This window comes from Talpa europaea (genome assembly GCF_964194135.1).
Source record: "Talpa europaea genome assembly, chromosome: X".
Lineage (NCBI taxonomy): Eukaryota > Metazoa > Chordata > Mammalia > Eulipotyphla > Talpidae > Talpa > Talpa europaea.
Genome location: NC_140081.1, coordinates 12528886 through 12600974, shown reverse-complemented (window position 1 = coordinate 12600974; position 72089 = coordinate 12528886). Strand labels below are relative to the sequence as shown.

The 72089-nt window shown below is 41.3% G+C and overlaps 1 protein-coding gene across 1 annotated transcript; it reads left to right on the top strand.

Moving 5' to 3' along the window:
- Window positions 1-19439: 19439 nt before the first annotated feature.
- Window positions 19440-45309, top strand: APOO (apolipoprotein O; the record flags this gene model as incomplete). Its single annotated transcript, XM_084258198.1, has 7 exons — window positions 19440-19583; window positions 21056-21175; window positions 23713-23767; window positions 26623-26718; window positions 32329-32420; window positions 34215-34295; window positions 45274-45309. The coding sequence occupies 7 exons, from the start codon at window positions 19440-19442 to the stop codon at window positions 45307-45309; spliced, it is 624 nt and encodes a 207-aa protein (XP_084114324.1).
- Window positions 45310-72089: the final 26780 nt, after the last annotated feature.

Sequence of the window (72089 nt, the reverse complement as noted above, 5' to 3'; positions counted from 1 at the left end):
TGTGTCTAACATTTATTTATGGAAATACAATTCTTATTATAAATCCTTTTTTGTGCTCATTTATGTTACTGTCAAATCCTTATACTATCTCTCTCTTTTTTTTTTTAAAGATTTATTTATTTATTTATACAAGCACTGGGTACAGTCAGAAGCGCGGGAGGGTGAGAGAATTCACCAGATCCAGAGCAGGGAACAGAACAGGCAGAGTGACGAAGAAATACACTGCTGAGGGGAGCAGCGGTTGGCAGGAGGGGTCTGTGCGCCATGTGGGACCCTTGCCGGCGGCCTCGCAGCCTAGCGCTCAACCGCTGGGCCACCGGTGGGGGGGTGGGTGGGGCACTATCTCTTTTCTTTTTGAAATTCTCTGGGTTTGCAAAAATATTTGTCATACAGTGGTGGTATTAGGTCTAGTAGTTGAGATCTATGGCTTCCCAAACTTTGATGTGCACAACCCTCTTGTTAAAATGCAGATTCTAACAAGCTCTTGTATGATATAGATGCTGCTAGTCCCTCATCATACTTTGAATAGCAAGAACTGAGACAAATTAGTACACAAATGCTTTCTTACGTTTTCAAGGTGAGTGATTTTATGTGTGTTATGGGATTTGGAAGAGGCACTGGCCACGGAGCAAAAAAATTAGGTGTGAGGTTTAGAGAAGGCATTGCTGAGGCTGCTGCTATGGCAGAACTATACCCATCTGCATGATTGCAGCTTGGGAGTGGGGACAGAGCAAATGGGAGAGTTGATGTGGCTCTGGGAGTTATAACCTTGGGTCAAGTAGGACCAGAAGTCAAAGGAGTTGTTAGTATAGGTGTGAGTGAGCAAAGTACGCTGTGTGACTAGTTACATGCATATACAATTAACTGACTGTAATCGGTTTGGTTTAGCTGTTCAGCTTTAAGATCAGTAGGGGGCACTGGTGGATTAAAAATCACATTTGAAAAACTGACCTATATTTGCATTCCGTTGCAGAAAGCAGCTTTTGTGAGTGCGGCTGCAGGAAGCTTAAATATTGAATACATTCATCCAATTCCCAGAGTCACATGAATAGAGATCATTCATTACACAAATATTTATCATAGTTTAGCTATGATGGATTCTGGTGACTGCAAATAAAAAGACCCAATTCTTACCTAGGAGAGAATCCTCAAATTTCACTGCGAATTAGAATTATTCAAGAGACAGACAGTATCCAGGAACCTGCCCATGGATCAGATTTAGTTTTTAAGTAAGGTCCAGGAACTCCTAATGTAGAAAAAGCCTCCAAGGTCTCTGTGAAACTTCTGTGTCAGGAAGCCCACAGTGCCGTTAGTGGCACAGACATAAACGTTCCATTTCTATGCAGTGAGATAAAGTGCTCTGATGTTAAAGGGTTGGAGAAATATAGAGCAGTGGGTCTCAGCCTTTCTTGCACTTTTGAATCACCTGGGGAGCTTTTTAAGTCCCCCAGGCCCAGACCAGAACCAGACCAATGGCTTCAGAAGCTCTGGAGCTGGGATCCAGGCAGCCAGTATTTAGAGCATGTCGCCAAAGTTGAGAACTTCTGATTTAGAGGAACTGGTACCAGCAGGGGGCGTCCGGGGACCTTTGTAGAGCCGAAAATGTTTGCATCGACCTTTGAAGCGGTTGGGCACACAAGGTTGGAAGGGCCTTCAAGGAGACAGAGGAGAGAGTTGAGTGCGATGTTAAGACCTTGGACTTCACCTTGGGTCACCTTGGGTGAGACACTGAAGATTTCTGTAGCTGTGTCCTCCCTTATCTGTAAAACAAGGATAACTCTAAGCACTAGCCCCCAGGTGGTCGTGTGGACTCTGTGAACGCAGACCCCAGGCTTAGCACTCGGTACACAGTGAGCCCTCCGTAAAAGTGACTGGGGCCTTGTAGGCGGCTGCTATGGGAATGTGCCAGTGGTGCACAGTCTTGGGCCTTTCCAGAGGTGTTTATTTCAAAACTTGGTAGTCGGGGGGGCCTCCCTGGTGGTGCAGTGGGTTAAGACGCAACCTATGAAGCTATTCGCAGCCGCTGCAGCACAAGTTCGATGCACAAGTTCGTGGGAGGTGACCCACATGGTGCAGCAGACCTCTCCTGACTTGCCTGCTGCTCTTCTCAGCAGTGTATTTCAGTCAATCCGCCTGTTCTGTTCTCCCTACACCTCTGACCTGTACCCCAGTTCTTGTATGCATAAATAAATAAATCTTTTTAAAAACCCCAGACAAACAACAACAAAAAACTTGGCGGTCAGTTCGATGTGGCAGAGGAGAGAGGATTCAGGGATGCTGCCCAGACTTTGGGCTTTGGAAATTGAGTGGCTATTAGAACTGTTCTTTTTGATGGGGAAGTGGAAGAAGGCTGACTTTGGTGATAATTTGATCTGGAACTGATTGAACTTTTTGAAGTATCCCAACATTAAGCACTAGTGATCAGGGCCTCCCCTGGTGGCGCAGGCGGTTGAGTGCAGTGCTGTGAAGCTGCCTGCAGCCTCTGCAGCGCCGGTTCCATCCCAGCCAGCCAGCGAGAATCCCACATGCCGCAGCAGACCTCTCCTGTCTCACCCGCTGCTCCCCTCAGCAGTGTAATTAGTCAGTCTGCCTATTCTGCTCCCTACTGTCTCTGGTGAATCCTCTCACCCTCCTGCACATCTGACCTGTATCCCAGTTCTTGTATGCATGAATAAATAAAAAATCTTTTTAAAAAAACCTAGTGATCAGCTGACATGGAACCCAAGGGCATGGTGTTTTCGCAAGAGATGTGAGCTGGAAGTGGGAAATACAGGGTAGTGAGGGCGAGACAGGTGATCTAGCGAAAGATATCTGCCCGAGTCATTTCCTTCCTGAAGGGCAGAGATGTGAACAGTACTGAGCTCACTGCTAGGCCGAGCCTGGGGTGACCGTATCTATGGCTCTAGACATTATTGCCTTGCATAGTCTGTGTGGCTGTTTGGTCTTGATGTAATGGCTTTATCGCCACTCTTTCTTTTTTTTAATTTTTTTTTAAATTTAATGTACTTTTTAAAAAGATTTATTTTTTACTTATACAATAGCTGGGGTACAGGCCAGAGGCACGGGAGGGTGAGAGGATTCACTAGAGACAGAGTGGGGAGCAGAACAGGCAGAGGGACCTAAAGCACTGCTGAGGGGAGCAGTGGGCGCGACAGGAGAGGCCTGCTGGGGAGCAGCGGAGAGGTCTGCTGTGCCATGTGGGAATCTCCCTGGCCAGCCGGGAATCGAACCCGCGCTGTAGAGGCTGTGGACAGCTTCACAGCGCTGTGCTCAACCCACTGCGTTACCGGGGAGGCCCACCGGTCTTTCTGAAGTTAATTTTCTTACCGTGAATAGTATGTTATTAGTATGTTATTAGTGGGAGAATTACACTGCTAAATGGAAAAGGAAAATGATCCATAAACTGGAAAAGAAGTACTGTGACTTATTTTACTTGAATATTGTTTTAAATACCACCCATCTTGAAAGATAATAAAAAAATCTGCCCGCTTACAATTTAGGTATCTTCAAGGAAATTCTCCTTGAGGGATTCTAGGAAATACGTTTTTATTTGTATGTATACCTAGTTAGGTGTCAAATTGATTGGATTTTCCCCTCTCATGTGCTTCAGAGAAGGTGGGTGATTACAAAGAAGAAAAAGTTGCTCTGCACACCTCTGGCCTCACCAAAAAAGCACAGGCTCTGCTTCTGGTCACAGCGTCTACGGTTTCTGGCTGATTGGCCATAACGAGGTTTCTTAATCTCTTAGAGGTCCCTTATCGCAGTCCTGTGGGGATAGAAATATGCCCCTGCAAATTGCACAGGATTGTAGGGATGTTCAAATGTGATAACCTACGTGAAAAGAACTGTCGACTACAGTGCCGTATGTGAACATGAGGTATTTCCAGCATCACATCTGTCCACTAAAGGGACCCAGAGTGGCGGGTTAGCACTGTGGAGCTAGGACTCTGAAAAGGAGATCAAGTTTGGATAGCTTCACCTGTCATCTGGGAGTGAATTCTGCTCAGGACATTGTAACACTCTGCCCATCTACTTCCAAGGTGCAAATAGGTGCTAAAAGCTGTCTCTAACTCTGGAAGAGAAGGAAGAAGTAGATGAATTATATCTTGAAAGGATAGGGAGCAAGACAAAATAGAGGAGAAAAGTAGATAATGTTTTAGACACTTTTATATAAATGAATTTATCACCACATGAGGCCCTCTGCATTTTATGATATCAAGGTTTAATTTATCATATATATGTATATGCACTCCATAACCGTGTCCTTTCTAGGCTATAGTGGAATTTCTTAGAGGCTGGGAAATGAACTTTTGATATTTGTTCATATGGTACATTTAAAATTATTGCAAGTAATTAGATGCATAAGAAATCTCTGTAGTAAAGATGCCTGTCTTGCAAAAACTCGAGAGTTGACAGTATGCAGAGAGTTGTAAAATACAGGAACTAAAAGAGTTTGTATCAGTTGCTCATTTTTCCCAGTAATGCTTGAGTGGGATTGTATGCTTGGTGCATACAGCGTGAAGCTTAGTGTGGATATCTTCAGGGAAAACAAACCTCGGTCTAAAGGTTTATTTTAGGATTTGGAAGTTTTTTGTGCTTTATTTTGCTGAGTTTTCCCTCACTTTTGCATGGCTTCATCCCAGTTTTATTAGAAAACGTCAACAGTGCCAGTTTCTTAATATAGTGGGTTTTTAAACTTGTGTTCATTGTATACTAAAACTTGTGGAAGCAAGAATTTAGAGCAAGGGTTGTGGAGTTTTCAATATGCTGAAGGTCTATACCTTCGAATATTCAGCTGTATTTTCATGATAACAGAATTATAGATAGTGCAGTTGTATTTTGAATGAATACTGTTCTAAGAGCGCTTTAAATACAGCCGTCCTTTATTTTCCTTGTCTCTTTCTGACTCTTTGAAGCCAGGCAGTGTGTTCTACTCAAAGCCAACACTGGCTCCGGCTTAAGGAGTCTTTGTTTAGTTCTGTGAGGATGAGGAGCCGTCTGTGGGAGATAGATTCACAAGTGTGTGTTCATTGCTTTAGTTGAGGGATACCCAGTAGTTTCTCTTTTCAGATACAGCTATTCATTCCTTTGATCAGTCTCTTTAAATAGGATATATGAAAATAATAAAGGTTCATTTTTCTTTTTATCCCCATCCCACAAACATCAGTCCTTGTGAAATAACAGCCTGTTTTCTTTGTGCTTGCCGAAATGAATCTTCTCTTTTATTAGAGGTGCTGATTCATGTGTCATATTATGACATGGGGTGAACTGGTGAGTAAGAACCGAAAAGCGATACGAAGACTGACAAGTTTCCTAAGTTGTCTGTTGATGGCGTACCTCACTAGGCAAATATTGACTCGGAGCCTGTTTGTGGAGTCCCATCTTTTGGGAGCTCTGTAGAAGTTGCTGCGTAGAGTCCAAATATTGACTTTTCTTGTCTTTGTTCCTTATTTTTGCAGAGATGTTCATTATAAATCCAGATTATCATCAGCTGAGTTGAACCTTGCACATGATTTTTTTTTCCCCAAAAAGAATTTCAGTTTTCTTTTCCTTGAAGAAGAAGCACGTGAACAACTGTGATGAGGTTGAAGGCAATTGTGGTCAGTGAGTTCCGCCTTTGCTGTGCACACAGTGGTCGATTGGGAAATGAAAGCTGCGTCTAGATGCGTCTACCGTGACAGAATAGCTTTTCCTCTTAGAAGAGGTAGATTTTTCAGTTGGTCAAAAATAGGGAAGCATCTGAAAAGCAAGTCTTGAAGCAGTTGTGATTGATCCCTGCCTCTATTCCCTTAATTCAGAAAAGGCCGAATAGCTCTTAGGATGCCATTCCAGAAAGAAATAGATACATGTGGGTTTCAGGCAAGCCAGTGTAAATTTCTGTCTGGATGAGGAAGTTCAAAATAAATTTGGAACATGGCAAATTATATGTCATTTGTGTTCCAAGTCTTTGAAACCAGTACAGCCCAGATGACTCAAAACCTGCCTGAAGGAACAATTATCTCACTTTTTGGCCCTGAAGTTTCCTTCCTGTTTATCAGATAAGTTTATTAATTTTTTTTGCTTGAATGTAACAAGATCTGGTAACTATTTTTAAAGAGTAGGAAATGAAACAATAGCAGATGAAACATATTTTCTTTGTTTTGCTGACCTAATTTTGCGTATTCTGCCAGTCAAAGATAAAACAGAACTTGGTTTTCTGTGAGAAAAAGATAATGTTAGTCTTGAATACTTCTTTGTTTTCCTTTACTTATTTTTTTAGATTACACTCTAAAGAAGAACTTGGAAATAGCAATACATAGTACAAATATCACAATTGAAAGCTGGAAAGTTTCTCATAAAATAGTTCTGTGTTTGTCATAGTTGGAAGACAGTTTTTCTTCTTGCGAGTTGAAGTCTGAACTCTGAAAATATTGGCTTTATAATCTCCTTCACTATGAATCAGATGAAATGATTGTGGTTTCTCATGTTGTTAAAGTACTCCCAAACTTATGTATCCAGATGAGGACCGTGAGAACAGTTGTTTTGAGAGGACAGATTTAATTATTCTGTCATTATTTTTCTTTCAGCATGCTGTCACTGGTCAGTATATTTATTCCTAAAATATTGTCACCGAACAAAACATTTTTTGCCCCTCTTCACTTGGAGTCATCTTTGTACTTTGTGGTAAATTCTTGTTTCTTTTTAATTGATGTACCATTGGTTTGCAACCCTGTACATGACTTAGAGGTATAGGATCACCTCCCTTTAGGTGTTGTTACCATGCTACACCCACCTCCATAGTCCCAATTTTTAAAGATTTATTTATTTATGCATACAAGAGCTGGGGTACAGGCCAGAGATGTGGGAGGTGAGAGGATTCACCAGAGACAGAGTGGGGCACAGAACAGGCAGACTGACTGAAATACACTGATGAGGGGAGCAGTGGGCAAGACAGGAGAGGTCTGCTGCGCCATGTGGGTTGCTCCCTAGCAGGCCGGGGATCCAACTGCTGCAGAGGTTGCAGATTGCTTCATAGTGCGGTGCTTAACCCCTTGCGCCACCAGGGAGGCCCCCACCAAAGTCCATTTCTCCCTCCCTACTTTGCTCCCCCGCCCCCCTTGCCTCAGTTCTATAGTCAGATCTCTAGGGTTGGTTATTGGTTTAGTTTTTTTTTTTTTTAAAGATTTATTTAATTATTTATTTAATTATTTATTTATTTATTTATACAAGCACTGGGTATAGTCAGAAGCGCGGGAGGGTGAGAGAATTCACCAGAGCCAGAGCGGGGAGCAGAGCAGGCAGAAGGACCGAAGTACACTGCTGAGGGGAGCAGCGGGCGGCAGGAGAGGTCTGCGCGCCATGTGGGACCCTCCTCCCGTGGCCGGAGCGGCTGGGGATCGAACCGGCGCTGCAGAGGCTGCGGGCAGCTTCGCAACCCAGCGCTCAACCGCTGCGCCACGGGGGAGGCCCTCTTCCCTCCCTTTTAAAGAAAAAAATGCAGTTTTCTAATCTGTTTTTTCCATTTTTATTTCAAATTTATTCAGACTAATTTCCTAATAAGCTTAAATTTCAATCAAAAGGTAATTAGAAATGGAAACTATAGGATCAAATATTTACAGTAAATCACTTTTATTAATTTGTTATATAAATGGTTGCAGTAAATACTGAGTCAGTATATGGTCTATACTACTTTGGAGAGAAAATACTTCTTTTCAGGAGTTGTACTCTAGTCTTTCTGACTGCATTGATTTTTTTTATTAACCATTTTCTAATTTCCATGTTTTTTTAAATTGCGGCAAGAATACATAATACAAAATTTATCATCTTAACCATTTTTAAGTAGGCACTTCAGTAGTGTTAAATATATTCACATTGTTGTGAAAAATATCTCCATAATTTTTTCATCTTGCAAAACTGAAACTCTATGCCCATTAAATGACAACTCCTATTTCTTCCGCTCCACCCCATCTCCCCAGAAAACACTGTTGTACTTTCTGTTTCTATGAATTTGACTACTTTAGAAATCTCATAAAATGAAATCATGCAATATTTGTCTTTTGTGGCTGACCTTTTGCACTTAACATAAGGTCCGGGAGGTTCTATCCCATTGCATGGACAGACTACATTTTGCTTATTCATCTGTTGATGGGCACTTGGGTTGTTTCTATGTTTTGGCATTTTAAATATTGCTGTCTGTGAACATGGGTGTGCAAATATGTCCTTTAAGACCCTATTTTCAGTTCTTTTGGACAATTACCCAGAAGTGGAATTGCTGGGTTATATAGTAATTTTGTTTTTAATTTTTTGAGGATCCTCCATACTGTTTTCATTACTGGTTGCACTATTTTACAATCCTACCAACAGCGTACAAGGGTTCCAGTTTCTCTACATCCTCACCACCATCTGTTGTGTTTTTTCTTAATAGTGACTGTCTTAAGCAGTGTGAGGTAAGAAAATACTTTTTTAAAAAATTGCATATATTTAAAAAAATGCCTTTCCTTGTAAAAAGTCAAAATGTGTAGTAGTTTAGATAATTATCAGGTTCCCATTGTCTGCTTCCCTCTAACCTTCTTTCCAGGGAAAGCCTGTTAGCTGTTTGGTGTGTGGACCCTTCAGATTAGAAAGGATTGCTGTATAAAAATGTAGTTACTATATTGAATGCTCATTGGTCAGGGGCATATTCTTCTGCTGTCTGAAGAAATGGACTCATCTAGTTTCTCTTCATTTTTAATTCAATTTAGTGACACATTACTAAGGACAGCAGTATAGCCTGATTTGGGAGTATTATTGATTGTTTTCATCATTTTGTTTTACCCTAAATTCTCTTATATACGTTATTGTTTGTTTCATGTTAGTTACATGGGACAAGAATACCTCAAAAGCATTGTCAGTTTTCATAGACTGTTTTTTAAAAAAATCCATTTCAGATTTTTACCTCTTAAACAATTGAGACAAACCAGATTAAAACCATCTTGTTTTTAAATGAAAAAATGCTTTCAAATGGAAATTATTGCAGAAGAGGTTGATTGAGGATCAAAGAACTAGTGTAATATTTGGGGGGAAAAGTATAATTGTGCTTCATTTCCTGTAAATAGGAGAACATCTAATTTTAAATGGCATTAACTTTTAAAATGTGCCCAAATGCATTTATTTTCCACAATGATAAATATAAAAGTCATTGTGTGCAAAAGCTTTGGAAACAACTGCACATTTTAATGTATAGATTAGATGATAGTTATGTAAATAGCTAAAATGCAGTAAAGCATTACATTTATGCAGTTTTTGTTTATTATTTTGAGTATGTTATCATGGAAACCCCATCTCATTAAAAAGGAACTTAGTTCAGAATGTTTTTGATATTTGCTTCATATTAAGATTGTATCTAGGGCCTCCCCGGTGGCGCAGCGGTTGAGCGCTGGGTTGCGAAGCTGCCCGCAGCCTCTGCAGCGCCGGTTCGATCCCCGGCTGCTCCCCGGCCACCGGAGGAGGGTCCCACATGGCGCGCAGACCTCTCCTGCCGCCCGCTGCTCCCCTCAGCAGTGTACTTCGGTCCTTCTGCCTGCTCTGCTCCCCGCTCTGGCTCTGGTGAATTCTCTCACCCTCCCGTGCTTCTGACTGTACCCAGTGCTTGTATAAACAAAACAAACAAACAAACAAATAAATAAATAAATAAACATGCCTCTATAAAATTAAAAAAAAAAAAGATTGTATCTACTCATGGATGTAGCTGAAAAGATTGTGAAGTGTCAGAAATCATCCTTATGTTCCAAATCTTTGGTTTCTTTTTTAAAGATTTATTTATTTATTCATACAAGGGCTGGGGTACAGGCCAGAGATGCGGGGTCGGGGGGCGATGAGAGGATTCACCGGAGACAGACTGGGGAACAGAACAGGCAAATTGACCAAAGTACACTGCTGAGCAGAAGAGTCAGGAGAGGTCTGCTGTGCCATGTGGGTTGCTCCCTGGCCGGCCGGGGATCCAACTCCTGCTGCAGAGGCTGCAGATTGCTTCATAGTGCGGTGCTTAAGCCCTTGCGCCACCAGGGAGGCCCTCTTTGGTTTCTTTTGTTACTGCTCTTTACTGAGGCTGTTCCCTAGTAACACTGATTCTTTACATCAATCTGCTGTGTGACTCTGCTAGAGAAAGAAAGAAATGCATTAACTTTCTGATTGTTGATTCAATCTTCTTTTTCTGCAGTTGTTTCCCAGAATTTTCCAGTTGTGGCGCATTATTCCCTTGTCTGTGTTTACTTCTATCCCTTGTTTGTTAGTGTACTTATCACAGGTGGTGGTGTAATTATTTATTTATCTGCTTTATTAGACTGTGGGGGCAGGGATCACATTTTATTGTCTTTGAAGTCTATTTTCATTGTTTCATTAAAGAGTTGCTTTGATGTTGTCCTTTGACTATGTGGTTTGTAAGGCCATTAAACGAGGTAGGGAAATGGAGAAAAACAAGCTTTTGGAGAAAGAGAATTCATTTTGAGGTAGCAATCAAAAAACCTGGTAAAAATGACCAAAGGGAATTAGACATATCCCGGGGGCCCAGGGAGAGGTCAGTGCTGGAAGTACTAAGATGGGCATCAGTAGCTTGGGGAGGGAGTTAAAGACTACTATTTCAGTGAAAGTGCTCTAGAGTGAGGAGAGGAGAGGCTCTGGACTCATCAGCCTTGAAGAGAAGGCCCAAAAGGAGAGTGAAGAGTGTCTACACTGCTTGTAGAATGGAGCTAGATTAGAATCTTGGAAGAGTGTTTGAAGATAGTAGTCACCACTTTCACGCCTTCATGTACATCCAAGATGGTAGATGTCTGTTGAGTTTAGTGACTGGAAGGCCATTGGTGGCCTTGGGAAGAATGGTTTTAGGTATTTTGAGTAGTGGAGGGAGAGGGGAATGAAGTAGAGAAAATAGACTCTGTCTTTCTAACTTTGTGTGAAACTTAACAAACATACAGAAAAGTGCATGGATCTTAAGTGAACTTTTCAAACTGAATGTGTATCTATACTCTACAAGTCCTCATGGCCCTTCTGCTTACACCCCAGCTCTCTAAGGGTATCCACTATTCTGCCTTCTGGCTATAGCCTGTTTTTAATTTGTTTGTCAGTGGACAGAAATGAAAGGAGATAGAAGGATAGGGTGGTCATTAGAAAGGGAATTGGGGTGAAGGGTATTGGGTTTTTTTTTTAAAGATTTATTCATTTACACAAGAACTGGGGTACAGGCCAGATACATGGGAGGGTGAGAGGATTCACCAGATACAGAGCAGGGAACAGAACAGACAGACTGACAAAATACACTCCTGAGGGGAGCAGCGGGAGCCACAGGAGAGGTCTGCCGCACCATGTGAGACCCTTCCTGGCCCGCCGGGATCGAACCGGCGTTGCAGAGGCTGCAGACAGCTTCACAGCGCAGTGCTCAACCACCTGCGCCACCAGGGGAGGCCTGTATTGGTTATTTTTAAGATGGGAAAGAGTTTTTTCGAGTGTAAATAAATCCCATAGTTTCTCTGGGGGCCAGTCAGTGTTTCTTTATTTTTTTCCTTCTTTTCAGTTTTTATATTTAGGGTCATTTTCATTTCATTCTTTCAAACGTAAGCAACTGCATTTGAGTGTCTAGTGCTGTTTCCCAAGTATCTGTTTGAGTCAAGTTTCTAAACTTGACTGATGGTGGTAATAGATTATTGGGCTCCTCTTAGGTTTACTAAATCTGACATTCTGTGGAGAGAGTGTTGGAATCTGTGTTTCTAGAAAAGTCCCCTCGTGAATCTGAAACCTTTTGTCTACAAAGGCTTGCAAAGTAAGATTTGTATTTCATTATAAAGGAAACTGCTATGTATTTTAAATAGAAGGCCTAATAAGATAATAAATATCTAATTTGTGGGAGACTGAAGGACCACCCTTCTTAAAAGTGGGAGAGGCTATGTACTGGATTCTGCGTAGAGTTGAAAAAGAAAGCAAGTTTTGGGGATTTGAGCGCTGCTATTCATGAAAGTCCTTGAGTGAATTCTGGGGATGGCTTATTTAGCTTGAGGTTTTTGTTTGTCTTTCGAGCAGTTTTACTGGGACATAAACAGAAAGTGGTTCCAGAACTACAGAATTCTGGGCAGTGCACTTTTATTTGCAAATCAAGTACAGTTTAGCCTTCTGGGTACCCATTATGATCTAGGTGTTTATAACCTCACCAGATTCATATCTGCGTTGGCTGTGTCTGAGAACCAGCCCTTGCTGTTGGAGCTGAAGTCAAAATCCAAACTTATACCTGCGTCTTTTTTAAAAAAATATATTCATTTTTCAAATTGTGACCTGAGACTTTTTGAGTAAACTGAAAAGTTTCCTGGAAACTCTGTAAGGCCAGAGATGATACCTGCTTGAGTATTGTTTCCTGGTTGTCACTGTGCCTGACCCGGAGTAGGTGTGCAATAAATGTTTTTCAAATAAAATTCTAGTTGACCTCTTCTAATGGTTATATCATGTATAACCCTGCTTACCTGGCCAAGATTGGTTTGCTTCCATGGGTCCTTGGTGAACTTCAATGAAAAGATGCCTTTTTAAAAAAAAATTTTATATAATTCTTATATCATTTTTCATTTTTGCACAATGTATGAATTTTCATTTTGGTTATATTCCCCATACAATTGCACCCCCTCCCCATTTTGACCCTAGTCCTTCCTCTCCCTGGCCCTTCTACCCCATCCCCCCCACAGTGTGCCTTTAAGATAGTAGGGACCTACTTCTTTACATCTTGTTAGGGCCCCATTCAACCTAATGCCAGTCCTGGTGCTCAGTTGCCATTGGTGATTAAGTCCTCTGTGGACTCTGTAAAACAGAGTTCAAAGGTCCAAGATGGAGAATCTATGTTGACGGGGATAACGTATCTTGCTTAGCCACATGACAAAAGTCACTGACATTCCCCCTGAAGTGTGCAAAGCTTCAAAGGTGACCAATTTACCCTTTCTAAGCCAAACTTTAATCTTCCCTATGACTGTGGTCTCTGACAGCTGTATTCAAAACCTCAGACAAGCCAACACATTGGAGCCCTTTGAGGCCCCCAACTAGCCGAATTCTAGGAGAGGAATCTAATAACTGAAATGTACACTCCAGAGGATGGCTGGATCTAAAGAGAAGCAGCCTTTGCATGTAGTTAGTTTTTAGATGCAGCTTTGTACTCATTGAAAAAGTAACTGTTAACAGAGTGAACTTGATGTTGATCTAGCAAGCCAAACGCTTTTGAGCCAAAGTAGAGCATGTCTAATCAGCTCTGGGCAGGTGCATATATATGTCCCCACTTTCTGAGCCAAGCCAGCTGCTATGGGTGGGAAGTGAGTCTGGCAAGCAGGGATTCTCAAGGACTGTCACTTGGGGCAGTGAGTGCTCAGGCCTTGGGCACACACAGGCTAGAGCTACCAGGCCCTTATCAGAAAAGGTCCAGGGGAGCTCTCATTCCTCAGGAGCTATTTCCCATCTGGTTGTACCAAATGGATCAGTACCCCTTGTGAAGAGAGGACTTTGTCTTTATGTCTCACGAGGCAACCCAGCGGGTGTACTGATGGAGGAAAAGGCAACAAAGTCAGAGCTTTAGTAGCTCTGATTCAGACCCTTGAAATTGGTTTAATCTTTCAGGACATCTAACCTGCAGATCAGGGTTCTTTCTCTTTTGGGGGAAGACAAAAGATTGAAGAAGGTAATTTTTCACCCCTTCTTCATGCTTTCTCACTTTCCTGGGGGTGATCTCTGCCTGTTTTCACAGCCTTTCCCTTCTTAAATTCTGATGATGAATGAATTGGCCTGAATACTCAGGATGAGTCCTGGCAGATTGTGATAGCCACCCAGCACGGGTCCTGTGTTCAGAATCCCCATTTGTAACGATATCTGGGGTAGCCACCCATCCATAGGAACACCCTTTGATGTCAAGAAAGAAAGTGAGCCACCCAGATGTTGGGCAGGGTGTCAGCGTCAGGGCTGTTTGTCCATGGACCTTACCCAGGTACTTCCCACAGGTTTGCATCACCTGATCAGCACTGCCTAGTTACTCACTGCCATCAGGTGTATGGCTGACTTCTTAGGTAGGACTCTTGGCCTGCCACTCCCATCTATATTTTAGCATGAACTTGGCATAGTTTATTGTGCATGGATTTTTAAAAAGCTGTTATTACATACAGTGAGATGCACAGATTTTAAGTTGTACAGATTTTTTAAAAAGATTTATTTATTTATGCATATAAGGGCTGGAGTACAGGCCAGAGGTGTGTGTTGGGGGGGTGAGAGGATTCACCAGAGACAGAGTGGGGAACAGAACAGGCAGATTGACCGAAACACACTGCTAAGGGGAGCAGTGGGCGAGTCAGGAGAGGTCTGCTGCGCCATGTGGGTTGCTCCCTGGCCAGCCAGGGATCGAACTCATGGTGCAGAGGCTGCGGTTAGCTTCATAGGTTGCGTCTTAACCCCTTGCGCCACCAGGGAAGCCCTAAGTTGTACAGATCTTATAACAATTGGTATTTTGACTAAAGTATACATCTTCTATAACCCCCACCCCAATCCCAAGATATAATTAGTTCATCTCTATCATTTCTGAAATTTTACCCATGTCTCTTCTTAGTACGTCTATGCCCTCACCCCCACTTCACCTCTGGGTAGTGACTATTCTGATTTCTATCTCTATGTATTAGGTTTGAGTCCATGGATTTGAAAACATACAGAATTTCTTTTCTCAGATTTTATTAATTTGCCATCATTTATGTAACTATATAATTTTGAGAGTATAACTTTACCTTCCTGCATATGCACATGCTTCACTTACCTGCCACCAAAGTTCCCATACCAATATCCTGTCACTTCCCACCCCCTACACCCTCCTCTCTCGCCCACCCTCTAGCAACTACTATATTTGTCACAGTCTAAGAATTATTTTTGTTGTGTTTTGCCAGTTTGGTTTCTTTGTCTATTTATATTCTACAAATGAGTGAAGCCATCTGGGATTTGTCTTTCACTTTCTGACTTGTTTCTCTTAGCATAGTCACCTCAAGATCCTTCCATTTTGTCACAGAAGGTATTTCATCTTTTTATTTTTTTTAATTAAAAAAAATTTATACAAGCACTGGGTACAGTCAGAAGTGCGGGAGGGTGAGAATTCACCAGAGCCAGAGTGGAGAGCAGAACAGGCAGACCGATGACGCACACTGCTGAGGGGAGCAGCGGGCATGGCAGGAGAGGTCTGCGCACCATGTGGGACCCTCGCCGGCGGCCTGGGATCGAACTGGTGCTGCAGAGGCTGCGGGCAGCTTTGCAGCCCAGCGCTCAACCACTGCGCCACCAGGGAGGCCCTTCATCTTTTTAAATAGCTGAGTAGTATTCCGATGAGCATATATTCCACAGTTTCCCTATCAAGTCCTCTGTTGGGCATTTAGGTGGTTCCGTGATGCGGCCATGTGAACGGTGCTGCTGTGAACATAGGCGTGCACACGTCTTTTCTTATTAGGGTTTTCATATTTCCGGGTAAATACCTAGCAGTGGTAGTGTTGGAGCACATGGTATTTCCATTTTAGGTTTTGTGGGTTTTTGTTTTTGTTTTAGTAATCTCATACTGGTTTCCATAAAAGTTGTGCTAAATGACATTCCCACCAACGGAGGCTGCGTGTTCCTTCTCCCCATCTTGTTGATATGGGCCATTCTCACAGGGGTGAGGTGCTATCTCATGGTGGTTTTGATTTGCATTTCCCTTATAATAAGTGAGGTTGAACATTTTCTCATGTGCCTGTAGGCCATCTGAATGTCTTCTTTGGAGATGCGTCTTTTAAGACTTTTTCCCAGTTTTTGACTGAATTGTTTGTTTTTTTTTGTTGTTGTTGAGTTGTAGGAGTTCTTTTTATTTTTTGGAAATTAGCCCCTTGTCAGATGTGTGATAAGCAAATATCATCTCCTAGTATACAGGTTGCCTCTTTGGTCAGAGTACAAAGCTTTTTAGTTGGATATAGTCCCATTTGCTTAATTTTGCTTTTGTTTCCTTTGCTGGAGTTGTGTTTCTAAATATACCTCTGTGGCTGATGTCCAGGAATGTTTCCCCTATATTTTCCTTTATATATTCTATGGTTTCAGGTCTTATATCCAAGTCTTTAATACATTTTGAATTAATTTTTGCTTGCGTTGAGTTAATGATCTAGTTTCTTTTTTCCCCACGTAGCTATCTAGTTTTCCCAGCACCACCTGTTAAAGAGGCTTTTCGTCTCGATTGTCTTGTCATTACTCCTTTGTCAAAGATTAACCGTCTTTACTTGTGTGGGTTTACTTCTGGGTTCTCTGTTCTATTCCATTGGTCTGTGTTTTCTGTTTTGTTCCAGCACCAAACTGTTTTGATTACTATCGCTGTGTAGAACACAGTTTGAAGCCAAGGAGTATGATGCCTTCATTTTTCTTCTTTTTCTCTCAGGAGTGCTTTGGCTATTGGGGGTTTATGTGGTTCCATACAAATTTTAGACTTGCTTGTTCTGTTCCTTGGAAAGTGTCTTTGGGATTTTAATTAGCATTTTTCTGACTCTGTTGATTGCTTTAGGTAATATGGCCATTTTAACAATGTTTATTCTTCCAGCCCATGAGTACGGTATCTCTTTCCACTTGTTTTTGTCCTCTCACATTTCCTTTGACAGTATCTTACAGCTTTCAATGTGTAGGTTCTTCATTTCCTTTGTTAAGTTTACTCCCAAGTTTTCATCCTTTAAGGTACGATTATAAATGGTGGTGTTTTATTAATTCCTCTTTCTTGTAGTTCATTGTAAAACATACAGATTTTCTTGAAGTCCGGACATCTTTCACCAAGGATGTCAGCAAATAATATTCAAGTAATTCAGTGCTTCTCAATGAGGGTGAGATCCCCCTGAAGATCCAAACCTTTGACAGGTTTGGAGACATTTTTGACTCGTGAGTGGGAGAGGGTGCTACTGGCATCTAGTGGGTAGAAGCCCGGGTGCCACTCATCCTCCTACAGTGAACAGGAGGCAGTCCCCAACAAAGAATGATCCCACCCAAATATCAATAGCACTGAAGTAAAGCGGGTGCTCTCTGCAGAGGGTATTGTGGCCCTGGAAGTCTTCTGGGATGAGGTTTGCTTTTTGTTTCCTTGCTGAGAGCTGGCAGGAAACTGAATGGGCAGCTTGCAGGAAAGGGCTTTGGGTGCTACTATCCTTTTGACCATGGTTACTGCTGTGGAATGGGAGTGAGGGTGGGCATGGGGGAGAAGACCTGCAGAAGAGGAAGAAGAACTTAGGCAAAAGCTGGGGCAGGCTTAGCGTAATATTAGAACTGGAAAAGTGAATAAGAGGGAAAAATAAAGTAGTTAAGGCTGCTCTCCTGTCCACCTGTGTCTATGCTGGTGTCTTTTTTCTTTATCCTTTTTCTAATAAACCTGCCCTTTTAAAATGTAAAAAAAAAAAAAAAAGCCAAAAATCCAGTAGCATTTAAGATTTAAAAAGTAAACAAGTTGAGATTGAAAATAGAAGATAAACATGGATGAGAATAATCATTAAGAACATAAAAGTGGAAATCTAAAGTGACAGAAGGCCATGAGATGAAAAACGAAATGTGTTAAAAATAGATAGGAGTAAGGATTGAAAATGGGAATGAAAAATGAAAAGGTCAACCGGAGGCAGTATATCAGGGGAGGATGAAGATAGGGAACACTATGAACCCCTAATGCTTGGAAGCTCCAGTATTAAAGGGGAGTGGGGAAGGGGTGGAGCATGGGCTGTTGCAAACAAGGGCGGGAGTCTGAAACAAAGTCCAGGCAGGGCCAGCTGGCCTCAGTGGAAAGTCCCCAGTTCGAGCAGTGTTGTCAGTAGGTCACAGACAGACCCAGAGGGCAGTGAGCACTGAGTTTGCACCTCTAGATACCAGAAGCCTAATCTGCTCTCTCGGGGCTGAGGGAGGAGACTCCCTTGTGGGAACTGCCACAAACTCTTGGATGACACAAGCCTCAGATGGCCTGGCCTCTTTCAAAGAGCTATGGGGGTGGGGAGCAAGAACTACAGATTTGTTCATTTTGACTGAATTAAAAAAAAAATCAACCTCTTCCTTTGTCGGCGCAGAAGTTCTTTCTTTCTTTTTTTTTTTTTTTTAAAAATAGACCCCCCCCCCTTTTTTTTTTTTTAAAGATTCATTCATCCATGCATACAAGAACCAGGGTACAGGCCAGAGGTGTGGGAGGGTGAGAGAATTCACCAGAGAGAGCGGGGAACAGAAATACACTGCTGAGGGGAGCAGCCTCAAAATTAAGACTTTTGAAGAAGAACACTAATTCTCCAGGGTGTGTTGTTTTTAAACTAGTTAAAGTAGAAACCAGTCTTTTTTTTTTTCATATAGCTAGTAGTTCTTTATTTGCTTCTAAAATGCAAGATTTCCTTTTTGTGTGTGACTCTAGGCATACAATTCAACCGACGTTTTAATGTTTTGTTTGATATTTGATAGTTGGTGGGTATTATAGAATAGCCTGGTCTGTCATATTACAGGCACTGCAGATCTCAGTCATATGATTTCTGTGATGCTAAATCATGTGTACATAATTAGAACAAGGTCACCCACTCATTTATTTTCACCTCTCTTCTGTCCATTCATGTAGGCAATGAATAGTTAATGAGTATATTTTTATGTGCTAGGCACAAGCCATGGGCACCAGGAGAGCAGAGTAAGACTCAGCCTCATCCGAAATGGACTTGCAGCCTGGTAGAGAGAACTTGATAGACATAAATAAATGATTAAATAAAAAAAGCAATGGATCTGCCTGCTCTTAGTAGTAGAAACAACAAATCAAGTATTGGACATTCTAGGTAGAGGAATTAGCATGTACCAACCCTCAAAGCTAAGGAGCATGGAGGGATACATAGCAAGTGTGGGGTCTGTGGGAGAAGACAGAGTAACAGATGAAGTTACAGGTAGTTGGGGGTCACATCATAATGGGCTTGCTTGACCCACATGAAAGTCCCAGGTAATAAATACTGAAGGATCTCAAATAAGGATAGAAAGATTTCAGATCTACAGAAATAATCTTCACTCTGGTGAGATTAGTAAAAACTCCTTACCTTGGTGATGGTGGTGGTGGTAGGGGGTGTGTGTGTGTGTGTGTGTGTGAGAGAGAGAGAGAGAGAGAGAGAGAGAGAGAGAGAGAGAGAGAGAGAGAGAGAGAGAGAGAATATTTTATAATTTCAGATTTATTCCGTAGTATTTTCTCTGGTGTTTATAAAAGCATCTATGTATTTTTATCTTATTGGAACAGGTAAGTGCAAAAACTTAGGACCTTCCTGTTGGAAATTAAAATTAAGGTGACCTGAAATTTTAAGTTCATGAGAATATGTTTGTAGGTTCTGACAGCATCAGAACTTCAAGAACACATTTATTTCTCATAAAGCCATGTAAGCCTTTTGGCGCAGGAGTGGCTGAGGTAATGAATTTGCTCACGTTGTACACATTCAGTTTGTAGCATGGAGAGAAGGCTTAAGGTTGCTTCTGTGTTCCAGGTAATTCAGAGGTCCATGGGGCCAGCCAGCCTGAGTCTGCTCACCTTCAAAGTCTATGCAGCCTCAAAAAAGGATCCACCTCCTAAAATGTCTGTGAAGATTGATGAGGTAACATGCTGTTCATATTGTGATATATTTTAAATGTCTGATTTAGTTACTATAGGAAGTATGCAAATCATATAGCCTGATATACAAGTTATGTATCAGGAAGATATGACAGTTTAGAAGATACTTGAAAGGAGAAAATATATTTCCATATAGTTTTGGGGGTTTTGGAGTGGGAAACCACTAAAGGGTGACTTTTTCAACAATTTAATGGAATCTAGCTAAGGGCGTAATTAAGGAATATTTTCTAGATTTTTAGAGGGGGGGTCTGCTATGTCCCAGTAAGTTGTAAGCTCAACTCCTTTGTAAGTGATATGCCTGATTCTAGACTGCTTCTCAAGCAAAGAAAACATTTGCGTTTTCCCTCTAAGAAAATAAAAGCCTGGTTCATTTTGTTTCTTGGCTGGAATAGAGACTCATAAGTAGGGCTTAATAAATACCAAATAAATAAAGCAAGGAATCTTCTTCCCATTGTTTACATTCTTTTCTAGCCCTACTCCCCACTGATTATTTTGAATATTTGGTTTCTGTTGACTTTGAGTAAAGTGACATAAAGAGATCTACCTTTAGTTGTGGGCAGGTTTACTTGAACTGTGTTTACATAAAACTAATTAGCTTATTATTTTTGTAAATATTCTAATTTCTTTTTTTTTATTTATCTATGCATACAAGAACTGGGGTATAGGCCAGAGGTGCGGGGTTGAAGGGGGGCGGGTGAGGGGATTCACCAGAGACAGAGTGGGGAGCAGAATAGGCAGATAGACTGAAATACACTGCTGAGGGCAACAGCAGGTGAGACAGGGCGCCATGTGGGTCAGCTCCCTGGCCGGGGAATCAAACTCATGCCTTAGTGGCTAGTGATAGCTTTATAGCTGAGACTTTAACCCCTGAGCCACCAGGGAGGCTCCTAATTAGCTTATTTTTTGTGCTTTACTCTCTTCTCAGGCCTTGGGACAGTGGCATTTTTGAGGGTGGAGAAGGCAGCCACCAGTGGCTGGGAAAAGTTTCTTCTCTGGGTGGGGAACAAACCTGCTGTCCTGCTTTGATTAGCAGCAGACTAATCATTTGAACTAAGTAATATGCTCTTCAGTTATTCTCAAGATTTTTGTTATTTGTCCCCTTCCCACCCACCCTTTAAAGAAATTGAATCCTTTTTTCCAAACTAAATTTAAGATGAAATACCAAATATTGGTATACAAAGTCATAAAGGGGGGCTGCTTTGTCTGCTCCCAGAAGAAACATGGGGAAGGGAGGCCGTTAATAGCCCTGCCCTCTTGGCCTTGCCCTTAGTGATTAAGGAAATAAGTAAGGGGCAGGGATCCTCTGAAGCAGGGTTCAGGGCACAAGTAACCCTTTACAACACTGCAGTTTGTGAATTGCTAGTAATACGATGCTTACAATTTCGGTGGTTGATTACATTGCCTCATTATGTATGCACTTCTGAATTTCTTTGTTTTGTTTTTTAATGTGTGCAGCTTTCACTCTACACTGTTCCCGAGGGTCAATCTAAATATGTGGAGGAGCCAAGGACCCAACTTGAAGAAAGCATCTCACATTTCCGACATTATTGCGAGCCATATACAAGTTGGTGTCAGGTATAGATGTTTTACAGTCAGTAGTGAAAATTCTCTAATGGGCACATGTGTTCAGAAAAAGGCATGCCAAAGGAGACAACTTAAGAGTGCCTGACTTAGAGTGTTCATCAGTGCCATTTCTGGGGAATGGGGGGTTGGTGAGAGAACCCTAGCTTCTGCATGGCAGCTGTTGGCAATGCCCTTCCCATTGGGCAGTGTGTGGCACTTGACTAGAGCACAAAAGGCTGGTGAATATCTCATTGGTCATGGCGATAGGAGCATTATTGTCTACTTGGGCATGGAGATGGGGCAGAAACTTTAGTAGAAGGAGAACACAATGTAAACATTCATATGAGATTTGGGGGAGTTTTTCTCCCTCCAGAGTTTCAACAAATCAGTATCATTGCAAACAGGAATGGATAGAGAGCATTTGAATGTTGCTATACTAGGAGGGTGGACACTAAGAGAAGGGTGGAATTACGTATTTGAGCACTGAGCTATTTGTGTCAGTGACCAAACAACTACATAGACAGATTGGCTTCTGTCACTGCTCAGATTTTAGAGCAGGCATTTTTCTTGATAGCATTTCTGTGATTTTTAACATCTAAAGCTGAGGTTTACAATCTATAGAGTGATTTTATGGGCTTTGATACATAAATTTGCCATACTTGATCTTGATTTTGAAAATTGATGAAAAATTAGTGAAAAATAATGTAACTATGGTTTTGATTTACTTTGATTGACATTTCCAAATTCATTTTACATCTGGAACTTTTTTTAAAGTTTTCGTTTCCACCATTTATCCCATTGCTGACTTTTATTCACCATTGTAGGAATAAAGTAGTAAGACTGGGCTATTATACTTCAGTATCATAATAATATTATTGAATTATGAAATACCTAAAGACTTTATACATAATGTGTTCTAAAATGCTTAGAATTTATCCTCTTGTTCTAGAAGATTTTCAAACCATCCTCTGGTGGTTAAGATAAGGTCAGCAATTGTCCAAATATTTTTGTCTCATGTAAGCATGTCTTCTGTTATTTTCCCTTTTTTTTTTTTTGGTTATAAAAGTATTTTGACTTTTAACTTTCAACCTAAGGTTGTTTTTATTTTTTCACAATTTTTCTTTGGTGCATAATGCTCAGTGTAATGCTTCTCTAGATGAGAGAATCATTATCAACATGTTTATTTGCAGTATTCTAAATGAAAAGGCTTTCTTGTGATTACAGTGTTTTTATTTTCCTAGAGTGACTTTTCATGAGTGGAAATAGTTCTGATTCCTGCCTCCTTTCTCAGACTAGCAGTTTCTAGCCCCTTTCTTAAGAATTTATTTTTCTTCACAGTGAAAAGATTATGCTAGCAAAAAAAAAGAGTAGTCACTCTAGACATTGAACTATAGTTTTTCTTTTCTTTTCTTTTTTTTTTTTTTGTGGACAGAGAAAACCTCAATGGATTTTCATGAAGTAGTGTTTAGTTTTTTAATGTTGTTTATGTGCTCTCCCAAATTCAGCATTTATTATTTGGGGCCACTTAAAACTTCTAGTCTGGCTTGAGCTGAATTCAGTAGAACAAATCCCTTTCCAAGTGGCAACTGGTTCTCCTCCCTTCTGCTACCCAAGGGTCTCTTTTCCCATTTCCACTGTCAACTTTTTGAAGGTGGGTACCTCCTAGCTGGTTCCTTGTTTCCTCTAGGATCTCCTGGTATTCATGTACAAGGCCTTTTTATTATTGTTAAGAGAATGCTAACATTTCATTTGCTTCAGCATTGGGGTATGAGGCTCTTCAAATGAATATAGACTCCTATCTCATTAAAGCTGGTTGTTCTTACTTCAACTGGGAAGTTTTCAAACAGAGGCTCTATAATCATGGCTAGGCAGGAAATAGACTTACTGACTATGAATGACAGACTTAAATTCATAGGGAAAAGGTTGTCACTTTCACTGTTAAGGGGATTGGTTTTGTAGTCTATTGTCTTTGATTTTTAATAGAATGAAAAGGCTTGGTCATTGATACCACTCTACTTGAAATCTGTGTTTCCTGTGGCAATGGTAAGCTGTCTGCTGAGCAGTTTGCAGTGAAGGGAAAATTACAAAGGAAAAAAAAACCCATATAGACAGTTGATCCCTTTGCTCAAAAAGTGTTCATTACTTGAGAATTTATTCAGTAGGGACAAATATAGTTGACACTTGAACAACATGGGGGATAAGGGCACCTGACCCCCCCATATGCAGTCAGAAATCCTCATATAAAACTTTTGACTCCACAAGAACTTAAACTACTTAAGTATTGATAACAGGGATAGTCAGTTGACATATACTTTGTATGTTATGTGTTTTATATACTATAATTTTAAAGGAAGCTACTGAAAAAATGTTATTAAGAAAGTCATAAGGACAAGAAAACACAATACTATATTGTATTTATTAAAAAGTATCTGCATGTAAGTGGACCCACACAGTTCAAACCTGTGTTGTCCAAGGGTCGACTATGTCTTTGTTTAACCTTTCCAATCAGCAAATCCCTACTCATTCATTTTCTTGTCCTTTTTTTTCAGGAAATGTACTCCCAAACTAAACCCAAGATGCAAAGTTTGTTTCAATTGGGCTTAGGTAAGTTGATTTTTAACTGGACGTATTTGGTTTCTTTGTTAACAGTGAACTCTTTAACTAGGGTGTTGTGGATGGGCCTTAGGAGATTTGTGAGTTCCTTAAAATTGCATGCAGAATTTCAGAGCTCTGTGAATTTTCTGGAATGAGGAGCTAATGATTTCAGGTTGCAAAGGACTAGTATGCTCCCGTAGTGGGGTATATCCCTGCAAGAACATTAACATTGCTGGGCTAACAATTGCAGATACACTGGATTTTAACTTTTTTTCTGTCTCCAGGTACAGTGTCCCTAACCCCAACTGACCAGTAGGTTTCAGAATCAGGATAGCTCATTTGCACAGTTATGAATACATGTTACAGAAGTTCAAAGGCAGGATGGGACTGGATCTGTGTGCCTGCGAATGGTCTTAATTACATAATTAGTAGTGTTCTTACTTTTTTTTCCCCATTTGGCTTTTATTGTCTTTGATTGTTTTTCACATGCCCTTATCACATACACTCATAAACCAGAATTGATAGACATTGATCTCAGGAACTGGTGTATTGATAGACATTGATCATATTTCATTCCCCTTCATGGGCATTTCAGCAAATCAAAATCTTATTTTTACAAATGTTTGTTTCCATGATGGACTAGAATAAATATGAGTTCAGTTTATTTCTTTGCAAATATGATCATATTGTGTTGATACACTGATACCCCTGAGACTAACAGATAAATTTTTCATTTGATGATACATTGATAGCCTACCAGTTCTTTGAATTGTGCATAGATGTTAGTAAGTAACATGTACATTTTATTAATTTCGTAAACACTGTGTCAGGTAGTCTGTGTGCCAAAAATATTAATATAGTAATTTTTATAATAACCCTAACAATTTAAGAAATTTACACCTTCACTTTTTCTCTGAAGAATCTAAAGAATTCCTGATCTTTTATCTGCACATGTGTGACTGAGGGTTATCTTTATTGTCACCTCCTTCATTTCCCATTGCTTCATAACAGTAGGCATTATATGCAGTATAAGTGTTTTTTATTTTCTTGGACTTGTGGCTATTATAAAGCCTCTTAAGAAGGAACATTCCATTATGAGTTGTGTCGTTTGCCAGGGCAATCAGTCCATTTCCCAGCAGTCACAGCCAAAGCATGTTACCAGAAACAGAGCTTTAGCTGCAGTGCAGTCTTACAACTTATCTTCTTTCCCATTTCTTTGTGATTTATCCACTTCAGCTCAGCTCACCGAGGCAACCGGGTATCCATCTATCAACTGTTCTGTGTGCATATCTAGAGTTGAAAACACCCTGTTGGCAGCAAAGTAAAGGAAAATAGGAAATCACCTCCAAGGTCACAGACAGAGGATAGGAAGTAAAAAACGGGGTTAAAGGCAAAATAAATAACAGGCCAGTCAGGAATTAGTGCCAGCAATGCAAGCCCTAGAGTGGTATTTTAAATGATTACCATTTTCCCCAAAGAACCCAAAGAAGGGAGAACAAAACTGGCATGTGTCTAGTATTGTTGGGGTTTGGGGAGAATTACAGGTTTTCCAATTAGTTCAGTTCCATCTACATTTGTTAAGGCATTGATCATGCTGGGCACTGTTGATTATTAAACAAACACTAGCACAACACAAAGATAGACACAGACCACTCATTGAAGGTACAGAGGAAGGAGACTAATTCAGTAGAGATTGGGGAGATGGGAGCAGTCAGAGAAGTGTTTCAAAGATGACTCTTGAAGGAACAAAGTTATACCAAAACATGGAGTCAAGACTTGGGCGCCATTCTACACAGGGCACAGAACATGATCAAGTTTTAGAGGAGGTGACTTAGTATTATGGATTGGGTGCATATTGGGTATGTAGATGGGTATCCTGAAGATGAGAGAGAGAGACAGAGAGACAGAGAGAGATGTGAAGGCTTTTTAAGTCATGTCCTAGCTGACAGCTCCTAGCAGTGTTGTTAATAAATATCCATTGGGTGAACATATCCACTGTTACCACTGAGTGAAAATAATGTAGAATTCCAGGCAGTTCACCCTTAAGGAGCTTCTGGTCTCCTTGAGACATAAATACACCCCTGAATAATTAAACACAAGGTGCTATAGAATTGGGTACCAAATGAAGGTACAGGAAGTAAATATAATGAGATGGGAGGAGGAAGAGAGATCTGGTCTGATTAACATAAGAAAGGCCTTTCTGAGGACCTAAGGCTTGAACTGGTACATATTTGGTAGAATTGACTCAGCAGAGAGGAGAGCGAGTCATCACTCGAATGAGGTCATAAGGTGCATTCAGGCATAGCAAATAAGCTCATGTGTTGCATTTATTTTTATATATTTTATCACCATCAACAATGACTATTTCTTGCATATATTTGCCTTGCAAGTTTTTTTCATTATCCAGATTTATTCTGTTTATGAGTTCAAATAATGAGTTCAGGTGGCAAAGGTACTTCCCCTCAGCCCCTGAGTCTAATGCATTTGATTCCCAAGTTTCATAGCGCAAGTAGCAAAGCTTCAAGAGATTTATCCATATCTATTCTTTTTCTGTGTTCGGGGAACAGTAATTTGGATAGCAAGAGATCCCCATATTTGTATTTTTCCCATGTGAATAGTTATTGCCAGTAGATTGTTGACCAAAAGTGTTTGAAAATTGGATACCTGCTATGTGAATGATAAATCATGTTTATATATCACATGAAAAGAATGTTGAAAAGAAGCATATTAGCAGAAAGCAAAGAATATATTATTTGAAAAGCATGTAATACTACATATACAAGTTATATATATATATATATATAAAATTTTGCTTTTTTAATGAGCAATTTATGGAGCTGTTTTCCAATCTAATTGTGTTGCAGACAGCTATGATTATCTCCAAAATTCACCTCCTGGATTTTTTCCAAGACTAGGTGTTATTGGTTTTTCTGGCCTTGTTGGACTCCTTTTGGCTAGAGGTAGGTACTATTTTGTGGGGTCTTTTAAATAGTTCATAAAGGAGAGATAATATATATTTTTTGCTCTTTTCATTTACCAGTTTTCAGAATAATGACTTATTTCCTGGCTATGGCCTTTTGATGTATACTTGAGATGGTTGTTTTCTCCAGTATATTTGATTTTAGGCATAAGTAGTAGAAATTGTAAAAAGAAAAATAATGAAATTTTAGACTCCTGGTTAGATGGAAGAAATTAGTTGTTCTTTATAGGTACATTTACTTGATCAAATAAATCTCTGTCACTCTTTGGTACAGAAAAGTGAATTTTTGTTAACCAAAGTCTATCACACCTGAGAAATTGTTTCTAAATGTTTCATTGAGATCAGACTGTTAGAGTAAATAGAACAGTGCTAGCATAGAGATTTTATTCTTGAGGTATCCTGGCTCCAGTCAGTGATGATATGAAAACTTTAAAATTACTTGAAAGCTAATGAGTGTCAACCTAAAAATATTAATATGCTATACTTATAGATTACAAAATATAAGAAATAAAGGATGGTCTTTTCACAAACCTTTTTTCCCTTTGCAAAGCAGCAGCCGCAGCTCTTTTACCTGTGTAAGCATCGTCTTCTTTCCTTTTCCTAATAAACCTGTCCTTTTAAAATGTAAAGACAAGAAAGGATGATAAAATACTTCAATATAATGAACTTGTGTACTTCTTGAAGTTTCCCTGATTATAAAATAAATGTTTACGTTATGAAATTCAGACTTTACAAAAATTCCTAAAATAGTTTATGAACCCTGTACTCAGACCCCCATAAAAGAGAACTACAGAGACTAGTTGGTACCCCCAGTTTTCAAAACCTTTTCTATACTTGCCTTAACCATTATTTAAAAACCTGGAGAAACACTGCCTCTCCCCTAACTGAATGAACTCCTGCCATAGTCTCAGTGCCTGCCTCCTGTCATAGTGCATAAGAATTAAATTGAGTTCATTTTTACTAATCCACTTGCAGATAGTTGAACCACCTCCCTCCACCACCGCCCCAACTTCTCCCTTCTTTTAATGCAAAGCTCTTCAGAAAAGTGTTTCTGTCTTATTTAGATAGTGTTCGGAATTCATGAAGATCCCCAAGCCAAGGTGTTGGAATCTTGGCTAGTGTTAGGAGCCAGGAATGTGGAATCAAATAAGCTTCTCCCCTCCCTGTCCATGGTTAGACCATGTGGGGTTATCTTGCAGCCCTAAAGAAAGCTCCCTGTGTCAGTGCATAGGTACACACATCGGTAGAGCAGATACGTTTATCCCTCCTGCACGTCCACTGGCGTGCCCGTCGAGGAGGGTCCCGTTCTCATGTTTTTGTTTGCTTGTTAATTCATTCCTCTCTATTTCCTTTTCCTGGGAGTGCTCAGTAGGTTAAAATAATTTAAAACTTTAATACTTTTTCAAAAAAGGACAAGCACACACACTCATGAGCCCATACTCAACAAGTCTTTTCTCACGGGCGCTGGGGTGAAAGGGGCCGAGGTAAACATCCAGGAATCACAAGGCAAAATACTTGATACGGTAGGTAGGTAGAGATGGTCTCCCTGCTGCTGGCAGCAGCAGAATGGGCTAGAAGGTCCCTCCTGATGGGGTTTCTTCTTTTTTAATCTAACATTTAATTTTTTTAATAATGAAAATTGTAGACATCTAAGGTATGCAGCATGATGATTTACTCTACATCACGAAATGACCATAGTGCTTGAGCTAATTAACATACCTTCTCACATAGTTACTTTTTTTATGATGAGAGCACCTGAAATCTACTCTTAATAAATTTCCAGTATTCAATATAATATTATTAACTCTGGTCATCATACTGTACATTAGATCTGTACACTTGCTCATCCTGGGTCACTGCAGCTTTGTACCCTTTGACCAACATCTCCCGTTTCCCCACCTCCCCACTCCTGGTAAGCACTGTTGTATTCTCTGCTCCAGTGTATTTGACTTTTTAAAATTCCACATATCAGTGAGATCCTGCAGTATTTTTTCATTTTGTGTCTGGCTTGTTTCACTTAGCATGAATGTCTTGCCAGTTCATGTTGTTGCAAATGGCAGGGTCTCCTTTATGGTTGAATAATATTCCATGGTATATGGACATCTCCGTTTCTTTACCCGTTTACCCATTGGTGCATGTGGATGTTGTTTCCATGTCTTTGCTGCTGTGAATAATTCTGTGATGAGCATGAGTGTGCAGCTGTATTTCCAGACACTGATTTAATTGCCTTTGGGTCTGTACCCAGAAGTGGGATTCTGGGACATCTGATAGGTTTTCTTGAGCATATCTGCTAAGGTGGTCCACCCTAGTTGATGAGGATGGCCACAACTGTGGTGGTGACAAGAGACTTCCAGGGAGGTGAGTGGATGACCACTCAGAGGAAGTAGGCTGAGCCCTGCTGCTCAAGGGTGGCAGGTGTTTGCTGTCCACTAACTCCTCTGGCAGTATTGAGGGAATCCACTCCACTAGCTTCTTGGGAGGGGGGCATCACATTTCCTTCCTGAAGTTCTGGGGTCCCTAGCTCATTACATGAACCAGTAAAAGCTGAAGGCCCAAGAGCTCCTGCTTACCAGCTTTCCCTGGAGGAGTGGGAAAGGCTGCTTGGCAGGTTTGCTGCTCTTTAACTGATCCTCTACCTGTGTGAGCTGCCCAGGTGCTTGAAGCTTCAAGTGTACAGAGGGGAGCCAGGGGTATAACCTGCTTTTCTAGAATAGTTATAGCCTTTCAATCAAGGCAGTAGGACAGGGAGAGAAACATTAATTTATTAAGAGTCTAAGGTAACATTTGTAGTCTCTTCTCCACCCCCCCCCCATCCCATCTTTGGGGATTCATCTGTTTAAAGTTTAAGCCAATAAACAGCAGTTCCTTTATTTTAACCATGGAAGTGTTAGTAACACGCATTCTGTTGGCATCTATGCGGGTCCACGTCCAAAACCCTGTGGAGACTATTTCTAGCATCAAGTGCATTTCTAGCGTATTCTCCTGTTTCACTCTACCAGCTTCCTTGACCTCATTCTCAGGTTTCTCCTGGCGTTCCACCTGCTGTCTCTTCTGTCGGGTCCCCTTTCCCCCAGAGCTATATCTGCTCACGGTCTGGACTGAGACTCACACAGCTGTTGGATTGGAATGTGGCTCTTTTGGTTTGGAGTCCCCTTTTCCAAGTCCTATGTCATTTCCTTAGTTTGCTTTGCCATGTTGTTGAAATTCATGTTTAAGTCACTTTCATAAAAAGCCTATGTTGGAGGTAAACTTTCCAAGTCCCTGCCAGTCTGAAAATGACTTTCTGCCTGACACTAAGTGATAGGCGTGTGGTTGGTTTTCACTCAGCAGTCTGAAGGCTGTGTCTTCTAGCATCCGGTGTTGTAGGTGTATGGATGCTTGTTCTTTCTGAAATGTCTTTTTTTTTTCTTTCTGGAAACTCTGAGAATTGTCTTTCCCCCAGTTTTATTGAGAGCCACTTGACATACATCATCATACAGGTTTAAGGTGTACAGCATGGTGGTTTGATTCATGTAAATGTGAAATAATGACTACAGTGGCTTCCGCTAACATCCATCGTCTCATGTAGATACAATAAAAGAGAAAAGGAAAAACTCTTAGAATTACTCACTTAACAGCCTTTCTATAGCTCGTGCAGCAGGCTTAGCTGTAGCCACCGTGTTGTGGGGGACTGTCCCAGTCTTCAGTGGAGTATTTTCATGGTGCTGTGACTACATGTAGATGTTTCATTCTTTGCTTGGGCATTTTAGTGACCTGCGGCTTTCAGCTATAGGAAGAGATCGATTTTGTATTTCTTTGAAAATTTTTCCTTTCTCAATCAATTAACAATTGAGTCATTTAAACTGACCATCTCCTTTATATTTTCTTAATTATATTATTTTATATGCCTTTTGAATTTTTTTTACTTTAAAGCTCTTCCTTGTTCTCTGAATGTTCCTTTTTCATTGGACTCTTTTTTTCTTCTTTTAGTGTGGCAACCTCTTGAATTTAATAGATGATGCATTTTATGTTGAACTTCTGTTTCCTCTGGGGTCATTTCTTTCTTCCTGGCTTATCTTGATCTTATATGACAGACTATTCTCAAATGCCTGCTGAACCTTGGTTGTCCAGTCACATTTCAGGAAGAGGCAGTTGATTGCTGGAAAGAACTTTTTATGCATAGGTGAGGCTTATTGACAGGTTGGTTCTACTTCAGGTGAGCCTGACAGGAGCCTACCTCGTGGGGGTGGCTGTACCCAGTGCCTGTGTGAGGTGGCTGTACTCTTAGGCACTGACATGCATGTGCTAATAATGCTGTCTTTGGTTCTCAGACAATCTATGGCTTTTCTTTACAAATAATCTACCCCCTATTCTTCCCCCTGCTCTTAAAATTTGGCCTAGAGACATTGCCTGGCCACTGGCAGTTTTGCACTGGGATGGCATGGGGGAAGGAGAGGGTCACCTGGTCCACACACGGGACTTGGTGTGTCCCCATCTTACTTCCAGGTTATTCTCTTAATCCTCCACAGCACTTGCCATCCCTGCACTGCTTGAGAACATTCTACTCCCTCAAGAGTTCAAGGCTGTGTGTCCTCTTGCTTGCATCCACTCTCCCTTTTCTGAAAATTGGTTGACACTTCTCAGTGCCAGTACTCCCTCCACACATTTTTCCTTCATCAGGGGTTTATTATCTATATTTTATTCTCTTCATGGGGTATTAGGAAGAAGAGGGGAATGCTTGTGCTCAATATTTAAATAAGAAGCCAGTTTACAATAAAAGGACATAAGCCCTAGAAATCAAAATAATGTGTGGTTTTCCTTCAAAACATCTGTTTTCCTCCTCCCTTAGAAATGGTGGTTCTCTTAAAAACATTGTGCTGGGCCTCCCCGGTGGTGCAGCGGTTGAATGCTGGGCTGCGAAGCTGCCCACAGCCTCTGCAGCGCTGGTTTGATCCCGGCTGCCGGCGAGGGTCCCACATGGCACGCAGACCTCTCCTGTTGCGCCCGCTGCTCCCCTCAGCAGTGTACTTCATCAGTCTTCCTATTCTGCTCCCCGCTCTGGCTCTGGTGAATTCTTTCACCCTCCCGCGCTTCTGACTGTACCCAGTGCTTGTATAAATAAACAGTGCTTGTATAAATAAATAAATACATAAATCTTTAAAAAAAATTGTGCTGCTGCACCAAGCCAGTCACCAAGCCCACATGACGTAATTTCATGACACAAACTGTCCCAGAAGGAAGACCCATAGAGATAGAAGGCAGCTTGGTGCTTCCCTAGGCTGGGGGTGAGGGAAGTGGGGGTGACTGCTAATGAAATGGACTTTCTTTTTGAGTAATGAAAACATTCTAAAATGGATTGTGGTGGTGGTTGCACAGCTCTTGTGAGTGCACTAACAGCCATTGTATAATTTAAATGGGTGAGTTGTGTGAATTATGTGTCAGTAAAGCTATGAAAAAGTGGTGGATCTTTCTGGTGCTAGGATATCATATCACGGACATTCTCTGTCAATCTAGGACTGAACAAGTCTTATTCAGTGTTAAATGTACAAGGTAATTGTGATGGTGAGGATAATGAATCATCTGACGGTCTCTACAACCCTTTATTTAATAGGTTCAAAAATAAAGAAGCTGGTGTATCCACCTAGTTTCATGGGATTAGCTGCCTCTATTTATTATCCACAACAAGCCATCGTATTTCTCCAGGTAAGTTAGACCCGGTGAGCTAAAATGTTCCTCATTCTTCATTATGTAGGTATGAGGTTTACTGCTTAAATTTAGTTGGCAGATTCTGTAATACCAGACTAAAATTCCTTTGCACATGTTGATGAACTACAGCAAATTCAATTGTTTTTCTACACTATGTACCTCAGTTCTGGCCTTCCTTCCATAATGTCAGCGTTCAGAGAATGCATGTTAATTTGAATATTAAGAAAATAAGATGCCTTTTTGAGTATGTTTACAATGAAGTCTAGAGACTCAACCCCAAAGCTGATATTATGAATCTTTGTCAGTGTGTGAAGATCTGATCACAACCCGCCCTCCTTGGAGCTGCACGCACTGGCTGTTACATGGCCCTCCTGGCCTTCTCGCTTGTCCTGGTGCTAGCCTTCCTTTCCTTACTGGGGACTTTGGGAAATGCAGCCCCCTCTGCTGTACTAGGAATGCCCTTCTTGGGGCTCTCAGTTGGCTGAGCTTTCAGGTCTCAGCTTGACAGTGGCAGGCAACATGGATACAGCTGTTGTCTTATTCTGCTCCAGCTGCTGTCACAAAGTACCACAGGCTAGGGGCTTAAACAGCAGAAATGTATGTTCTCACAGTTCTAGAGGCTGGAAGTGCAAGATTAAGGTATTGGCACATTGGTTTCTCTTGAGGCCTCGCTCCATGATTTACAGAGGGCTGCCTTGTTGCCTTGTCCTCACGAGGCCTTTTCATGGTGCACACACACCCCTGATGTCTCGTTCTCATCGTATAAGGACACCAGTCATATTGGATTAGAGCACCACCCTTATGGCCTCATGTAACCCTAAATTACCTCTTTAAAGGCCCTATCTCCAAATACAGTCACATTATGGGTTTGAGCTTTTAATAGATGAGTTTTGGGAGTACAGTTTAGTCCATAATAGCTGCACTAGCAGTTCTCAAAGTGTGATCTCCTGGGAATTTGTTAGAAATGCAAGTTCTCAGGCTTTGACCCAGACCTACTGACTCAGACACTCAGGGTGATGGCCAGCCATCTGTGTTTCAGCCAGCCCTCCAGGGGATTTTAATGCCTACGATGTTTGAGAACCATTAATGTAGACTAGACTTCCTCCGGCAGTGATGTCTGGATTTGAGACTCGAGGTTCTAAGTCCTGGGAAGCTTATGGAGACAAGGACCCAGGTCCCAGAACTGCCGTACCCCAGGGGACTTGGTCCTAGGAGGAGCAGCACTGCAGTCAGCAGAGTGGGGCTCTAGTTCCTTGCATTCCCTGTGGAAGGATTGGGTCTAGATTCCTGCAGCGGCCTGCAGTCATGGTGGGAGTTTTGTGGCTCCAGCTGTGGGAAATCAGTGACTTTGGCCACAACAGCCAGTAAGATCTTTCTGGCACGGGCTTGACATTGTTTATAGCAGTCCTAGAGTCAGATAGTTAATGTGTTTCTGTGCCTGCTTCAGCCCCAGCTCAGAACAGTGAATCACATCTGCCTGCCCTAGATTGTACAAATAATTAAGCATCAGCAGTGATCTACATTTTTCCCCTTAAAATTGTGGAAGATATACACCTGTAATTTATGACAAATTATTTTTAAAAATACTCTATACAACAAACATTTTTCTTCTTATTCTAACATTCTTTACTATTTTTTCATTTACTTATATTACAGTTTAAATGTGTATGTCTCAAAACTTCTGTGGTCATAAAATGTGTAAATACAGTTATTTTGGATATAAGAAAGCAGAAAATTCTCCTTACCAGTCATATATGGAGTAGCAATAGTTCTTTTATATTTTATTTCAAGGTCAGTGGAGAGAAATTATATGATTGGGGTTTACATGGCTACATAGTCATAGAAGATTTGTGGAAGGAGAACTTTCAAAAGGTGAGAAAGATCACTTTCATTATCTTTCCTTTGGTTTAGATATGTATTTTCTCTAGGGTTTGTTTTTGATAACCTATTGCGTGATCATGGCTTTTCTCTTTATTTTTAGTTGTGCCTCTGGCTCCGATTCTCCCATGGGCGTTAGAGGAACAATAGAACTTATGTGCATTTGGTTAATATCAGCAGGGCTAAATAAGTGTGACCATAAAATGCATTCCGCAGCAGTCTTAGACCATAACTTCCACTGTACTATATTTATAATTTGCTCAAAGTGTCGCATATTACTTGAAAGTTTTATCAAAACTGAATTCAAAGGGAACATACTCTGCTCCTAGAGAAAAGACAGCCAGGACTCCTGGTCTTGCTGTTGCACTTATCGTAGGCTCCGTTCGCTCCTTCAGTGCTGTATCAGTTCTTGGCCCATTCAGGGACGCCCAGCCACCAGCAGCAGAGGGAGGAGGTTGTATAATTGTAAGGATGTGTCATCTTCCATCTTCTAGCAGCCACATAGCTAATTGAATGCTGCATGTTTGCTGGAACATTCTCTTTTCCCTGATAAGGAAGAATGGAGAACAAGGCACCATATCTCTTTCAAGCACTCAGAGAGGCACAGCTCACTAAGGAATAGTTAAGGTTTTATATCAACATACCTTCTATATCGTAGATTGAAGGAAGTTCATTTTGACTCTGGTCATTTCAAGTGAAATTACTCTTTCCAGAATTTTTGCACTGGAATTTGGAAATAACATTATAGAATAAATTATAAGCTCTCCACACTGTTTACATCAACAGTCTTCCAGTGAAATATTGCCTAATTTTGTACTGGTAGTTTCTAAAGGAACTCGTCTCTGTTGAGCCTGTTTAAACTAACTCTTGAGTAGAAAGTTCTATATTAATATCAGGTGCCCTTTGGCAATCCCTTTTAAAGAATAAACACTCATACTTTTCTTTTCATTTCTCTGACATTTTCTTTGGAAGCTTTCTTTCCTGTTTAAAAAATTCCATTAAGTCCACACTGAATTTTATAAGGGAAAGGAAAGAGAATGTCAGGACAGTGATACACAGCCTCAACAGCCTGGAGAGGAAAGGGGAAATGAAACTCAGCCTCAGCACTGAGTGTGCTGACTGGTGTTACTGCCTATGGGGGATCCCCTGGGACCTCTGAGGGCTGGCTGTGCCTTGTGGTGTTGAGCAGACACAGCCACACCAGAGCCAGCAGGGGGTCCCCCCACTGAGCTTCTCATTTAGAAATAGTTTTCTCTGTTCTGAGAATTCTGCCCAGTGCAGAAGCACCAGGACTGTGGTTGGAATGCAGGCTCAACAGGCCTGCATTTTGTGGTTATTTGAAAACATTAGATATTAAAACTACTCAAATTTATATGCAGATCTTTGGGGAATGACATGGTAAAGATGTCTGCATTTCCTTCTGTGCCCTTGCCTTCTTCAGAATTATTGAGAACTTCTTATTCTTTCATTTGCTGTCAAAGCATAATTTTCCTAACAATTGTCAGTTCTCAATAGAAGGCAATAAAATTGATATTGACTACTTAAGCATTTAGCACAAATTTTAAATGAAAAATAGTAGAAAGCTCTATTAATTCAAGATTTGATATACTTAGATCGCAGGAATTATTTGATAGCAAAGTGTCATTGTTTGAGTGCCCTGCCTCCCTCTTGTTGCATTTTTTGGATTTCAGTGTAAGCTACCCTGGAACAGTAACCTTTCAGAACCCCAAAACGGTCCTTTCAAGGGAATTGGGTGATACTTCGGGAAAGAGATTTTTGTTTCTTAGCTTGTTTGGAAATTAGTTTTCAAGTTAGTCTTTAATTACCAGCCTCAATTAGGTACAATATAATTCATAATTATATATAATGATGTAACAGATGTACATGCTTTTTGATTGTATATAGTCAAAGAAATTTTGTGGACATTATATTTAAAACAGGGCCCTGGAATTTTAAATGGTATAAATGATGGTTCAGTTCTCAATTATATAGTTTCTCATGGGGCTATATTATTCTCAAAGACTCTAAGTAAGTCAGTGGCATTTTGCTGCTGTGCCACATTCCTTTTAGGAATAAATTTCTCAATGTTCTCACTGAGTCTAGTACTAGTAAAGTTTAGATGACATGGTCTTTTAGTTCTGCCATTGGGCAGTTCAAAGGAATTCATGTGTTTCAGCTAAACTGAACTCTTTGTCAGAACTGTGAAGCAAAGATGAGTGTGTCCACAAATATGGTCATCATAGAGTGGTCTAGGGTTTGATTTTTTTTAGATGAAAGATTATATGCATACGTATTTGTTATATTAATGTGTACTGTTTAAAATCCAACAGTATAATGACCACACATATACCAGCCAACCATTTACCTTTAGAGTTCTCCATTGGCCTCTCTGTTGCCCCAGAGGGAACCCTACCTGGAATCTTGTGTTTTTCATTCCCTTTATTTTTCTTTAAACCTCTCTTCTAGTTTAATTACCTATGTATATGTTCTAAGACACCGTAGTTGAGTTTGCTGCTTTTTGCCTTCATAACATAAACATATAAAATACAAATAAATATATAAAGTTGATACAGATGATCTATATATTATTCTGCCACTTGTTTAGGTCCCAAAGTATTGTTTTTAGTGGCCCATGTGTAGCTGTAGTTTGTTTCACTGCTGCAGAATATTTCTTTGTGCGAAATTACCCATGTTAATCGCTAATTGGGTGGTTTGCAGTCTATTGCTTTTACACACACAGTTGTAAGCATTTTTGTACATGTGTCATGGTTTATGAAGAGTTTTTCTAGGCCAAGATTCCTAATTCATGGGATCTGTACATCAGTTTTATTAGATAATGTCAAGTTGTTTTCCAAAGTGGTGGTTTCCATTTTTTGCCAGCGTGGTAATTTTAAAATATATATTTTTTAAGATTTATTTCTTTTAATACGAGAGCTGGGGTACAGGCCAGAGGTGCGGGAGGGTGAGAGGATTCACCAGAGACAGAGCGGGGAGCAGAACAGGCAGATGACTGAAATACACTGCTGAGGGGAGCAGTCTGCCAAGCCATGTGGGAATCTCCTTGGCTGGCTGGGAATCGAACCTGTGCTGCCGAGGCTGCGGACAGCTTCACAGCGCTGCGCTCAACCCGCTGCACCACTTGGGAGGCCCGGCTTTAAAATATTTTTATCATTGTGATGTGTGTGTGGTTTCACTTTATTGCCCAATTTTTATTTTGCAATCATGTTTTTTTTTTTTTTTAAAAAGATTTATTTATTTATTTATACAAGCACTGGGTACAGTCAGAAGCGAGGGAGGGTGAGAGAATTCACCAGAGCCAAGCGGGGAACAGAACAGACAGACCGACGAAATACACTGCTGAGGGGAGCAGCGGGCGGCAGGAGAGGTCTGCGCGCCATGTGGGACCCTCCTCCGGTGGCCGGGGAGCAGCCGGGGATCGAACCGGCGCCGCAGAGGCTGTGGGCAGCTTCGCAACCCAGCGCTCAACCGCTGCGCCACCGGGGAGGCCCCCAATTTTTATTTTGAATGAATGTGAACAGTACTGAACAGTTGTAGGAATAGTATAACAAATATACCTTCACTTAGATTCACTGATTAACTTTTTTTTTAAATAAAGATGTCTCTGTGAGATATCTTTTTTTTTAAAGATTTATTTATTTATTTTATACGAGCACTGGGTACAGTCAGAAGTGCGGGAGGGTGGAGAATCCACCAGAGCCAGAGTGGGGAGCAGAGCAGGCAGACTGACTAAATACAGTGCTGAGGGGAGCAGCAGGCGCGGCAAGAGAGGTCTGCACACCATGTGGGACCCTGGCTGGCCAGCCGGGGATCCAACCAGTGCTGCAGAAGCTGTGGACAGTTTCTCAGCCCAGCGCTCAACCGCTGCGCCACCCGTGAGGCCCTCACTGATTAACATTTTGCAGCATTTGCATTGTCTGTCTTAACACATGCACAGATGCTATCACACAAGTGTTTCATTTTTCTAAACCATTTGAATGTTGTAGGTATCATTGTGTTTTCCACCCATATTTAATTCAGCAAGTATTTCCAAAGAACATGGACATTTGCTTATATAATTACAATACCATAATCATACTCAGGAAAGTTAATATTTCATCATTTACATAAATATTGCATAATGCACAGTCCATATTCAAGTGTCCCCAGTTGCCCCAATAATGTGCTTCCCTTCAACTCAGTGAATTATTTTAAGGCAAACACTCTTGTAAACATGTTCTAGGACAAAAAGTAGAACTTTGCCAACTACTTTTCATGTAGCCCACCCCAGTACCAGTCCATTCTCTCTCCAAAAATATGTACTTCCCTGACTTTTATAACTTCCTTGTCTTTCTCTATGGCTTTCCTTCCTACATATTCTTGTCATTTTAGTCTTGTCCATTATCTACTTCATATCTTTTTTTTTTTTGCCTTTTAAGACTTAATCTACAGGATCCCCTTCCATCCTTTTATTTTCCTTACAATTTATATGTTAACCTGCTGTGACCCTGCAGAAGTTCCCAAGTGTTCAGATTGCACGTGTAATTATGATAGCATTGAACATATTGCTTCCCTCTCTTTCTTTTTGTGGATTGGCAGCTGGACCCAGAGGCTGCTTAGTCAGGTTACTGTGCGATCCCTCTGGCAAGGCTATGTGTCTAAACGGGCACAAAAGTCTGGTCTTTACGTTGCAGTGTTGGTGTTAGTCGCTGTCGTTGCTGAGTGTCTAGACCCATTGACCACTGGGGGTTGGAAAATGGTGATATTCCACTTCTGTCATTTCCTTTTCACCTGTGAGCTGGAATACCTTAATAAGGAGCCATTTCTCCTCATTGCTGTTTAGTTTACCTAATTATATAGAAAAAATAGCATAAATGCTTAAGTTTTTTTTTCTTATTTATCTGGCTTTCAAAATAATGAATTGCTTCTCATTCTCATAGGGTCACCAATTTTTTTTTTAAATATCATTATGAATGTGTAGATGTAAACATTCTTCATGTGCTTGAATGCTTTGTGATTCTTATCCTTGTTAAAGTTCAGATTGTCCCATTGTGAAGTTGGCTCTGATGCTCTTTGACATGACCAAGGTAGTCTGGATATCTTCCCTGCTATCTGGCACGTCAGGATTTCTCTTTATGATTTTAATTTATATTTCCTTGAGTACTATGAGGTGCCACATCTTTTCACTGTTGATTGTTTTCTTCTTCCTGAAATGCCTATTCTTGTCTTTTTGCCATGTGTATGGGGAATTTACCCCTTAGTTAGTGATTTATAAGGGTTCTTTATTTTTTTTCCCTAGATACTAATATTTGGGGTTACATATTTTCAGCTGTTTCAGTTTGAGGCTTGTCTTTTCACTTTGGGTGTGTTTTGACTGTCATAAGTTCTTAATGTGCTTGATTTGTCTATCTTCTCCATTGTGGGTTTCACAATGTGACACTAGGAGCTTTACTGAAAGCATGAAACTATTGATTGATTGTCCATTGTTAACTTGAAATCCTTTCAGAATAGTCGCAGCCTAAATAAAGGGATGGGGGCCAGATATGGGTGCCAGGCCACCACTCTTTTGGGGTAGTCTTATTACCTAAACCCAGCAGTGTGCCCCACTAATTGTCATGTTTTTCACTAGTTAAAAAAAAAAGTAACAGGGACCTCCCTGGTGGTGCAAGGGGTTAAGATGCAACCTATGAAGCTATCCGCAGCCACTGCAGCAAGAGTTCAATCCCGACCAGGGAGCTACCCACATGGCGCAGCAACCTCTCCTGTCTCGCCCACTGCTCCCCTCGGCAGTGTATTTCACTCAGTCTGCCTGTTCTGCTCCCCACTCTGTCTCTGGTGAATCCTCTCATCCCCCACACCTGTGGCCTTTACCCCGGTTCCTGTATGAATAAATAAATAAATCTTAAAAAAAGTAACAGGTTACTATCAATGAATTGTAGAATGCCTGTTAAAGGACAGTAACAGCCAAAAAGAAAAAAAATTAGTAATTCTTTAAAGGCAGGAAAATACATAAAGAAATAGAAACCTATTAGTAACGTGAAAACTGAGTAGAACTGAGCTGAGCTGTTAATAGTTGTATTCAGGCCCTTGCTGGCTCAGCAGGAAAATGAAAGGGAAGCAGCAGCCACCACCCTGAGTAAATATGCCCTGCTCTCTCTTTCTTCATTCGAAATTCCTCAGCTTTCTAAACACATTCAAGTTTAACTGTTAAGTTATGTGACTTGAAAATGATTGTCTTTGAAATAAGTTGGTCCCAGAAGGACAAATACTGTGTGATTTTACTCCCACTATCTAAAGTAAAATAGTCCAATTCATAATGACAGAGAGTAGAATGATGGTGGCCAAGGGCTGGGGGAGGCAGAAATGGGGAGCTGGTGTTTATAGTGGGCAAAGAGTCTCAGTTATACAAGATGAATGAGTTCTAGAGATCTGTGGGGTGACATAGTGCCCACAGTCAACAACAAACCTCACCTTTAAAAGTTGTCAAGAGGATAAATCTCATGTTAAGTATTCTTACCACAGTAAAATAAAATTAAGGGTAATGTGGTGGGTTTTCCAGAAAGAAAAATTTGTTCTGAATTTGTGTCCTTTCTAGTTTGCCATTTAAAATTCTAAGATAGAAAGATACCGGGTGATGATTTTTCTTTTTTTGTAAGCATCATTACTTAGCAAAATAAAAAGTTAGAAAATGGGGTGTGGGGGGAGGAGGTATGGACTGATCATCTCCTTTTTTGAAAAGGATATACTTGGTATCAGAAAAAATGGACTGGGCAGGATACCTTGGCATGGTGGCATAAGGTAGACTTGGAGCTGGAGCAAAGCCTGGCCTCCAGCTAGCCTGAATACCTGGGGAGATTGCTGTGGCCCTCTGCGAAACGGGGGTAGTGCCTCATGGGGCTGTTTTGAGGATTGAGTGAGTTTAGCCAGGTGAGGAACACAAAATACACAGACCTAGGGCCTCCCTGGTGGAGCAGGGGGTTAAGACACAACCTATGAAGCTATCCACAGCCACTGCAGTACGAGTTTGATCCCCAGCCAGGGAGCTACACACATGGTGCAGCAGACCTCTCCTGACTCTCCCGCTGCTCCCCTCAGCAGTGTGTTTCAGTCAACTTGCCTGTTCTGTTCCTCACTCTGTCGCTGGTGAATCCTCTCACCCCACACACTCTGGCCTGTACCCTAGTTCTTGTATGCATAAATAAATAAATCTTTTTTAAAAAATGGACAGACTCTAACACGTGATCACCACGACAGCTGTCATGTGATACTGTACATTTTCACTTCTGCCTGAGCAGATGCAGTCTCCTGATAATAGAACGTGGAGCCAGAGGCTTTGCAGCCATTAGTCAAAAGACCTCCTATGTGTTTCTTAGTTTCCTGCTGCTGCCTTAACACATGACCACAAATTTACTGGCAAAGCCATACAAATTTATTATCTTAGCCTCTGTAGGTCAGAAGTCTGGTACTAAATCAAGGTGTCAGCAGGGCTGCATTCCTTTCTGGAGGCTCCAGGGAAGAATACTGGTCCTGCTCATTCCAGTTGTTGACAGAATCCAGCTCCTTGCAGTTGCAGGAACAAGGTCTGTTTTGCTGGCTGTCAGCCAGGACTGTTCCCAGCTTCTAGAGGCTGCAGCATTCCTTGGCTCAGAGTATTCTTCCTCTATCTTCAATGTAGGTCAAGTCCTTTTCATGTCCCATTTCTCTAATCCTGTCTTTTGCCACCCTCTTAGACTGTAGAAACCAATGTGATTTGTTTGCACCCATCCAGATAATCCCTATTGTAAGGTCAGCTGATAGCAACTTTAATTCTTGCCTTGTCCATGTAAGGTAATATAATCACAGGTTCTGGGTCTAGGATGCAGACATCTTGGGGGGAGGGAGGCGGGCAGGCATTATCCTGCCTACCACATCTAGTAAACTGAATTTTACTGGGGTCTTTAACAGTTCACTTTTCCTTACCTTTTATTTCCACTTCAAAAAAGTTAAGTGTCCTGCTACGTAGAACAGGTAATATTTAACAAGCGCTTACTGTGAGCATGACTCTGGAGCTAAACTCTGCTCAGGAAGAGTCTGTAAGGCAGGTTCTATTATTATTATGATTAAAATAAATGCGTCTATTTTCTAATAGAAATTATCATTCATGTTTGTGGGCATGGTTAGAAAATAAATTTTCTACAATGCGTAGCCAAATTGACACAGAAAACTAACCATCAGAATTGTATAGCTTATTTCTCTAGTCCTGTGCTGTCCAATACCATAGCCATTTGCTTTTGAGTACTTGAAATGTAGTTAGTCTGAATTCAGGTATTCTCTTAGTATAAATTCATACCAGATTTAGACAACAAGCTACAAATAAAAAGAATGTAAGTGCTCTCGTTTTTATATTGATTGCGTTTTCTACAGACCATATGTTGAAATGATAGTTGATATTTTAGATGTTGAGTTTGATAAAATATATTACTAAACAATCAGATACTTGTTAAAATTAGATTGTGGGATAAATGATTCACAAAATATTAAATATAACTATATGAAAATAAAAAGGATTTTCTGGCTTATGGTAAATTGTGAACTGCCTTTTGAAGTCAGAATGTTTTTTTTCTGAGCTCATGGTAGTTCCTACCAAGAGAGATCTGATTTGTAATACTGTGCATGGGTTCAATATTTCTTTCTTTTTTTTTTTTAAAGATTTATTTATTTATTTATTTATTTATTTATACAAGCACTGGGTACAGTCAGAAGCGCGGGAGGGTGAGAGGATTCACCAGAGCCAGAGCGGGGAACAGAACAGGCAGACTGACGAAATACACTGCTGAGGGGAGCAGTGGGCGCAACAGGAGAGGTCTGTGCGCCATGTGGGACCCTCACCGGTGGCCAGGGATCGAACCGGCACTGCAGAGGCTGTGGGCAGCTTCACAGCCCGGCACTCAACCACTGTGCCACCAGGGGAGACCCTCAATATTTCTTTAGTGAGCTATTCGACTGTTAGATTTTTTTTTTAAAGATTTATTCATTTATTTATTATTTTATTTATTTATTTATACAAGCACTGGGTACAGTCAGAAGCGCGGGAGGGTGAGAGAATTCACCAGAGCCAGAGAGGGGAGCAGAGCAGGCAGAAGGACCGAAGTACACTGCTGAGGGGAGCAGCGGGCGGCAGGAGGGGTCTGCGCTCCATGTGGGACCCTCCTCCGGTGGCCGGGGAGCAGCCGGGGATCGAACCGGCACCGCAGATGCAGCGGGCAGCTTCGCAACCCAGCGCTCAACCGCTGCGCCACCAGGGAGGCCCTCGACTGTTAGATTTTGTTATACTATAAGTGATACGTAACCAGATAAGAAAATTTTCCTAGCAACAGACTTGTTTTCCCCAACCAGAAGAATGTTTTTTTGTGCTCATTTTCTTAATTTTCCAGATGATTAAAAAGCTTATGAATTTAACATCTTTTACTTTTGAGATTGAGATGCTGGTGAGTATAGATAGAATAGACAAGAATTGCACTAAAATGACTAGGCAAGCGGCATGTTAGGGTCACTCAGATCTACACTATATCTAAACTAGGTAGAGATCCACAGGGTTTTTATGCCACAGATGTGGTTATATCTCCTTCATGAGCCTCTTTTTTGTAGCATTTTTTTCTTACACTCATCGTAGTTCTAGGTTTTACCTCATTCTATTTATTTATTCAACAAATATATAATACTATGAACTTAGCATATTGTGCCCTTGGGAACCTTGCAAATTAGTGAAGGAGTCAAAGGTGAAAGAAGGAATTACACAAATCAGGACGTGCACGGGTGCTATGAATGTGAATAAAGGGTCCTCATCTAAGCTGAAGTGCGGGGGACAGAGGAAAGCCTTGATCCAAAGGATGAACAGCATGTGTCTAGAACTGGGGATTGACCAGTCTAGGTCAAGGGATACGTTTTGCAAAGTATCCCTGAAGGTGTGTGGCAATTTGGAGCAGCAGCAAGGCCTCTGGGGCTTGACAATGCCTATGTGTGTGACTGTGAGGAGGAGGATAAGGTGTACCCCCTCTGAGTCCTGTAGAACTCTGTCAGAATGACAAGTAGACCCCTGGGTGGTTGACAAGTAGATGTGGGTGGTGTGTGACAAGTAGACCCCTGGGTGGTCACCTTATATGACCTTGTTTCCCACTACTCCATTGTCAAGATGTGGTGTGTAGATAGGGTGGCCATGTAATTTATGTTGACATTCAAGGATATTCTTGAGAGTGAAGGAGACACACTATTAATTATGCTGGGACAATGGGTATAAACCAAGATAACTTGGGCAAGCTGGGATTGCATCATCACTGTGCTTAGAGACCAGTTCTCAACCAAGACCACAGAATCACAACCCCATTGTCTGCTCAGCTGCAGCCTAGTGTTTTTCAGAGTGCCACCTCATGAGCACTCAGACCCTTGACTTAAGCCAGGTTTTATTAGCATGTTTTCAAAATTAAAGTCTTACAACATGTAGGAAAGAAAGTAAGGCCTTAAACATTCAACACATGGACTTTTCCCACTAGAAACTTTCCTACATAACTTCTCATGGATGACATGACCTAATTATATGTTCCCAGATGACAGCCAGACAGAATGGGTGTGGTCTGATTATCCTCTTTTAGAGTAAACATGTTTTGTGAATCGGCCCCTATGGTGGATGGTCACAGAGCGGAGTGCCTACAGGAAGCTTCTTGGAGCTATACCGTCAGTAACAGTGGCAGTGGCATGGAGTAGGAAAGAAATCTTTTTGCTCTTGATTTGATTTTTTATAATTGCTGTTTGGCCGAATCTGCATAATGAGAATTAATAGAGTTTTATTTCCTGCTGTCCTCTGGGACCCCTAGTAATTCCTTCAGCTTAGGGGAAAGTGGGTCACTTTGCATTGTAATAATGTTTGCATTCAGTCAAATACTGAATTGAGACGCTCTACTTTTCCAACTGCACTAATAATCTTACTTTGTTTTACAAGCCAGGAAATGTGAAGAACTCATCCGGAAATAAGTAGAATACTCCATACAATGCCCGTTTTAATCAGGTAAAGAATGAGAAAAAACTCTGGTTATTTTCAACATTGTTAGCTCCAATTGAACTGACTCATCTTTGATTGATTTAATTGAATGAATTATGGCCATTTCAATTTGATTTGGAAACATAAAGGTTAGGATGATATTTCATTCCCTCTTGAACTTGTGGGCTTCAGTGCCATGACTTATTTAGTTGCATTTGTTCCTGAGAAATACCTGGGTTTTTTTCACACGCTAGAGCTGGACAGTTGGGATTTGTCCACCATTTTTTTTTTTCAAACAAAAGGTGCCATTGTTTCTTAGGGTTGGTTTTTTTTTTTTTTTTTTTACAAACACCCCTTTCTTGTAAGCACACTTGTATTCATCTAATAATCATTCAATGGACATTTATGGAATGTAGGACTGTATATATGAAAATTATATAGAGGAGATAATAAACGACATAGGGAATTCATAGGTGTAATTAAAGATTTGAATAACCTGAGGCTAGAGGAATTGAGGATATCAGAGGAAGTCAGAAAATCATTGAGAGTTCTTCTGTTCTCATACTCAGTTGACCATTTATCTTCATTCATTTGTTCAATATTACTTGTTTGAGTAGCTGCTAAGTACAAAATACTATTGTATTAATATTTGTGTAGATATGAAAAATTATCACTTGTGATTTCCTGGTAATTAGAAGATTATCTTGAATTTGAAAATAATCTAAGCATTGCACTATAGGAACATGGCTTATTTTTGGTAGATCTATAAAGAAGAATGTTATGTTTCAATATTTAATTGCATGGGAGCATGTGCAAAATTATTATTACATTTTTTATTTTTTAAAAAAAATTTTTCCTTTTTTATATTTTTTAAATATATATTTTACATCATTCTTCATTTTTGTACAATGTATGCTTTCTCCTCTCAGGTTATTACAATTTTTAAAAGGGTAGTACGATACATTTTTAGAGGGAAAAAAGACCAAGAAATAAAACAAAAATTTAAATTTATATCTTGAGGTGGTAGGATTATGGATGATTTTAATATTTTTCATCTTTATAACTTTCAGGGTTTTCTTATTAAATGTGAATTGTCTCTTATAATAAGACATTTTTAAGAATCAGTGTTAGGGCCTCCCCGGTGGCGCAGCGGTTGAGCGCTGGGTTGCGAAGCTGCCCGCAGCCTCTGCAACGCCGGTTCTATCCCCGGCTGCTCCCCGGCCACTGGAGGAGGGTCTCACATGGCACGCAGACCTCTCCTGCCGCCTGCTGCTCCCCTCAGCAGTGTACTTCGGTCCTTCTGCCTGCTCTGCTCCCCTCTCTGGCTCTGGTGACTTCTCTCACCCTCCCGCGCTTCTGACTGTACCCAGTGCTTGTATAAATAAATAAATAAATCTTTAAAAAAAAAAAAAGAATCAGTGTTAGATTCACTGTACCTCATGGATGCTATTTAAAATTCATGAAAGTTCTAATTTTGAGGGTTTTTCTTTCTCAAGTCATCTCCACGTTTTTGGAGACCTGGAAAATCCTATTATCTTTCATTTGGGAGGAGTCATCTGGCCCAACCCCCAGCCTCAAGCATAAATCTCTTGAAGCCTGGTGTGTTCTCACTTCTCACCTCTACTAATAGGCCACTTACCCCACAGGGCAGCTATCTTTAGACAGTTCATATTTTGAAGAAGTGGTTTCTTTCTACTAAGCAAAAATGGATCTCTGTGTAACTCCTATGCAGTGGTCCTGATCCTGCCTTGGGAGTCACAGAAAGCAAACCCAGTTCCTCTTCCATATCCCCAAGTCCACAGTGCTCAGATTTTGTTATACAAACAAATTACCTGGGGAGTTTATTTAAAGGCAAAAGCCTACATACCACCCCAGAATTGACAGAGTGGGGCCCAATGAGCTATTAAGAAGAGAGACTAGAGGGTGAGCAGTCTAAAAGCAGGGGCTTTACAGTCAATATGGTTGAATTTTGCTACAGGGAAAATGGGACGTGGAATAAAGTGAAACTATATAAATAGCTGTTTCATTTTTCAAAACTATTCCAGGTCAGAGTTCATCTTTCCGCATCACAACTTTGGTTTTATTCTATTAATAGTTTCCAGATTTCTTTCTATGTTTAAATATATATGCATATATACATACATTCATGCTTTTGGCTTTTGACAGAGTGAGATCATTTTTCTCGTGTTCTTTTACAGATATACTGCAAGCTCCATGAGGGCATATATTGCAGTTTTAATATCACACCTAAAGAAATTAACACTAATTTCTTAATATCTGACAGTATGCAGGTTTCCCTGATTGGCTTACTAATAACTTTTTATAGTTGGTTTGTTTAAATCAGGATCCAAACAAGATCTGCCCATTGCACTTGACTGGTAGGTCTCTTACGTCCCTTTTAAACTCTAACAGTCCCCTCTTCATCATTTTTCTCTTGCCATTTATTTGCACTTTAGAAATTTGCCTGTTTGGGTTGTGGTTGAGCATGTCCATCTAGTGTCATTCTGTTTATCTCTTGCCTCCTCTCTTATATGCATTTCCGTAAATTGATAGTTGGAGCTGAAGACTTACTCAGATTTAGGTTCAGTTTTCTTATAAGAATACTTCATAGTGCTATATTGACTGAGTGAATGAACTAGCTTTTTTCACTTAATATACTGTATACATCTTTCCCTGTCAGGACTTATGGACTTCTCATTGCGCCTTTAGCTACTTAATTATTTCCTAGTATGGACATCATCTGTGTATTTAGTGATAGCCAGATTCTTAGCCAGTTGAGAATCTGAATGTAGTACTGATAGGACGCAAAGCCTTTGTGAGTTTTCATTTACCCATCTGTAAGATGGAAAGAATTACACCTTTCTCTGACTCACTCTGATGCTCATGGTCATTTAATGTAAATATTTAACATGGTTTTTCTATTAAATCCTAAATGATTTTCTAAATGCAAAATTTTAGAGTCATTTTTGTTTTTTTCTAGGACAGCTTATGTTTTTCTTTTCTTTCCTTTAGTTACAGGTAAACATTGGAAACTCCATAAAGTAAACCACTATTTCTGCAGAAAAAAATGGCAGAGAAGTCATTATTGAATGTAGCAAATTGGCTTTCTTCAGGAAAATCTACACTAGGCCTCTTTGTTAACTTGAAGTATGCCATACTACAAGCGGACTAACCTGAAATCCTTTCACCTAAAGATAATGTACAAGCCTTAGAACTTCTCGTTCTCATGTCGCTGTTTATGTACATAATTAAAATTCTAAGTTAACAAAAAAAGTTGTCCTGCTTTCTTTTTTGATATTATCAAAAAAGATATTTCCATTTTGATATTATTGAGTGACATTTTAAGCATTTCTGGTGCCTATGTGTGTGGTAAGTAATTATGGTGTGTGTCTCTGGGTGTGCGTGTGTTTGTGTGCGTGAGTACATGCATGTGTTCAAGAAAACCATTTGCTTCTTAAGGCAGAATGAGCTGGCATACTTCAGAGTCTAAACCCCACAGCAAAGTCAAAAATAATTGCTCTGAGAGGAGATGCTTTGATAGCCAGCACAAAGAACAAACCTTTTAAGTGATAATTTGCCTAACAGTGATTAAAAGGCATGCGGGAGAAAACAGTAGCTGTGATCCCTTCTTGTGTGGTGTTGCCTCCCAGTTTGTACACATCTGGTTCTTGAATGTTGATGGGAGCTGCATAATGGAGGCATGGTGTATGGTTGTGTGTGTGTGTGTTGGTTCTCTGTATGCAGGCTTTGTGTTCTCTTTTGCCCCTGGAAGCACAGCTCATTGAACGCCATAAATCCAGTGCTGGTGGAGATAGCAGGAGCCTCTTTTGACTTGTCAACCAGCCAGCACGGGTGGTGGGAGAACAGTATGTCAAAGAGAACTAAGAATTTCCAAATTTCAATCCGATTTGGAATTAAAAGTCCTCTTTGAATTCTTGTAGCATAAATTTAATTTCTAGTGGTTGACCTCCAGAATTGATAGCAGCTGGTGAGACGGCAATACACAAATGGAACAGTACCCATGAATGTTAAATGCATTTGATCGAACCCAAAAGGCAGGAAGGGTGCCAGCATTGTTACAGGAGTTAGAACTGAGACAAATTTATAATCCCCCAAGTCATCCAGAAGTCTTATTTCCTTTTATGTTGAAACACTTTTGTGCTACTGCACCAATTACCCAAATATATTAAAGCTGTGCCTGAATTATAATATTTCATTATAAATATACTCTTGTTATTTCAGGCTTTTCGTTTGGCTTCGTTCCCTACGTCACCTCCAGAAAGTAGAGATTCTACAAGTTCTTCATTGAAATTGCTTAATCTAGAGAAAATGAAGAAATGGCCCATAGCACAGCATTCCCTAGAGATCACTACTCTAAAGGTATTTGAGTGCCTGCTAACTGTAAGGTGTTACTTCCCATTTTTAACCCTTTGGTCAGTGTCGAAACATTGCTTTAAAACCTCGTAAGTTCCTTGGGGGAGGTGGGAGTGGCTGTCATAGCTCCAGCTCCTGGTAATATTTGAGACAGCAGGAGACTCACCTCCCAACTAGGATAACTCACTGGCCCTTTAAATTATGATCTTTTCCATGTTTAAGAGACGTAATAATTCAGTGAAATGCATCACTGTTGCTTGATGGCTGACCTCTTCCTGAGAGAAAATACATCTGGGGGACTATTAGAGAAATTTGACTAAAAAGTGTTTATTAGATAATTTTAAGAAAGTATTTTAAATATTAAGCTATCATTATTGTATTGTTCTTTAAGGGGATCACTTTATATTGAAAGTCAAAGTATTTGGGGATGAATTACACCATTTTAATAAGGAAATGATTCAGTTAAAAAAAAAAGACAATTATGATCTTTCTTTTGATGGTTGTTTGTATCCAGTGCTGCCTTCTCTTTATATTTAACACATTCTTCGTGTTCCCTATGAATCCTGAACTATAACCAATAACAAATTCATGTATTTAAATATTTTGCATTCTCTAGCTCTTTATACGTTTCAAAGTGCTAACTTCTGTCTTTCCCTCCTTTTTCCTGATCTCAGTACATTCGTACTGTTTTTCTCTATCCTAAAGTAATACTCTACTTACACTATTTATTCTGTTTCTTATGGCCATGTCTTCTTTTAATAGAACTATGAACCTCAATCCAATTGATCTGTAATTTAACTAGCATACTTCTATATGAATAATTTTAGGGACTTTGGAGGAAACATTGTCTACCTGACAGTGATTTAAGCTCCTCTGCTCTGATCTGTCCTGTGATAATTTCACAGATCCCTAAGAAGGACTGCTTTATCAAAAATAAGGGTTAGTCTTCAAGGGGGAAAAAGTGACATGTGCACTCACAAATGCCTTCATCAAACTTGTCTTTCTCACCCCTTGGGGCAAAATCAAAATGATCGTAGTAGATGAGCAGGGCCAGCTGAGCAACCACCCACCAGGGCGATGGGGAAGCCAGCGTCTGGGCCGCTGGTTCAGCAGCTTTTGTGCTAAGTGCAGTGCTGATGCCAGCCCACAAGTGGTCTGTGGGATGCAGAACACTTTCCCTAAGGGATCAATGACATTCTATCCAAATGACCTAGAAAAATTCAAAATATACGCAAAATATTCATGCTCACATATACAGATGGAAAAATGTGGCTTGTTTGACAGTTCAAATTAGGCCATTTAGTGAGTGTTGCTGATTTTTATTAGTGTAAAGATGAAATTCAAAACCCTTGAATTCAGCAAAAGAAAAAAACGATAGGACAGAAAATAGGGACACAATTCTCATTGTCCTGTCTTAATGAATGGGCTTTGCACTCATCCTTTAGGAAAGGCTCGGTGATTAGCACAACAGTTTTCTTTGTGACCAGCAGTATTCCATCTTACTATATTAAGGTGAGTGGTTTATCATGAATGTAAAAGTTTTCTCTTTTTAATTCAATATACCCACCTACTCTAATCCAAAAACTTTTGTCAGAGGCACCAGCAGTATATGTTTGGGACTAAACTGTCATCTAAGGCTTAATTTTAATTAAAGGTAAATATTTGAAATACTGGTTTCATTCACCAGCAGTTGAAAGAAACTTGTTTGAGGTTTTCATTTTCACCCTGTACATCCTGTGTGATGTTTCGTTTCCCTTCTGATAGGTTCAAATTTCAAGTCAATAATTAGCTAGCACATAGTGCTAAAGGTACAATTAGGTCAAACTCCAGACATGACCAAAGTTCAGCCTTATTTATGTTTATGAAATGAAAGCCAAGTCACTATCTGAGTAGAGAAAAAAATATGTTTTCATAAGCAAGTGTTTCACTACTCCACATTTTGTTGACTTAGCCGTACTGAGTGAGTCACCTGTATTTCACACTTAGGGGCTTTTATCTTCTTTTATTTATTTATTTATTTTTATTTTGGGGGGCTTTTATCTTCTTTTTTTTTTAAATTTATTTACTTTTTTTTTTTTTTTATATTGCCCATACAATTGCACCCCCCTTATTTTGAGCTTTGTTGTTAGACTTCAGCTGGGAGTCTGAAGGCAAAAGAATAGGAAAGGAAATGACTCTTCTCCCTGCCCACCCGTGAAATAGCCATCAGACTGGATGTTTGTAAAATTTGTAAACTCTCCTCTCGGGTATACCTTGGGAGACTTGCCCTTCGTGCTGTCCTGTCTTGGGAGGGTAGGGGGGCAGGCGGAAGAACGGGGCAAAAGGCAAAGATGGAGACAAATGTAGGATTCAGAGACTACTTCCCACACTCAAAAGTAATGTCATAGTGAACCCTTCCAGTGTTACATGACTCAATATTAGGATTTGTTAGTGACCCCAGATTTGTTTTTTTTTTTAAGATTTATTTTTCTTTATGCATAAGAGAGCTGGGGTGCAGGCCAGAGATGCGGGATGCCTTTTTCCCTTGCTGGTCCTGTTGTGTACCCTTTGCTGTAATAAATCCAAGCCTTGAGTACAACTAAATGCTGCTAGATGCTGAATCCTCTGAGTCATTTTCACAAATAACTGAACTTGTGGGTGATCTTAGAGACACCCCCCCCACACACACACAGCATGTTGCAGTGGTATTTGCTTTATTTATGTTATAGCGTCTTCCCCTCTGCTTTAGAGGAATATTATAAAAGGACTATTATATTTACGTTAAGTATTTCCAGGTCACAAGACATTAAAAACCATTTGTTCATCTTCCTCAAGCTAAGAGAAAGTAGTTTTTGAAAACCACAGAAAACTCTAAGCTTCCTTGTTTAGACCAAATTAGTGATTGGATTTTTTTTCTGATTCCCACAATAGAGTCTTTCTTTCTTCCTTCACGCTATGGAAGCAGGCTGTTTGGGCTGGTTTATAAGTAAATAGGTCATAAACTGCACTCCATTCAAAAGTGATGTCCTTATGAAAGCATTTATTTGTCCTACAGAGAGAGCACTGGCTCATTTAAAATATTGTTCTCAGCCTAGATCAGAATGCCAAAGAGCACACATCGCACATTCTGTTTTAAACACAATAGTGTGTTTGTTTTTTGATGGTGCCATAAATATTTTCCTGGGAAAACTCTACCAAATAGGTAAGAGTTCTTTTTTTTTTAATTTATTTTATTTATACAAGAGCTGGGGTACAGGCCAGAGGCGCCGGTGGGTGAGAAGACTCACCACAGACAGAGCAGGGAGCAGAACAGGCAGACAGACTGAAAGCACTGCTGAGGCAGCAGTGGGTGGGACAAGAGAGGTCTGCCGTGCCATGTAGGTATCTCCTTGGCTGGCCGGGAAGCCAACCAGTGCTGCGGAGGCTGCGGACAGCTTCCAGCACTGCGCTTAACCCGCCGCACCACCCGGGAGGCCCCAAATAGGTAAGACTTCTAAAAGATTATGTGGGCCCATAGACCTAAGTGCAAGAACTAGTATTCTAAAACTCTCAGAAGACAACATAGCAGTAAATCTTGGTAAAGGTAATTGCAATCTTGTGTTAGTGGTTTCCCAAATGGAATACCAAGAACGCTTGCAGCAGAGTAGACAGATTGGACTACCTCAAAATCTAAAATCTTTTGTGCTGTAAATGATACAGGAAAATGAAAAAGACAACCCACTGAGTGTGGAAAGATGTTTGCAAGTCATATATCTGATAAAAGATTGTATCCAGATATCAAAAGAACTTTTAGAACTCAACAATAAAAAATGACCAATTAAAACTGGACAAAGCATTGGAACAAACATTTTCGAAGGAAATATATATACACAGGACCAATAAACACATGCGGAGATGTTCAAAATCATTAGTCACCAGGGCAATGCAAGTAAAACCACAGTGAAACACTACTTCACATGTACTAGGATGACCAGAATAAAAAAGACAGCAAGTGTTGATGAGGGTGTGGAGAAAACAGTCTGGCAGTTCCTCAAAATGTTAAGCATAGAATTATACAACCCAGGAATTAAACATGTCCATGCAAAAGCTTGTACACAAATGTCCATGACATCATTATTCACAGCAGCCAAATAGTAGAAACACCTGAAGTCATTAGCAGATGAATCGATAAACAGAATGTATTTCCAGGTAAGGGGATTATCAGCAATAAAAAGGGATGCAGTACTGATACATATTACATCAGTGACACTTGGAAAATATTCTGCTAAGTGAAAGAAGCCAATTACAGAAGACCACATATTGTAGGATAAAGAGTTACTTAAAATGTCCAGAAGAGGGGGCCTCCCTGGTGGCGCAAGGGATTAAGTCTCAGCACTATGAAGCTATCCATAGCAGACCTCTCCTGTCTCGCCCACTGCTGCTCCCCTCAGCAGTGTGTTTTAGTCACTCCACCTGTTCTGCTCCCCACTCTGTCTCTGGTGAATCCTCTCACCCCCTGCACCTCTGCTGTACCACTGTTCTTGTATGCATAAATAAATAAATCTTTAAAAGATATAAAATGTCCAGAAGAGGCAATTCATAGAGACAGAAAAGAGGGTTGGAGGTGGAACAGAGTGTATCAATCAGGGTTCAACTAGAGAAAACGAGAGAGAATGTAGCAAGAGGTTTATTGCAAGGAATTGGCTTAAGTGATTGTGGGGATTAGCTAGGCAAGTCCAAAGTCCGAAGGGTAGGCTGCAACTCAGGAGCAGCTAAGGTGCAGCCTACAAGCAGAATTTCTTTGGGTGGTGGGGTGGGTGGGGAGCTTAGTTCTATTCATAAGGCCTTTGGACTGACTGAATCAGGTCTGCTTGGATTAAAGTCAACTGATTATGAAATATGTGACTTTAATCACATCAACAAATTAACCTTAACAGCAACACCTAGATCAATGTTTGATTGAACACCTAGGGACTGTAGTCTAGCCAAATTGAACACATAAAACGGTCACCTGACAGGTGACTGCTAATGGGTTTCTTCTTGGCATGATGAAAATCTTCTAAAATTGATTGTGGTGGGGCCTCCCCGGTGGCGCAGCGGTTGAGCGCTGGGTTGCAAAGCTGCCCGCGGCCTCTGCGGTGCCGGTTCAATCCCCGGCTGCTCCCAGGCCACCAGAGGAGGGTCCCACATGGCGCGCAGACCTCTCCTGCCGCCCGCTGCTCCCCTCAGCAGTGTACTTCGGTCCTTCTGCCTGCTCTGCTCCCCGCTCTGGCTCTGGTGAATTCTCTCACCCTCCTGCGCTTCTGACTGTACCCAGTGCATGTATAAACAAAACAAACAAACAAACAAATAAATAAACATGCCTCTATTAAAAAAAAAATAAAAAAAAATAAAATTGATTGTGGTGTTGGTTGCACAACTCTGAATATACGAAAACTTAAATTGTCTGCTTTAAATGGGTGAGTTGTATGGCATGTGAATTACATCCCAATAAAGATGTTTATTAAAATGTGTTTGCACCATCCTGTCCATAGCAGCACGATTTACAATGGCCAGAAGGTGGGAGCAACCCTAATGTTCATTGACTGTTGAATGGATGAAGGAACTGTGATACATCCATACAATTAAATATTACTCAGTCTTAAAAAGGAAGGAAATCCAAAACAAAAAGGTTGTTTTAAAGGAAGGAAATTCTGTTACATATTACAACATGGATGAAGGTTGAGGACATTATGCTATGTGAAATAAGTCAGTCGCAAAGGGACAAGTAACTATGATTCCACTTATACACCGTATCTAAACAGTGAAATCCGAAGACATAGAATTGTGCTTGCCCGGTGCTGGAGGGAAGGGGAATTGTTTAATGTGAGGTGCAATCACTATTTGCTTCATGAGTGAATGAAAAGGTTTTAACTTAAGTCTAGTAACTCGGCCTCTTTTGCTCCCCATGGTATCCCAGCTCCTTTCTCTTTCAGTCCTGAGGCCCCTCGCCTCTTGCCTCCCCAACTCCTCAGGGCATCCCTTGTGGGAAGCAGGCCTGCTGAGCTTGGGGGAAGTGTAGAGCACTCGAAATTGGAGTGGAAGAGAAGGACTTATGGGAAATAAAAAATTGAAATAAGAAGGGTAGTGTAGGGGAGTCCCAGTGTACCTGGTCAATCACCAATTTTGAGTAGGAAAGAAAGGAATTAACATTTGTTGGGTATCCTCTTGGTACAGGGCAAAATAATCTCATTTAATTCTTTTAATAATTCTGAGATGAGGGCACTCCAGTCTGGCACAAGCAAATAACTTCTCTAAGCACACACAACAATGAAGTGGCAGAGTTGAGATTAAAATCAAGGGTTGTGTGATTCCAAAGGCCAAGCTTTAACCAAGCAATCAACTGGCTTGTTTTCTCATGTTAAATCCTTTGAAGGGCCTGTCCTTGGAATTTCTAATCTGATGTGAGGGGTCAGATAGGCTCACTAATTAGCATGTGAAAGTTATAGCAGGTTTGACCTTTTCACCAGCTTGGAGGTACAAGTGTCACTTCCCTGTAATCAAATTAATTGCTCAAACACCCACATACCCATTTTAATAGGCAGTCCAGTGTTCCACTCTCTCTCTTCAGCCCCTCCACCCAATTGTATTCAGGAACCCCAAGAGTTTACTTGGTCTGAATGGGTCAGTCCTAAATGAGACAGATGAACTATTACCTCCTGGTCACTACTGAAATTAGTCATTACAAGGACTGGATTGTTGACCCAGAACTAGACTCTTTATATTCATATAGCTGATTAATACTAGTGGTCTCAGCTATTGCCCCAAATGGAGTCCCTTCACCAAGGTGATTCCAGCCTCAGGCATGTAGCACCAAATCTGCCATGATCAAATATGGCCACAACTGTAGTTCTGGTTCCAAATGTTCTTGTAGAACCTGGCCATCACTTCCCACCAAAAGGTGGAGTCTAATTCTCCTTTTGAACATGGACCAACTTTAGTGACTTCTTCCTTATTGGTTGCATCAGAAGTGACACTACATGACTTTGGACATTAGGTCATTATAGGTGATGTGACTTCCATCGGGTTGTCCTGCTATGCTCACCCTCAGAGCCCAGCCACCATGCTGTGAGGAAGCCCCAGTGACAGGAAGAGCCCACGTGAGTGTTCTGCTGAGAGTTCCAGCTACCATCTTGAAGAATGGCCAACATGACTGTCAAAGACTTGTGGCTCTAGCTGAGGCGTAGTGGAGGAACGATAATCTGTCCCTGTTGTGCTCTGATCGAATCTAGGACTCACAGAATCTACCAGCATAACAAATAGTTGCTTTGACACCTCTAAGTTTGGGAATTATTTGTTTTGCAGCCACCATAATTGGAACCCCTCTTTCCAATCCATGAATTTCAACCTGGCCATTGAGGTCAGCAGTCCAGACACCTCCATCTTCATTGTGACCCTCCTCACGTGCTTCCTGTGCCTGTGGCTTCCTGTGACTTCAGCCCTGCCAGTGGATGCCAGCTTGGCAGAGCTCATCAGGTGCACACTCAGCCTCTACAGGTCTTTGTAGAGTGGTGACCCTGGATGATGTTTGGGCTGGTTTGTTTTGTAAACATCAGAGCTGGGCTTGCTAACACCGATTCTGAAGTGGAGTGCCCAATGTGCCTGGCCCCCATGGCTTCAGGAAAAGAAAGCTGAAGCAGGAGCTAGAAGGCCTGGGTTTAAGTCCTGGGTGTGTGCCTTACAGCCTGTGTGGCCAGTGCAAGTCATTTTACAGCCATGTTCTGCTCTCACCCCACCTGAAATACCTTCTGAATGATGCACTTGTAGGATATGCGCCTCTTACCCTCTGCAAATGAAGACTATTGGTTCTTCATTCTCTCGTTGTGAATTGGCTTAACCAGATTGCAAGCGGCTGTTGGATAATTGTACCATCTAGAGACGGAAGGCCTAGAAGACATCAGGAGTGAGGGAAGAGTAAGGGCAAGGGAAGGGATCAGGGGTAAGGGCATGGGGCAGCTAGTGAGTGCCATGCATTGTCCTGGCTTCTGGGAGCAGTCAGGAGAGATTGCCAGTCAAGTGAAACTACCTTGGCAGATATATATCATGGAAGCAATATCACTTGGGAAGCCTTGTGGGGAACCGTGGCTAAACCTTGGTGATACTGTGCCAAGTGGTATCCTTCCTAGGCTGAGTTTGATGTCCGAGGAGAGGAGGGTGAGAGGGGGGAGAGGGTCTGAGACCTCTGCCCTAGTTCTGTATTTTCTGAGATCATAATTGTATCCATTAAGAATGGGTTCTGTTGTGAGTCAGAGAGACCCTACAAATAATGGCTAAAAACACATGTTTCTTTCTTTTTTTTTTTTTCTAAATGTTGCCTCTTACTATTCAAGTGGCTTTTGGTGACTTTTTTTTTTTTAATAGAGGCATGTTTATTTATTTATTTGTTTGTTTGTTTATACAAGCACTGGGTACAGTCAGAAGCACGGGAGGGTGAGAGAATTCGCCAGAGCCAGAGCGGGGAGCAGAGCAGGCAGAAGGACCGAAGTACACTGCTGAGGGGAGCAGCGGGCGGCAGGAAGGTCTGTGCGCCATGTGGGACCCTCCTCCGGTGGCCGGGGAGCAGCCGGGGATCGAACCGGCACCACAGAGGCCGTGGGCAGCTTCGCAACCCAGCGCTCAACCGCTGCGCCACCGGGGAGGCCCTGTTTATTTCTTAAATAAAAGAAGTATAGATGCAAGCAGTCCAGGACTGATATAAGTCCAGAAGGAACCCTGGCTGCCTTCTGTTTTCTACTCTGTTATCCTTGGGCACTGGCCCTCATCATTATGGTTTAAGATAGCTGCTGGAGCTCCAGTCATCACATCCTAGTTCTGAGCAGCAGAATGGGAAGGGAGAGGAAGCATACCTCCTTTCCAAGACTTCCCAGAACATCCGCCCACCTGATACTTTAGTTTACTTGTTGACTATAACTTGACCTAGCTGCCATGTGGTCTGGAAATAGTTGTCTTGTAGATGGGAAACAATGAGCCTAGTGGAAAACTTTTTTTTTTTTTTAATTTGAGAGTGAACTGGAACACAGATGTTTAGCGGGCAGCTAGAGTCTGCACCACGACAGTCTAAAGGGTTAATAACAGGCACCGTCACTAGGAAATGCACTTTATTCAACCACACATTCCCTTAGCATTTATTGAGCAGTCCTAATACAACACCCACTTTTATTTGAAAAACTTTTAGCTCCTTTTGGTATGTTGTCTATAAAAATACCAAATTTATTTGCACTCTTCATTCAACAAACAGTTCCTGAATGCCAGTAAATGACAAGCTTAGCGCTGGAGACAAAAAGATGAGTAAGACTGCTCTCGAGGCTTCCCTCGCTTATCAGCCTCCTGCTGCAGATTTAGGCCACTCACCAGTCTACACACTCATGCTTGGCGAACCGCTGTGACCCTTGCAGAAGGAGAAATCTCAGTCACATCTTGTGGGAGAAGAGAGGTCATGACATTTGAGGCAACACTGAGAACCCAGAAAATGTGGAATGCCGTGTGAATATCTATTGTTCCAAACTGAGGAGAGCTGTTTCCCCGAAAGGGAAAAAGTTTGATTTAGTACTAAGAATAGAGCAAGCGAAACGTCAGCGCGGTGCCTTGAGCTGAGAAATGAATTTCATTAGAGTCATAGTTATTGTCTATTGTCCCCATCGGTGGTTCTGGTTGGGCTGAGATCTGATTTCCACTTCAATTCTCACAGTAGGCATTATTACTTCCCTTTGTGTAACTGTTGGAGAAAAAAATGCAATATGAATCAGATTTTGTTTTTAGTTCCCACCGAAGAGAGACTTTTTTTTTTTAATACAAGAGAACAGACTCAGATCAGAATGCTTACATCACAATGGAATATCTTTCTGGAGTATGTTGGGTCCTCTGCTTTCATTGTCCCATAGCTGCAATTGCATGATTGTTCCCGTCCTAATTTAGAAGCAAGTGCACCTGCTGCCTAAACACGTTGACTTCCTTTAGCTCAGCCTTCCTCCATTCGTGTTTTGTTTTTGTTTTTGTTTTTAACGATGTTTGCAAACCTGAGATTTATGACTGGATGCTTCCCAGCCACGGGAATACGAAAAACTCCCACGTCAAAGGAACACCCAGTTTCCTGGTTCCCAGTCCTCTTGTTCTTATCGGCTAAGTTTATATCTCCAGCCTTCCCAGGGATTCTGTGAACAATCAAATTGTCTTCCAGACTTTTCTTCCTTTAAGTTACCCGGATGCCCAAAAAAAAAAAAAAAAAAAAGAAGAAGAAGAAGAAAAAAAAACAAACAAAGCTACCCAGATTCTGTTTCTGATGTTTGAAATCAAGATATATGTTTTAAATTTTGGTAAAAAAAAGAAAACATAAAATGTACCTTCTTAACCATTTTTTTAAGCTCAGTAGTGTTAAATATAGTCACATTGATGTGAAGAAATCTCCAGAATTCTTCATCTTGTAAAATTAAAGTTTTCTACCTGCCTATTAAACAGCTCACCTTCCCTGCAGCTCCTGGAATCTACCTTGCTACTTTCTTTTCATATGAATTTGACTTCTCTCAATAACTCACATAAATGCAATTTGTGTGAGGTTTGTCTTTTGCAACCGACTGTTTTCACTTAGTTTAATGTCCTTGAGGTTAAGCATAAGGTGAGATTTCCTTTTTAAGACTGAAGAGCATTCCAGCGACTGTATCCATTCATCCACCTGTGGACATATGGGCTTGGCTGTTGAGACTAGTGCTACTCTGAACAAAGCAACATGGATTGCTCTTTGGGACCCAGCTTTCAATTCTTTTGGATAAATACCCAGAAGTGGGACTGCTGGATCATGTGGTAATTCTACTTTTAACTTTTTGAGGAAACTCCATACTGTTTCCCTCTTTCAGTTTTTACCCAGACATAAGTAAATCTTAATCTCTTTACAAAATCATAAGTGCCCATCAAGGAACACCAGTGTTTTTGGCAGGCATTGAGAAAGGGTAGAGAGAATTTATATCAAGTTGAAATCACCGAAATGAATTTACAGCAAAATCATAGCAGGGGAGCCTTTCATTTTGATATTGGACTCTTGAAACTTTATATTCATTTTCAGTCTGATTTCTACTTCTTCATACTATTTTTGGCTTCTCACTCTCAATTTCCTTTACTAGATTAAATTCTTTTTTTCTTTTAAAGATTTACTTTTATTTATTTATACATCCAAGAACAGGGGTGTAGGCCAGAGTGCAGGGTGGGGGGGCAATGAGAGGATTCACCAGAGACAGAGTGGGGAGCAGAACAGGTGAATCTGCTGAAATAACCTGCTGAGGGGAGCAGTGGGCAAGACAAGATAGGTCTGCTGTGCCATATGTGGGTCAGCTCCTTGGCTGGGGATCAAACTCACTCAGCAGTAGCTGGAGATATCTTGATAGCGCTGAGACTTTAACCCCTGAGCCACCTGAGAGGCCCTACTAGATTGAATTCTCAGACAAAAGATAAAAAGGGGTTAGAGATCTAACTTTCTTTTTCTCCTAGACAGCTGAAATACAATTGTACAGAATTCCCAGGTCTTGCACATATACCATTATGTAAATATTTGTACTGCTAATGTGCTTTGTTCAGATGGTGCTTGTAATAAGTTTGATGTCAAGCACTGCTATGCAGTGTTATAGCTTTATACTAAATTACTCTGCTTGTTGTCAGAACACACACACACACACTCACACATACACACACACGGCCTCATTTCTTAAACAGTCTAATTTTGAACAATGTCTTACCCAAACTCAGCCTAAGTGATAAAGGTGAGCAAAAACCAACATGACAGATGTCATCCATTGAGGTTTGCCTTTATACTTTTCCTCCCCAACAGCTAAAGGGTGGAAGGTTAAAGGTATTACTCAATGCCCAGATTCCTGGTGTAGAAACTGAGGACACATCCTGGGGTGGAATGTGCTAAATAAGGGAATGGAATCAGGACTGAGAACTCCACCTACTTCAAGAAATTCCCTTGCTTTCTAAGCAGCTCTGAAGACAATGGTTGTGGCCCTTTAACCACCTGTTTAAATCATGTGGGGCGATTTAAAACGTTTCCCTCTTCAGACACTCAGGCCAATGGCATCCGAATCTCTGGGCGTTGGGACCCAGGCACCAGTATTTTTGCACAACTTCCCTAGGCTGCCAAGAGACAGAGCAGTTTGCTACTGCTTACCGCCCTCCCGCCCCGCAGCATCAGGATCCATAGATTTATTTACCATTTTTAACTAAAAAATAACACACAAGTTTTCATATCAAAGTTCAAGTGCCACCTAATCTGGGATATTTATCGTCTGATAAATATATGAGCAGGTCTTGACTCAAGGAGTCAAGAAAGAACAAATGGATAAGATATGTACAGAAAGTCAGTATATCCCCAAATTAATTCCATTACAAAATCATGTTTCTGTATTAGTCTCTCAGTTGTGTGACTTTCACGCTTTTCAAAGAGCTCCAGGTCTTTACTTTTCCACTTGTCAGTTCCCACACAATTCACTTCTTGTGGTTCTAGTGAATATTCGATGCTTGTGACTCACTGGAATGTTTATCCTTTTAATTCTTTTTTCACAGTCTGTCTCCTGGTCTCCTTCTACCTTTGATGTTAACTAGCTAGTGCTGTGGTTCATTTCCTGTTATTTGCAACTCTGGAATTGAATGCATAAATGAAGTCAAAGCAAATGAAAGGCCCAGGGTAAGGGCCACAGAGCTGTAGTTCTGGAAGGTCCCAATCCAACAACTAGCTTGTCTCCTCCCCCCCCCCCCCATGGAGACCTTTCATGCCTAAGTAGAGTTATTACAGTTGGCCACAGGCTCAACAAATGTGTTATCTGTGTGAGTGGTTAGTTTTTTTTTTTTTTTTTTCCTATGCTGAATCACATATTCTGTTGCTTGGGAAGTGTATCTGATGAAACTCAAGTGGACCATTTGTCCCTGCTTATTCAGCATGTAAGTCCTTGTCCTTGAATGTCCTTTAACCCTGAGGTACTAGGCATAATGATATGGTGCGAGTTGGCTTGCTGCTTGGCGGGAGGGGATGAAGTAGAGGTGTTATGGCAGTTCATTTTCTTGGCAGAATTTGAAGTTAGAGGTACTTGTGTTCTTTGCAATTTATAACTCAGTTCAAAATTCCAAAGTCATAAACTTGAACATCCACCTCACAGGTTGGTTGTGCTGATTAGATTTGAGATTGTAGTTGTATAAAGCAAAAGTTGTTTGTAAGAAGCTACCTCATGTGATCACTTATTCGAAAAGTGTTCTGGTTTTAGTATATGTTTCATCCTCAGAAAGGAGTTGAATTTCATAGGTCTTACTTGTTATCGTACTACATGCTGGGCCTGTGCAGAGAAATGGCCGTCACATAGCATGCTACCACGCTGTTCAGAGAGGTAAGGGAAGAACTCCCCCATGTGATATAGTTGGCAATATGAGGCAGTCTCTGAGCAGGCGCTGCAGTGTGAGGGGAGATGGATCCCCTTGGACTGGGGTGGTGCTTGAGCTGGGAGTTCAAGGACAAGGACAGAGAATGAGGAGGAATTCCAGGAAGGAGGAACATCTCACACCTCCATGCCTGTGCCCTGACCTCACTGCTTGGCTCAGCTTCCCACAGGCCTTAGCTAGGTTTTGCAGCAGGTGCTTCCCCGAGGACAGGAAGATGGCAGCCAACAGTCCTGGGCTACAGTGCGCAGCGTGTGAACTCTCTGGAAATAGTGGGAACTGTGAAACCTGGGGCACCCAGCCCTGAGCCAACTCCTGGGTGGAGGAGGTTGGGAGGGCAGGGCATCAGGACTGATAATCTTATCAGGATGCCAGGAACATGTAGGTGGAAGAGGATTGCTGCAAAAGAACAAAAGAAGGCAACAGGTTGAGTGGGCCGGGCAAGGGCTAGAGCCACTACAGGCCACAATAGTTGGCATTCTGATTTTTTGCTTTCTAGACAGAAAACGAAAAATCTGGACAGTTCCATAAAAATAAGGAAACCAAACCTTCCTATATGTAGTCCCCTGCTCTATCTATAGCGTCACTGGCATACTGACACTTCAAAAACTGGCCAATCTGTTGCTTCCCCTTCTTCCCCACCACGCAGCACATTTACTCAGCAACTTCTCTCTCATACACCCCCTTTCTGCCCTTGCTTACAAATCATGGCATTCAATTTTTAAGTATTTTCTCTTTCTCCTCCTTGTCCTTATCCTTTAGACTCTTCACCACACCCTCTTTTGTACTTTACCTATAACAAAACACTAACAATGAAAATCTTTTTCCTGGGCCTCCCTGGTGGCACAGGGGTGGGGCGTGAGGGTGGGGATTGGGACGCAGCCTATGGGGCTGTCGGCAGCCTCTGCAGCACGAGTTCCATCCCCAGCTGGCCAGGGAGCAACCCACATGGCGCAGCAGACCTCTCCTGACTCGCCTGCTGCTCCCCTCAGCAGTGTATTTCAGTAGATCTGCCTGTTCTGCTCCCCACACTCTCTGGTGAATCCTCTCACCCCCCCCCCCACACCTCTGGCCTGTACCCTGTTCTTGTATGCATGGGGTATGAATCTTTAAAAAAAAAATCTTTCCTAAACGTTAGGATGTTGTGTGCAAGGTACCCTGGAGAACTGGGGCTTTTACCCCTGCACCTCCACCAGACTGCACTCTGGAGGGTCCGCATGGAAGTGTGTAGATGGAGATGATGGTGTGACTGTGTTTTACATAAAGAAGTTAGGCACGAATTCAATAGCATCAGCTAGAACAGCTTCAAAAATAGAACTTTCACATAAAAACTATCAAAAATGATTTTTTTTCCCAGTCAAAACAACTAATATTTAAATAATCCTGAAATCATATTTGATAACTCTCCCCCAACTATGCAGAAATGTGGTTTGTATTTCTTTATTTTGGGTAAAAAATAGTAAAGGCAAAGGCTTTTCTGAATTCTGAAGATACTGTTTTCTTAACAGGAAACGAAACTGCTAGTATTCCACAAAGCAGACAACGTCTGTAACTTGATGAAGAAATCGTGCTGATTCACCAGGAGAAAATGGCCTTAAGTGTAGTCAGCTGATCACTTGTGTATGTTTTTAAAATTACGTTACCTTAAAAAATCAAATTGTTTTATAAAGGAAGCCACGTACTGCTGTGATCTACAATTTAAAAATGTATTTGAAGGATTTCTGACTTAAGTGCTGATTAGACAACATGAGAGTCACAACCATCTAACACTGGAGACAGGGTGGTTAGAGTTGGAAGTGGAGGAGAAGCCACTGGGAAATTTGAAGAACAAAGCATGTCAGTCTCTATATATATACCCACTGCTTTTTGGGTTTTGAGAGCCTCCATTTTTCTGGCAAACTGCTTATAATTTTGCTTTAACCCAATGAGAAAATTGTCTAGCTTTACACAGTATCAAAAGTTTATTTTTATGATTTTTTAAATATTTATTGGGGCCTCCCTGGTGGCGCAAGGGGTTAAGATTAAGACACAACCTATGAAGCTGTCTGCAGCCTCTGCAGCATGAGTCGATCCCCTGCCGACCAGGGAGCAACCCACATGGCGCAGCAGACCTCTCCTGAATCGCCTGCTGCTCCCCTCTAAATCTAAAAAAAAGATTTATTTATTTATGCATATAAGAACTGGGGCACAGGCCAGAGGTGTTGGGGGTGAGAGGATTCACCAGAGACAGAGTGGGGAACAAAACAGGCAGACTGACCAAAATACGCTGCTGAGGGAACAGCGGGTGAAGAAGGAGAGGTCTGTTGTGCCATGTGGGTAGCTCCCTGGCCAGTCAGGTGTTGAACTTATACTGCAGAGGCTGCAGATGGCTTCATAGTGCTGTGCTTAACCCCATGTGCCACCAGGGATGCCCACAAGTTTATTTTTTTATTTTTTAAAGATTTATGCATTTTTTTATTTGTACAATAACTGGGGTACATGCTAGAGGGGCGGGAGGGTGAGAGGATTCACCAGAGACGGAGTGGGGAGCAGAACAAGCAGACAGACCGAAAGCACTGCTGAGGGGAGCAGTGGGCGAGGCAGAAGAGGTCTGCTGCACCATGTGGGAATCTCCCTGGCTGGCCGGGAATTGAGGCTGCAGAGGCTGCGGACAGCTTCACAGCGCTGTGCTCAACCTGCTGCGCCACTGGGGAGGCCCAAGTTTCTTTTTTAAAATAACTACTTTGTTATCTGACTTTACCTCATAGTCTTCCAAATTACTTTTTAAAATTATAGCTTGCAGTTCTTGCAGGATCCTCTTTCTCACTTAGCTGACCTTACACCCATGCCTTTCTCTACTGGAGTAGCTGGAAAGCAAAATAGAATTGCCTGGCTCCCTCCCTGCTAAGGGTTGCTAACGGTGCATGCCAGCCAATGAAATATGTGGAAGTGCCTGGAGAGGACTTCCTTCAGAATTTAAAAAAGAAAAAAGGCCAAACTATAGGAAGGCAGGCTTTATATTTTACCCTCTGCTGTCCCCCTTTCTTTGTGTGGAAAATGGACACATTGCTTGGAGGTGCTGGAAGGGACGCTAAGCTGATTGCTGAGAACGAATAGGAAATAGGTGAAGGGGAATGGAGACCTTCGAAGAAGGATGGCACCAAGTATATGGAGTAAGGGGTGGTTGAAGGACTGGAGAGCTGATGTGTCTGACCTGGAGTGATCAGAAGCCTGCTCAGTGAGGGCAAGGCTAGCTCAGCTGCAGTGACGGGATGAAGGCTACAGTTGGGTGAAGGAGCCACTAGAGACAGTTTCCAAATCCCAGCGAGCTGAACTTTCTCATTAGTAGCATTTCCAATAGCGCTTTGAGCCACCACTCAGGTAGCGGTTTCCCGGACACTGAATGTGTTCGAGCAGGTGCTGGCCGATGCCTGCCCAGGAACAGTAGGAGGGGGCATCCTGCACTGATGCAGGGAATGTACTATTTCAGTTTAGAGCAAACATTTTCTCTTACATGTATCCTAAAAGGATTTTGACTAAGTGTACCACCTCACCTACTTTATTTTTTCCTGGCCCATTTTAATTTCTTAAATGTTCCTCATATGCTTCAGGTTGACGTGTTATATTTGTAAACTTATAGGTTAAGTCATTGCAACGAGGCTGATTTCTGATTTGTATATATTATACACATACTTGAACTCTATTTGTATTGCTTCACAATCTCGGTGCAACTCATTTAGCTCTTTCAGTCCATGGAAAGTACCTGTTCTAGAACCTTATGGCAAATGCATTGCTCACTGTCAAATCAACCAGCCAGTCACTGTATGACTCACTCATTTGTGGAACAGAAAGAAAAAAAAAAGAGCTAGTAAGCAAACAAAACAAAAACAAGCCTTTAGACGAAAACACAATGGTGGTTATCAGAGGGGTAGAAGGGAAAAGGAAGAGGTTGGTGGTGGAGGATGACTGGATTTGGCTGGTGGATGTGGGAGAATATATACTGTTGCTGAGATGAGAAATTTTACACCTGAAACTCATACAGTGTTGTAATGTTCCCTAAAAAAAATCGGCCAAATCAAACTTACTTTCAAAGAATTGTGCTTTATTCCTGCTCACCAAACGGTGGTGACTAAAAACTGACATTATGCTTGCCCTCACAGAACTTGAGCTGTAGAGGGAGAGACAACTCTTACAGAATGTCACAAATAAACAGCAAGTCGTATCTGGGATGAGTGCAATGAAGGCAGTGTTAGTGGAAGGTATAATAACAGGTGAATGGGTAGTCTGGGAGGGCTTCCTGGATGGAGATGATATTTTAGCTGAGAGCTGGGGAAGAGTAGGAGTTAATTAGGGGAATGGAAATCTTCAGAGAAAAATTTTACTTCATTTTTCCCTTCCAGCAGATGTGAAATTATTGCACATCTACTTCTAATGCTTAGATAAAGCAGCTTGTCACCTGGATAAAATAAGTTACCTATTCCTGTCTACCTATCTGTCTGTCTTGTAACTGAAGCTCTATTTTTTTTTCAATTTTAACTTATTTTCTTACATTATTTTTCATTTTTGTATGATATTTGACTTCTCCCCGCAGGTATAGTTCCCATAACTCTCTCACCCCCATATCACCTGTGACCCGTCACCACAGTGTCTTGTGTGAAGCTCTGTTTTTTCCAGGTCTTGAGAGAGAAAATTGTCCCAAATCTAGTCTGGGGTAGAACTTTCATGGCTGATATAACTAGCAGTCTGAGAGGTAATCTGTAATCCTGATAGAATGCTTAGACAATCTCTTTGTGGAAGTTAGGGTTGCCCCTCTCCCCACCCCCACCCCCCTCCACTGCTAACACTCTTTAACCGGTAATTCCTTTATTATACCACCAACATCTTCACCAAGAGAGAAACTCAGGAGCCTCCTCCTTTATGGAGTTTGAAATAAAATCTTGCCTTGTGCTTCTCAGTAATCTGAGAAGTAATATGCTACCCCCTTAAACTGCCTTTTTGGCATAAGGATTATCTTGATGCTGGTTATTTTAAATAGCCTTTTTAAAAAAATCCAATGCATCAACTTCTAAAATAAAAAATATAAAGCAGACACAGGAGAAGTTACCCTTTCTAAGAGACACGTTTAAACCTCTAATTGGATGTCTCCCTCTCTACTAGGAAGAAGAGAATGACTAAATCTCTGGAAACTCTTGCAATGGAAAAGGTTTGAATTTAAATCTGCTTAAACACCCTAGCCTTGTTCATAGTGCTTTGCATGAAAAGCTCCCTTAACTGACTCCCCAACAGTATCTTCTGTCTTTCACTGGAGATGGTATTTAAAGTGGTGACGTGGGCCAATTCCAGGAGTAGCCAGTTTCCCTGGGACTCTTCCATATACACAGGAAGTATACATGCTATTAAACTTATTTGTTTTTCTCCTGTTAATCTGTCCTTTACTACACAGGAGTCGCAGCTAAGAACCTAGAAGGGTAGAGGAAAATTATTTTTCCTGCCGATCCTGGCTTAACCAGGAACTCTTCCCTCAGGAGCTGTGGACTCCTGAATCATGCTTTGGTTTGAGGTCCAGAGGCTCTTATTTTACCCTTTGAGGTAGCACACCCTGCTAAGATTCAGGGTGGAAGAAAAATACACTTTTTTTTTTTTTTTTTTAGTCAAGTGGGAGAAGGGCAAATAGAGGAAGATGGGCCAGGGGAAGTAAGTCTGACCTCTTGACCTCAGGAACATTGTCAGGCAGAGTATTTCCAGAGAGTATTTATGGAATTTGAGATTTGGAAACCAAGTTCCTAAAACTCAGTTCCCTGGAAAGTTATCATTTATCTCAAGCAACATATGTTCCCAGTTTGAAATCCTTGGCCTAGATGACTCCTCTATGCTTGGGGAAGAATGACTACAGAGTGACTTCACAGTTCACACTGAGGCATTATTCAAAGGGCTCTTGGACAGAGGGCCCGGGAATGGCATCCTTCATCTTTTCAAGTTTCCTCGAAGCTTGCTTTTAGTGGCTCCTTCCAAAACAGAGTGACTATTATTCAGTGGTGCTTGTCGCCGAAGGGGCGTGTTGTACTTTAGTCTCTGATAATCTTGATGAAGTAGACTAGAGAGAAACAAACTATTCTGGATTTGTCCCCTTCGGGGTTGGAGCATTTAAAACCTCAGCGTTGGTTTTTAAAGCTAAGCCTAAAATAATTACCATTTGAATCAAAAGATTGTGTAGAAAGGCACATTAAGAAAAAACTTTTGGTTTTGTCTTATCACTTATAAATATCAACTTAAATTTTTTTACTTCCTTTCCTGGCCCACATCTTGTGAAGGTCTCATTCTTTCCTACAAGTCATTACCAGGAAATACCTAGGTTTTAAAACTTACACTTTGCTTTTCCCCCATTGAGTTGTGTTTTGAAAGAATAATAAACTTCATGAAATTCAAACCTAGGACAATACACCGGGAAAAATACTAACACAATAACCTGGGTTGCAAAACTTGTTTAGCAAGTTTCAGCTGAGGTTAATTAAAACCTGCTTGGAAACTTCTTAAAACACAGACTGGAATGTAAACTACATTCACACCACCACCTAGATCCTTCCCTCAGGAACTTTCTCCACAGCACTTCCCTGGATTTCTGTGGGAACATTTCCCCAAAGTTCCATCTGCTCTGGCTGGAGGCCACAGTGTCCATACCCTGGGTGTCTTTGGCACAAAGCTTGCTTTCCCCTCCCACAGGAGAGGACAGTGGGCAGGCAGCCCCTCCTTAGCCCTTCTCATACACAGCTTGCTTATACCACTCTTTGAGCCCCTCTGGGAGGTGGGTGATATTGGGGTGGGGGAATTTCCCCCTGTTGGTTTCTTGTTTTATGGCTACATGCTTTAAGATAAAGGAGAATTAAGTGACATTGTTCTGGACAAGACCAGAAAGCACAAAGATCAAAGGCAGAAGAGGGAAAGGTAACAATGCTGCTCTAAGAGATCCTGTAAGAGACTATTGAATGGGCCGAACATTCGAACATCAGCTGGATAGTTTTTCAGAAGTTCCTCAGGGTTACCGCTATTATTTCTTTTGTCCAGGCTTGTTTAGAGTGATTGTCAGCTAACACCCCGTTGGTGGATAAGCATCTGCGAGATGTGCAGGAAACAAGGCCGGGGTATAATTATAACATAATGCTTTAACAACATTGCACAAGACTGCCTCAGTACTATATGCCAGAGTACATAGCGACCGTCTCGCTGACAGGCATTTGGATGGTGATTAGTGTTGGATCACGTCCTGGAATTGGGCTTGAAGCCAGGGAAACTGGAAAATGATTTTTGTTTCTTAACTCCTTGGAGGCCCGTGTGGAAAATTTAGACCATTTTTTTGTTTATTTCTGGTAACATAATTCATATATAATTTAGGGATGAGAAAGCAAAGTGGGACTTGAACCTGGTCTAATGGACTTGAACCTGAACCTGCTTGGACTTGAACCTGGTCTGCTGTGGAAAGTGAAATGTTCTTGCAGAGCTGGCTGAGAAGCGTTGGGGCAGCTGCTAGGAAGCCTGTCTCCCCTGGTTCCTCCACATCCAACCTGATGTTGGGAAGGAAAAGTTCTTCCATCTACCCTTAAGGTCCTTTCAGTGGGTAAGTTGACATAAGAACTGTGAACAGGAGAAAAAAACCCAAGTTTAATATCATTGCGTGTCTGGGAGCCCCACATGCATGAGAGGTTCAAAGACAAAGGTAAACTGAGACATGATGCTGTTGTGAAGCTAAGGAAAGGGGTAGGGTCCCCAGGGGTTGAGGGCAAGTCACAGGACGATAAGAACAGATGTTTGGTAATTAGATGTTCTCCCTGTCATACAGATGAGTCATAAAAAGTTATTTCTGGAAATAACTCTCATTATGAGCAGACTTCCTCCCCCATCTAAATCCTCAGTAGTTAAGGAAGAGGCAAGTTTCTCTCCAGTCTGCAGAGTCTCCAGTGCCTTTGACTTAAAATAATCCATGTTACCTGATACCTATACATTACAAACCAGTGTTACATGAATTTTTAAAAAAAAAATCTAGGCCTCCCCGGTGGTGCAGCGGGTTGAGCGCAGCGCTATGAAGCTGTCCACAGCCTCTGCAGCGTGGGTTCGATTCCCGGCTGGCCAGGGAGATACCCACATGGCGTAGTAGACCTCTCCTGTTGCACCCACTGCTCTCCTCAGCAGTGTCTTTGGTCTGTCTGCCTGTTCTGCTCCCAGATGTCTCTGGTGAATTCTCTCACCCTCCCATGCCTCTGGCCTGTACCCCAGTTCTTGTGTAAATAAATAAATAAATCTTTTAAAAAAATCTACATGCGAAAGTGGCACGTCTTAGGGGGGGGGGCTGTTCTGAACACCTTCCCTAAGCCCAGGAAAGACCTTTGCCAGGTGACAAAGGAACAGCCTTCATCCCAAAGCATCACCAGTGTTAATGACTGAAGGCCACCATGGTGACTTAAACTAGACAATGAGCTGTGGATTGTGAGGTGGATCTGGAGCCTGGCTGCTCAAATCAAATCTCAGTTCCACTGCCTTCTGGTTGTATAATATGCAATAAGTTGCTTCACCCCTTACACCCTACCTCCCTCATACATAAGGATTTAAGTGACATAATCCATGTGTAACAAGTGAAATGTAGAAAGTGCTCTATAATTATTAGCTTTCTTTTCTTTTTGCAATTAAAGTCTGACTCTCCAACTGGGTTCCTGTTACAGGTAAAAGAAAAACATTAGAGTTGAGTCAGTGACCCCTGAAATTGGAGGCTGGTTTATTCCATTTATTTAATGAATATTTATTAAGTGCCCACTGTGTGCCATGCATGGAACAAAGCCTGAGGGTATAAAGACAGAGGGACATGATCCCAGGATATTGGTAGTTAAGGAGGTCAACATTTCTGTTATGCCAGAAGCATAAATAAAGAAGTCAATTCGAGGGCAAATAGTGTGGCTAACTGCTTGAGAAAGGCCAGAGGTATGGGAGAGACCTTTGTGGAGGCTCAGACGAGGTTGACAGCCCAG